This window comes from Colletotrichum gloeosporioides, assembly GCF_011800055.1.
Source record: "Colletotrichum gloeosporioides strain Lc1 chromosome Unknown consensus_115, whole genome shotgun sequence".
In the NCBI taxonomy this organism is placed as follows: domain Eukaryota; kingdom Fungi; phylum Ascomycota; class Sordariomycetes; order Glomerellales; family Glomerellaceae; genus Colletotrichum; species Colletotrichum gloeosporioides.
Window position 1 is genome coordinate 1 of NW_025544760.1, and position 68431 is coordinate 68431.

The window sequence follows — 68431 nt, forward strand, 5'->3', positions numbered from 1 at the left end:
ATTTAAGCTATATAATTAGAAGTAACTTAAATAGAAAATATAAAAACTTAAGAAATTATATAAAACCTAAATAATATTTATCTATTAAGTAGTAAATAGGTATATACTATAACATTAAAAGATTAAATAAATAATATATATAAATATAAAGTAAAATAAGGCTGCTAGCCTTATATTATAAAATTTAACTAGTATTAACTACGAAAGCTAAACTAATCCCCTCACCCTCTACTAATAGCCTTTAGGTTATATAACTATAAGTAGTTCAGACTTAGATATCTCCTTTACCTCTACGCTTCTCTAACTTTAACTATTATAATAAGCTAAGTTAACTATCTTCCTCTAGCTACCTCTATCTCTATTAGTCTCCTCTATTTCTTACGCTATATTTAATTTATACTTATCTTTTATTATCTCCTCTACTATTTAGATATCTACGCTATAAGCTCTACTAAGTATAGAGGCTCTAAAGCCTCTATACTATTACGCTATTTAGATAATATCTTCTGCCCTACTATATAGTTTTAATATAAAGCCCTACTACTATTAGTTATATTCTTAATATTAGATTTACCCTTCCTAACTTACTAACGTTCCCCTTAAGCTACTTTAGCTATCTTAAGGAAGTCTATAAGGTATTTATAAGTATTAGGATTATTATTAATAGCTTTAACTATCTCTATATTAATCTTAAAACTATATAACTCTAGTATATCACGTTTATTAACTATCTTAAGTAAGTACTTCTATATAAATTTAAATAGAGTCTTCTTAGTAGTATAGAGAAGGTTACTATATTTAGAGCTTTTAATTTTATTTACTTTAGTCTTATAGATTAAGTTATCTAAAGTAGCTTTACTTAGTCTATATATAGGTATAATAATCCTATATAGCGTAGTGGTATATACTTAGTAAGCCTATGCGTTACCTAAACGTATAGGCGTCAGTTTAATCCTAATTATAAGAACCCCTTTTCCTCTCTTCTAATTAGTTAAGGACCTGCTGTAAAAAGTAGGTTCCTCCCTTGAGGGACCTATATATAGTAAGGCACTAATAGCCTCTAGCTAATTATTATATAGTATTATATACGCGCGTATTATCTACTTAATTATATATTATATAATATAACTTAAGTTTTCTTCCTATAAAGGGTTTCTCAGTAGCGTATTGCTTAGTATTAAGTATTAGTATAAAGTATTAAAGCCTTAAGCCCTCTAGTATAGAGTGAACAGAGGGGGAAGTACCTTTATACCTTCTAATATAAGTATAATAAGGGGGAAAGATATTATAGTTATTATATATATAGGAGGATATAAGGAATAAGTTTAAAGCTTTATTTAAAGTAGTAGTTAAGTTCTTATATTATAACTATAAGAACCCTTTTAGCTATATAAAGAGTTATACTATTAAGTTTATACCCTTAAGTATAGGTTTAAGCTATTACTAAGCTTTAGCTACTATAAGTACTATTAGTATTCTACGTTATAGATAACGCCTTTATAACGTTATAAATAATATTCTTATAACGTTATAAATAACGCTCTCACTAATATATTTTACTACTCTACTACCTACTTATCTACCCTCTTCTATATAGCTAGAAATAAGTTAAGCTGAGAGTTAATAACTAGTTCTATTAAGATTTATTTATTTACTTTATTAAGATTAGGTATAAGTTAAAGTACTACTATTAAGTTTAAAGTATAGGGAAAAAAAAGTATAGAGTAAACTATAATACCTACTTATATAGGTTAATTAGACTGCTAATATAAAGTAAAATAAGTTACTTAGAGTTTTAATTAATATATTAGTATTAATTACTTAGAAACCTTTTCTACTATTTATAAACTTAAAAGTTATAGATTTATAGTAATATTTATTATAAAAAAAAGTTAAACCTTTTTATAGTATAGTATTACTATAGTATTTATATATACTAATATAAATATAGATATATATATAATATTACTAATAGGTTTTTTATATAATAAAACTATTAATAAGTTAGAATTTAATCCTAATTATAACTATAAGTCTAATAATAATAAATATTACTATAAGCTTATTAAAGCTTTATATAGGTTAAAGTAAAGCTCTAAACTATAGTATAACTACTTAAAAGCTATATTAATAAAATTAGGATTTATTATTTCACCTTATAATAAAGTAGTATTTATACTTAATAAAAATAGCTATAAAGCTATAATATATTACTATATAGATGATATATTACTAGTAGCTAATAATACTACTACTAGTAATTATATATATAATATATTAAGGTAATATATAAAAATATAAATATTAGGGGAGCTTAGTACCTTTTTAGGCTATAAGTTTGAGATAGATAGACCTAATAAGTCTTTCTTTATGTATTAAACTAAATATATATAAAAAATATTAAATAAATATAATAAAATAAATATAAATCTATCTATAACTCCTATAAGAGATAATATAAAACTATATATAAATAAATATTATACTTCTAAAGAAGAAATTCTATAGTTTTAATAGTAAATTAGAGTACTTTTATATCTAGCTTTAAAAACTAGATTTGATATAGCTCTAGCTATTATAATATTATTAAGATATATAATAAACCCTTCTAAAGAGTATTTTATAGCTTTAGATTACCTATAGAGTTATTTAAATAAATATCCTAATAAAGGAATATACTATAACTATAATAATAATAATAAAATTTAGGATTTAATAGGTTATTTAGACTCTAACTAGGCTAGAGACCTAAATAATAGAAAATCTATATTAGTTTATATATTTTACTAGGGTTTATATAATATAATATCTTATAGCATTATAAAATAAAAAACTATAGCTTTATCTACTTATAAAGCTAAATATATAGCTTTAATTGAAGCTATTAAAGAGGCTTTATACCTATATAATAACTATAACTATAATTTAAATAAACTAAGATTTAATCCTATTAAAAAGCCTAAGATTTTTATAGATAACTTAGTAGCTAAAAGGCTAGCTAAAAATCCTAAATTTTATAAGAAATCTAAGTATATTAATATAAAATATTACGTTACTAGAGAATCTTTATTAAATAAAGATTATATATTATTTTATATAGACTCTAAGTCTAATATTGCAGATATATTAATTAAGCTAGTAGGTAAAGTTATATTTAATACTATAATAGATATAATTAATAATAATAATAATAATAATAATAATAATAATAATAATGATAATAATAATAATAACTGTATTAAAGAAATAACTTACTAGTTTTTCTCTTACCTTTTTACNATAATAATAACTATATTAAAGAAATAACTTATTAGTTTTTCTCTTAACTTTTTATTTATAAGGTTCTTTAATAAGAGTTTTTTAATTAGTTATAAATATATTATATATATTATAGAAGTATTTTTCTTATTTTTCTTAAGAGGTTTTTAAGTTTTTTATATTTATAATATTAAGTTTATAGTTATAACACAGCCCCCCTATAAAAAGACTATAGTAAAATTCACCTTATACGTAAGTATAATTCTAGAAATACTATATAAGCATTTTAACCTATACCCTCTACTAGTTAAAGAAAATAGTATAGAAACCCTATATATTCCTACTAATAAATAAACCCTCTAAATATTATAAAGTTAAATATACGCCTTAGCTAAATAGACTAGTAGAATAGTAATAGTACTAGCTATATAGCGTAGGGCTAGTAGTAGTAATACTATATATAGCGGGGCTAATTATATTAGGGCTAAATAGGTTACTAAGGCTCTTATAACCTAGTAATAACTTTACTAAACTTTCTAGTAAGGTGAACGCTACTATAAGAGAGATAACTCTTTAATTAAAGAGGTTATCCTAAGAAGTTCTTATAACTAGAAGTATAAAAACTCTACTACTATAGGTAGAGCTTTATACTCTTCCCTCTTCCTCTTCCTTACTCTATAGCCTATAATAAATCCTTTATAATATCTACACTATATAAAGTATTTAAATTTACTAAATATAAGCTAAATAGTACTTTTATCTCTATAAATAATATATAATATATCTAGAATAACTTTAATTTTAATATACTTAATAAAAAGTTTCTATTTAAAGAATAATCTAAAGAAAACTAAAAGTATATTATCCTAATAGCTTTATTAATAAGCTTCTTAGAAGCCTCTATAAGTAGTGATATTATCTCTCTTATTAAGAAAGCTTTAGATAATATTAATATAGAGTTTAACTATATCTTTAGTTACTTTAATAAATAGGATTTCTTCTCTAAAGTATTTAAGGGTACTAAAGAAGATATAGGTATTAATAAGTACACCTTATACTAATTAATAGAGAGAGTATTACTAATAATAATATAGCTACTACTAAGCTTATTAGCTTAATATACTACTTTACTTATAGATAATATAAAGTATACTAAAAGTATTAGCTAGCCTAATTAAATAAGAAGAGAATAATAGTAATAACTTATTTCTAAAGAGGTTATTATAGTAGATAGTAAAGTAGTAATAAAAATAGTATTAGTAGTATAAATAATATATAAGAGAGAGGATAGGTTAATAGTTTAGTAGTTAGTAATTAAGTAATTAAATAATTATAAACTATATTATTATTAAAGTGAAGTTAAAGATTATGAGGTTATATATATATATAAGTATAGCTATAGTTAGGAGAGGGATATAGTTAGAGACTATAATTATATAACTGAAGGCTGTGTGTATTATTAGGAGGCGTAGAGTTAGGAGGTCTATCACTCTAAGTAGGTAAAAATCACTATAAACAGCTAGAGGCTATACCTATAATATATATATATATTAAATAAGTAAACTATATACTATAAATTAGTTATATATACTTTAAGGGGGGATATTAATATATAATATTCTTTTATAATAATAATAATAATATAAGAATAATAATAAGGCTTAACTTACTTTAATATTCTATATAAAATAAACTAATAAAGTTTATAGTATTAAACCTTATATAAAAATACTCTATTTATTATAACCTATGACTATAATATTAATTATATAATATATATAGTTATATAAGCACCTTATATAATTAGTAGTTNTTAGTAGGTTATATTTTAGATTATCTTTCCCCTCACTTTTCCCTATTAGAGGAGGAAACTTATAAATAATAATAATAAAAGTTATTATAATATATTAATTCCCTTATTATTATTTATATAATTAAATACCTATAAATACTTAGGATTATTACCTTTTATTATAATATAAGCCTATCTATAACCTTATACTATATAGGTATATATATTACGCCTCTAAATATACTTATACCTATGCTAATATTAACTAGTCTAATTATAAAAGAATAAATAAGTTAATAGCTAGTTATATAATTATATTTAAAAGAGTACTAATTACTTAGAAATTAGTATTATAATTATTTATAGTTATATTAATCTATAAAACTAAATAGATAAATTTAATACTTAGAGAGAAGGTTTTACTATATATTATAAATCTCTTCTAAAAAATAAATATTTTAGTTTAATTATTTCTCTAGGTATATATAGATTCTATAAATACCTTTAATAATTATCTATTAGGTAAATAGTCGCTTAAACTACACTATATTAAGATTAAATATCACTAAATTATTAATAATATTAGTAATAGAGATTTTAAGATTAATTATATCTTAACTTATAAGATAGTTACTAATAGCCTTACTAAACTATTAGTAATAGAGAAATATTATAACTTTATTAGAATATTAGGTTTATTTAAACTACTTATAACTAATAATAAGTCTTAATCTAAGGATAATATCTTAAGACTTAATCTTAATTAAGTCTTATATACTTATTTATTTCTTTTATATATAATAACTTTATTCCTTTATATCTTACTAACTAATTAACTTTTATAGTTAAATTTTATATTATTTTAATTACCTTAATTTGCTCTTTTTAATAGTTAAATTACTAACTATAAAAGTCTCTTATATAAGAAGTTATCTAATAATAAAGGTTTAGAAAGTAATTAAAGATTTTAATTTTACTAAGTTATAAGTTTATTACTAAATTAGATATCTTAGTTAATATTTATTTATATTAAAATATAATAATACTAATTACTAAAAGAGATATTAATTTAAACTTAATTTATTTAATTTTAATTAAATTTAAAAGTATAAATTAAAATAAAAAGTAAAAAGAAAACTAAATTTTATAATATTTTCTAATAATTATTTTAATTAATTAAGTTTATAGTAATAAAACTATTTTAAAACTAACTCTTATAAGAATTTATAAACTCTATTTATTTTAAAAATTAAACTTAATTATAAAATATAAAACTTATATTATTTGATTAATATTAAGGAATTAATTAAAGGCCTCTAGCTGTTCATAGTGATTTTTACCTGCTTAGAGCGATAGACCTCCTAACTCTACGCCTCCTGACAATACACACAGCCTTCAATCATATGATTATAGTCTCTAACTACATCCCTCTCCTAACCATAGCCGCACTTTAGTTGAGGAGTCACCTCTCTTATAGTAGCGTTACTAGGCTATAAGAGCCTCAGTAACCTGTTCAGCCCTAATATAATCAGCCCCACTATATATAGCGCTGCTACTACTAGCCCCACGCTATATAGCTAGTGCTATTACTATTCTACTAGTCTATTTAGCTAGGGCGTGTGTTTAACTTTATAATATTTAGAAGGTTTACTTACTAGTAGGAATATATAGGGTTTCTATACTATTTTCTTTAACTAGTAGAGGGTATAAGTTAAAGTACCTATATAGTATTTCTAGAATTATACTTACGTATAGGGTGAATTTTGCTATAGTCTTTTTATAGGGGGGCTGCGTTATAACTACAAACTTAAGGAATTAATTAAACTTAATTACTATAAATTTAACTTAAACCTAAAAATTTAAAATTAAATTATTAGTTCTTTTAATCTAAGTCTATATAATTTAAAAATAGCTAAATTATTAAACTATATAGTTTAAGTTTATATTAAAGTTATTTTAAATTTAATAAGAGTTCTATATTATAATTAAATATATAAAATAAATAAAAAGTTAAATATATTTTAAGAAATAATATAAAATAATAAAAATAATATAATATAATAGGAATAAAAGAGAAAAATAAGAATAATTTATATAGTTAAATAATTAATAGGATTATTCCTTTAAATTAGGAATAGTTTTATAAAAAGTATTAAGAGTATTAATTAAAGGGGGATATAAGATAGTAATTAACTAAGTTTAAGTTTAAGGCCTAAACCCTAGTTTAAATCCTATCTTTATATAAGGGATTAGCTGTACTACTTTATAGCTAGCTACGCCTAGCGCTCGTAGCTAGATTAATCAAGCCACTTCACGCACTTCTTTACCTCACACATCCACAAAAAATCAATATAGATTCAGAAGTCTCAGAGATCCTGAAAAGGGTCGAAAAGGCTCTCAAGGGTCTTATGGACATGCCAGATAAGTCTGGAATTGATCTACAAACCAAAGTCCACGCGTTATCGACGTGGATCACTCACCTGCAGTGAGACAGTGGTCGAAATCCTGCAAAAAGCTGGCACCGAAAGCGAACGCTTGGAGGCCACGACCGAAAAGTCTATGCAAGAGGCGGTCCAGCCGATCGCAAACGACCAGCGCTTTGTCAAGGAGTGGACGGAAGCGATCGACAAGGAGCTGCCCAAGCTCCAGCGCCTTGAGGATCTCTCTACGCAGAAATCCTTGGACACTTTGCATGGTCAGGCGAAGGAGCTGAAGAAAGCCTTGGAAAATGTACACGAGCAGACGAAGGGTCTCTCCACGCAGAAATCCTCGGAAACGTTCCGTGGAAAGGTAAAAGACTCTTTCGCTGGTGTGCAGAAGGAAGTGAGCCAGAGCTTCACCGACACCAAGGATACCCTCGATGCGATCAACGAAAAGCTGGCGACTCCCGCAGACTCTGCCACAATCGGGGCGAGCGAGGACACCCTGAAGACACTCCTGACGGGCATCAGCGACCACGTGAACGGCGAGAAGGATCTCGAAGCCATCGCCAATTGAGGATCTCGCCGGCAAGCTGGACACTGCCAGACGGCTGGACGAGGGGCCAACGGGCTTTAAGAGCGTCTCGGATGCGGTTGCGTCGCTCAAGAAGTCTATCGACGACCTCTCGGGTCTCGCCAAAGGAAGGCACGGTCTCGAAGAGATGTATGTCACAGTTAATCGCCTGGAAGAGGCCGTCAAACTGCGCACGCACAGCGAGGAGACCGTGAGACTTGCGACGAATGCGCAAGCGACGATGGGAGCGCAGGTGGATCAGCTGCGCCTCGCGAATGACAGCCTGAATGGGCAATTGAGGGTGTTCCGCGAGCGCGAGCAGAACCTCGAAGCTCGCGAGCAGGATGTCGACAACCTCACCATTGACGTGGCGACCTTGGAGCAAGAGAAGGCTAGCTTGAAGCGCCAAATCGACCAGCTTTCAAAGAAGAATGAGTCTCACGACGCGGAGCTCAAGGCGAAGGCGGAAACGCAAAGCAAGTTGAACGACCAGCTAAACAAGCTTGTAGACAGTTTTGACACCCTGCGCATTCGGTCAGCCTTGGTCACGGAGTACCGCCAAGCCAGAGACACCGCCAATGCCCCCAACTGGAAACTGACCGCGCCTACTGGGAAGGCGAGGTGAGCAAGGAACGCTCGCTCCGGGACGCCGCACAAACGCGCGCTGCAAAGGCCGAATCCGACAAGCAGAGCGCCGTCGAGGCAGCCGAGAACGAGGTCTCGACATTGCACTCACGCCTCGGCCCGTTGGAACAGTTCAAACAGAAAGCGATCGAGCACGCTGCTGCGGCGGGTGCAGCTGCCCACGAGCGGCGCCAGCGCATCCAGCAACTAGAGCAAGAGGCTAATACTTTGCAGACTAGCAACGACGAGCTCACAAACACTCTCGCCGAGCGACAGGCTTACATTGCCAGGCTGGACGGTACATTAGAGCAGGCAACGACCGAGCGCCTGGCGCTTAACGAGGAGCTATCGAGACTCCAAGGGGTCGAGATCAGTCTAAGAGAGGAGGTTGGCGCTCACGAGGGAACCATCTCAGAGCGCAACGAGCAGGTGAAGGATCTCAAAGCCGACAAGACTAACATGGTCAAGTATGCGACAGAGCCCAAGTCGGACAAGGACACACTGACCCAGTCTAACACCAAGCTCAACACCGACAAGGACAGGCTCGAGGGCGATATCAAGGAGCTCAGGCAGCAGCTAACCGAGTCAGAGAAGTCTGCCACGCAGCTCAAAGCCGACGAGGAAAGGCTCGAGGGCGAGGTTGCGGGGCTCCAAAAGAAAGGTTCCGAAATGCAAACACAAATTGATAACCTGCAGCAGGACACTCAGGAACGCGCCGCCCGCATCTCAACGCTCGAGGCGGCTACGGCCAAGCTCGAGGCAGAGGAGAAGCGAACCGCTCTTTTGAACGAGCTCAACGCGGAACTCAGAGCGGCCAAATCAAAGCTCGAGGGCGAAGCGGAGACGCGGAAGCAGGAGCTGGCCCAGCTCAAGCGGGACAAGTCTGCACTCGAAGGCGACGCGGCGGCTTTCGCGGAGGAAAAGAAGGGCCTGGAGAGGGAGGTCGAGGACCTCACCGCTGACAGGGACGACCTCCAGGATGAGGTGGATGCCATGCAGCTAGACCAGACCCGCGAGTCTGGTCAATCCCCTGAAGAGATATTCAACAAGCTTATCGCAACAGTCGACGGCGTCAAGTCGCAGGTGGATCTCATCGCAAGGGCCCACGCGTCCCAGGGCGACAGCGCCGCTTCCGATCCCCGCAAGAGGCAGCGTGTGAGTTCGGATCCCGAGCAGCTTGCCACGGATTGGACCAAGGTCTCAGCAAGGTCAGCGAGCGCCTCGCCTCCCTCACCATCTTTGACGACGGACGGCACGACAACGCGGACGAGGTCGTGGAATCTCTCGCATTCATTGCCGGAGATGACGAGAAGTGGGCGCGCTTCGCGCAGTTCGTCGAGCTCGCAAAGCACAACGAGGCTTACTGCGTGTACCAGATGATTGACGACAACGACTGCCAGCAGCCAGACCTCTTCGTGAAAGGGGTCCACAAGTGCACTTATCAGTCGGCTCATGGTGGATATTGCTACAGGGCAAAGTGTGTCGTGAGGACCGATGTGAAGGAGTTTATCATTGGGAAGAAGAGGCCAGCGCCGCGTGTATAGGTATCGCACGTAACGCCAACGAGCGTGGTTCATAATCTGTAGATAGGTTCTAAATTGACTCTCTGCAACTACTAAGCCTCTATGTGAATGTCTTATAAGTGACGTTATTTAATTAAGGTGTGCATAGCGTGTAAGTGTAGCCCGCGGTTTGGTGCGCGGGCCTCCTAGACACTCTAACCGCAGCGTGTAAGTGAGCTTTGGTATTAGTATGTCTAGGACCCGTACACACACAAATCGCTACTGTCCGCACCATCGCCGCACAACGCCACTCGGCCTCGTAGACACCATATATCATTCATAAAAAATCAATTTGCTCTACAGTCTCAAGCGTGCAATCCTGGTGTACAATCTCGTCTACTCTTTAATAGCCTGCGACTTCCTGACTGCCCAATTCTTCGCATCCCTAGCGCTCATCACATGGCTTCCAAAGGCACGCGGGTCGATTTCGATGTCGCCCACATCCATGCACTTGACCCTGGCCTTTCTGGCGCCCCCTCCAAGGCGCTCAAACTCGAGGTCCTGCGCGAGGAAGATGGACCCGGACTGGTCCAGTGTGGCCTTGTCCTTGACCAAGCTGTGATATTCGAACGCAGCCTCCTCCGCATACGGGTAGTGTTCTACCTGCTGGCAGCCCTCCTTCGAAAAGGTCGCTGTCCACGGTGCGCCCAGCTGGGACCAGAGAGTCCACTGCTTGCCAACCGACGAGTTGTTGGACTTGGACGCACTCTGCCCGCTTCGAACTTTCGAGCTCGAAGCATTCTTCCCCTGAAGCCACCAGCTTTTGTAGGTTGCCCAGGGGGGCTTGTTCACACGGCGCGCCCAGAGCATGCGGAACAGGACCTGGAGAGTCCATTCATGCCCTTTCGTCTTACACTCGGCCTCGAACGTCTCGCAGTCGTCGATGATGTGGCTGGCGTCGTTGCACCAGGGACAGCCGTCGATGTAGCCCTCGTTGCCCGCCTCGGCGCAGTTCAACAGGACGTGGCCTTCGTGCTCACAGTTGGCGCATGTCTTGTCCTTGTTGTTGCGGCCCAGCTGCGGCTCCTTGAAAGGGTGCAGCGCTCTCACCGACACGTCGAGCTTGGCGGCTACCATCGGCCGCAGTGCGCTTGCGGGCGGGGCCGGTGCCTCCGGCTCCTTGCCGTCCTCTCGCTGGACCTGTGTCCAGGGGGTCGCCGATGCCGAGAGCGGTTTGCTGCGACTGCTGCTGTCAGAGGATTGTGCCGTCGTGTGGGCCAGCGGAGCGTCTTCTTTCGGCTGGGTGGCAGCGGGAGCGTCCTCGACCGGCTCGGAGTCTTGAGTAGAATTCGCATCCCTGGCGGCGGAAGCGTCCCCGGCCGGCTTGGAGTTCTTCACCGGCTGCGCATCCTCAATAGCGTCATCGTCCTCGACCGGATGGACGTCTCGGGGGGGAGCATACGGCGGCTGAAATGCGCCGGGAGCATGTCGACGTCTGGTATTAGACGAAAGCCAATGTTGCTGCCAGGGCATCCAATCCATGTCATACTGATCGTAGGCAGTATACTGAGGATACCGATACTGCTGATGGAGACCCGGGTAGTCGTACATCGACATGAGAGGACCCATGCCATAGCCCTGGTCGTACGGCATGGAATGAGATGGTGACTCTGCGTGAAATGAGTCATCGTCTTGAGGCTCGTGGGCACTCTCGGACGTCTGCAAGCCTGCATTTGAATGGGAAACAGGCACTGTCTGCTCAGAAGGCACTCGGGGCTTGTAACTCTGTCGGGACTGTCTCGCGGTTGAGAGGCCGCAATTTTTCTAGACGCCAAAGTGCCCTCGGTACGTTTATCTTTCCCTACCTAGGTACGTTTTATCTTTCCCTACCTACGCCTGCAGCCTTTGCAGGGTCCCCCGCCCCCCACTAAGGTCGGTACGAAACGCGGACGGGAACCTATCTCTGTTATTCGCCGGTCACTTTCCCGGAAGGCCATTCCGTACGCTGTTTTGACATACCTCGGTGTCTACCTATCATCACAAGCAATTCACGAAGCACAAGGTCATCACAACTCGCGACACAGTACTCTTTCAATTGCCCCATCTCATCTATTGTATAGGTAAACCGGCCGTCGGCCCCGTCCTGCCCCGTTTTAGTCCCTAGCCCCCCAGTACTCGTAGCGCAAAGCATCCCTCTCGATCACTTGCCCCGCATTGTAGCTTTCTCTCCACGGGCTCGTGCGTTGCAAGAAGGAGTCGTTGCTGTAGTTGTAACCGACCCATTGCTTGCGGCCATCCATCTTTGTCGGGCCACAGGCAGTCGAGCAGGATATGGCCCCGAAGACCGCAATTGCCGCAAGTGAGGTCGCGATTTTCACGGTCTCTTTTCTTCCACTCATCTTGGCCCAAAAGCGGATGTGTATCCTTATGGGGCTTCGTCTTTTGTGGGAGTGAGCGAGACGCGTCAGTTCGAGCCTGGGGTCGCCGCGTAGGCGGAACATGTAGAGGATTGTGCCGGTACTGTCCGTGGGGGCGGTGATGCGAAGGGCGACCATGGGGCGGATTGTGCGGGCGGTGATCTTCGTGATGATCCCGGCGGGACGGTGGAGGCTGGTTACGGCCTGGAGCCTCGCTAGACTCTCGCTTCAGACGGATCGATCGGGCTCTGACATTCCGTTGGTCGTCGGTCTCGATGCTGTCCTTAGGCACTTCGAGGCCCAACCTGCAGATTTCTGTCGGGGGTCTCTGGCCGGCGGAATGGCCTTGACTTTGCATGCCGGGCATGTTCACGTCGTCGACGTGTGGGCGCGATGATCCCTGGAGCGGGGGCTGTGGCTTGCATCTGATGCTCGATTCGGGACCGGGAGAGAGCCGTGTCGTAGTCGGAGTCAGACTCGGACTCAGATCGGTACCCAGGATGGTTTCGGTAACCAGACTCTCGTGTGCGCTGCGGCTGGAGCGGGGCCTGGGGTTGCAGAGCCTGGGGCAGGGGTTGGGGCAGGGCCTGGGGTTGGGCCTGGGCTGGATGGGCATGGGCATAGTCATAGTAGTACGGCGGGATGGTGGTGCCTGGGTATGAGGGTGCCTGAAGATTGTAGCCGAGCGGCACGCCCATGGCGGTCGGGTGCCTTGGGCCCTGGGGTTGCGAATAGGGCATGTTCACGTCGTGAACGTCGTATACTGGACCCTGAGGCCGGTAAGTGGGCTGCAGGGGCATACTCATGTTGGGTGGGTAGGTGCATGGGGTCGCCATGTCTCGAAGCGGCAGTGACGGGGGTTGCTCGATCTTGACGGTCTGTTGTCGCGCGGTTTGTTGACTGTCGGCCTCAGTGCTTGCCGTCGGCAAGATGCTGTACATGAAGGTCACAATGTAGCCCTTGGTCTGGTCCAGAACCTTGTCGAGCATTGCGTGAGCCTGCGCCCGCGGGCCGTGGCATGCGCCGACAGTTCTTGTCAAGCTGTCGATTGTGGCGATGCCTTGCCTGGGGTTCAGAATCTGGAACGGGCTGTTGAGGTCGTTACTCAAGTTGATCGTCAAACGACCAAACTCGACGTTCGGTTTAGGCGCCATTGCGTCGCGCGGTGGCTGATGCCCTGCGTTTGGATCGCTGGGTTGGTACATTGTCTGGTAGGTATCATGAAAATTAGCACTTTGGACAATCGTAGCCGAAATCCGGCAAGAAAGGGAAAAAGAAGGGATTTTTTTCAAAAGGGCTATACTGACCATTTTCAAAAGCTGACTTTCCGCTCTCTGGATGATGAATGTACGTTGCAAGAGTTGAGTTGAGTAATGACTTGAGTAAGTTGAATTGAGTTCAAGCCCGGTGGAGCGTGGGACGCGGGTGTGCGACGAACTAATGGTCTGTGCTGTAGGGCTGTCAGATAAGCGAGTGCAGTAGCGTCGATCTTGGCCACGACGCCAGTTTGATGGCGCCGGTACCTGCATTAGGCCCAGGTCAAGTACCTTACCTAAAGAACGTCGCCGCCCCCTACCCTACCTTACCTACCTTACCTTAACTCAATCCTCCAGGAATATTAAGCGATCTCGCTCTCGAAGAGTTCGCTCGTTTGATTTTTTCTTTCTTTTTCACAAGTCTTCGATTATCGAGAGCTTTCTCCTCCTTCCTTCCTCTTCACAACATCATCAACCAAGCCGTAGCCACAACGCAAAAGCTTTCATTGAATGATGTATCATCAACCAGGTTTCCAAAGCCACTCCGCAGGCGCCCCGATGACGAATACGGGTCAGCCAGGACAATTCTTCGTTCCAAACGGGCAGAGCCAGGTAAATCCCACCCGAGTCGTGAGTTGATTGGAGTTTGCTGACCAGATCGCAGCAACAGCCGACGGCTGTGAATGCTGCCGTCCCTATGCCTCATGGTCCTCCTGCGCCATACGGATACGCCGCCCCCCAGACACAGTCCATGTATGGCACTGGTCCCGGACCCTCGCAGCCGACGGCTGCCTACACTACCCACCATGCGCCGCAACATCAGCAGCATCCTGCCCAGGCCCCTTTGCAGACTCTGTATCAACAGCACCCTGCCCCGGCCCCGATACAGGCTCAGTATCAGCAGCCCATTCTGCAGCATCCGGTCCAGGCTCAGCAGCCCGCTGCCCAGGCCCAATGGCAGGCTCAGTATCAACAGCCTCCAGCTCAGGTACATTACCAGCAGCCTCCTACACAGGCTTCATATCAGCAGCCTTGTTTACAGCCTTCATACCAGCAAGTACCTGTCCAGACTCAGTACCAGCAGCCTCCCCTGCAGCCGTCGGTCCAGGCTCAGTACCAGCAGCCTCCCTCTCAGGCTCCATACCAGCAGCCTCCGGCACTGCTGTATCAACAACTTCCTGCACTGCTGTACCAGCAACCTCCTGCGCCGCAATACCAACAGCATCCTGCACAGGCTCCATATCAGCAACTACCTTTCCAGGCTCAGTACCAGCAGGCTCCTCTGCAGGCTCTGGTCCAACCTCCTGCCCAGGCCCCGTTGCAGGCTCCGTACCAACAGCCTCCGTACCAGCAGTCTGTTGCCCAGGCTCAGTACCAACCCCTTCTTTACCAGCCTGGGTATCAAGCAACTCCCATGCAATCAGGGCCCCAAGTTACCCTCGCGCAGACTACGCGTCAGGCCGCTCCATTCCAGTCTGCTCTGTCAGAGCATCAGACTCATCCCACACAGCCTAGGTATCAAGTGATTCCGAATCAAGTGATTCCGATGCAGCCAGGGCCCCAAGTTACCCCCGCGCAGACTACGCGTCAGGCCGCTCTATTCCAGTCTGCTCTGTCAGAGTATCAGACTCATCCCACACAGCCTGGACCTCAAGAAGCTTCCGCCCATCCGGGACCCCAAGGCATTCCAGTGCAGACTGCGCTTCAGCCTGCTCCCATCCAACCTACTCCTGCCCAAGCTCAGCACCGAACCACTCCTGCCCAGCCTAGGTATCAAGCAACCGCCACGAAGGCAGTATCCCAAGGAGTTCCAGCTCAGACTGCGCCTGAAACTGCCTCCCGACCTGCTCCTCGAGAAACTCCCACGCAATCTGCTCCACTTCAGTCCGCCGAGGAATGCCTGACTGATGAAGCGATCGCGGCCATGCACGCAGAGGCACGACCCATCAACGAGGAACGGGAGATTGGTCCATGTGCTGCGTCCAAGAAGCACAGGCAATGCAAGAACAAAGCTTCTGCAAGCCAAAATCGACGGAAGAAGGCTGTCCAGCGTGGCATAGAAGAAGCCTGGGATGGTACTGATAGAGTACGCCGACCAACTCAGACGGAGGCCATGAAGAAGACTAGCTGCGAGAATCTGTCTCTAAAGGTTCCAGTTCGTCATTCTAGTCGCGGAGTCTACGGCGAAGTCAACCGCCACGACAGTTCCCTATGCGGCCCTTGCACTGTTTCCCAACGGTTCAAGGAGGAGCCCTGCGACGAGCACTTTGGCCACGACCAGCGAGTGGGGCTACAATTCCAGGGACTCCCAAGCCCTGTGAGGCAGAGGTTTAGCAGGATGTAGGGATGGTGTGCTCAAGCATTGAATTCAATTTTGATAGAAGTTGAAGAACATGAATGCTCACTTCTTTGGTGACTTTTGGACATTTTGAATCTGCGTATACGTGACGGAAAGGGATCCATCCCAACGGCGGCTTCGCTTCTTCAGTAAGTAAGTTCTAGAAGCTGAAACATGCCCCAAATCAACTCACCAGGTAGTTCTCTGTTTATAATCTGCGTAGAAGTGTATGGATGTTGCATAGAAGATGGGACAATCTTGCAACTAGTTGACAGTCTGCCCGGCCGTTTAGAAGCGCAACACTTGTACCAAATCTTCAAATATGGTGCATCTCCCACGCAAGGCACTACGTTGGGAGATTATGTGAGAAATAGAAGATGGATACGGACAGCTTACGCATCGCTACACATATCCAAAATGTGTAATATCTTGACATGCCTGCCTTGCGACAGCTGTGATGCGACCTTGGCGATGAATCCGACTCGGACTGTGACATGTGTTGGTTGAACGTCGCCCTGCTGCCTTCAAGTGAGCTCCTGTACATTCACATGCAGGACCAAAAAAGTTGTAGACACACGGGACAGTCAATTAATGAGCCTATCTAGGTTCCCCCGCTAAACTAGGCCCCCTGGCGGATCCAACGCCGGGAAGACGGCGTAGATTGGTCTGAGCATCACCACCAGCATATTGCGAGCAGAATAGCTCAGCGCAGCCCTTTATGAGCTCAGTAGACAGCTCAAGTTTTCAACAACCAGGAATCTGGCGCAGTGGGTTAACCCACAGCTCAGTACCAGATGAGACTCATCGCCAAGCGTCAGTAGCGTGCCAGTTCGAATGCAGACTGCAATTCTTTTTGCTTTCTTTTTGCTGCTTTGAAGTGAAAAACACGCGTCATTCCACATAGAGCGTGGGCTTTTATCAACTTCCCTTATTAGAGACCTTTGGAGGCGAGGTCTGCCATCTGGGCTCACTCTTACATCGACTTATCCCACGAATCCACGTCACATGCACACCCTTCATGCTCACCAAACATAAACATCAATTCATCCATCACTGGTATCATTCAGCCCATCATCTCCTCATCCTCATCACCGCCGCCGCCCATCTTCCGGCGCAGTCTCACGGCATCCTCGTCCCGCTTCCTCCGCTCGAGACCCTCCTTGATCCACGCATCGTACTCGGCATCGCCCTTGTCAATCTTTTGCGCGACGACGCCCTTGAGGACCTCGCCCGCGAAGCCCACAAAATTGTGCCGGCGGAGGGCGTTCTCGAACCGCCAGTTGCGGCGCTTCTCGTTCTCGCGCTCGAGCGTCTCGGCGTCGCCAATCTCGCGCGCGGCGATGCGGGGGTCGCGCACCATGGCGAGCACGTTGAAGCGGATCTCGGAGCTGGCGTAGGTGAGCACGCGCTCCTGCAGGATCTGCATGACCTTGGCGGGGAAATTATCGGTGTCGCAGGGACCGTGGGAGATGGGGGCGGGCTGCAGGCCGTCGAGCTCGTACAGCTTGCCGTTGATGGGGGTGTATGCGATGAAGTGGAAGGCGTCCTCGGCCTCGCCCGTCTTTTGCGTCTCGTCGACGAAGGGACTGCTCTTGGCGAAGCTGTTGTGGACGTCGCGGATGAGGTCCGAGTTGCTGAGGGCCTCGCCGCGGAACTCGGGCGGCAGCACCATGGTGAAGTCGCGGAACTCTGTGAGCTTGTCGCCAATCTCGATGTCGGCCGTCTTGTTGAGGACGACGCTCAGCAGGGCTTGCGTGCCGCAGGCGTTCTGGATGGTTTGCTGGGCAAAGAAGATTTGTTCGGCGGCATCGCGGTCGAAGGATTCGGGCGCACGCGCGGGCAGGCCTTCGGACGGGTAGCGGAAGAGGAAGATGATGCCGTAGACGGGCTGGAGAGGGGCCAGCTCGTCGGGTGAGAGCGTCAGGAGCTCCTCAAACTGGACGCCTTTGACGCCGAGGTTCTCGAGGAGGTAGGTGAAGACACCCTGGGCGGTTAGCTGGGTCGTCAAGGAGGACGTCGTTCACATACTGCGTCGGACTCGACTGCAGAAGTTAGCTGGGTTGGGCATCAGGGGCGGTGTCCTTACTCGTGTTCCATCCACTCATCTTGACGGTTGTTGAGGCTTGGGGTGGAGGACGATTGGATTTCCAGGCAAGCACAGTTGACGTAGGAGCTTGGGTGGGTCGCCGTTGCTTCAGCGGGGCGGACCGGGGTCAAAGATCCGCCGAATGCTTATCGCACGGGCTTATCGGCACAAACAGACGTGATGTATCAATCATTTACTATCTACAACTAATGTCCATGATCCGTTGTGCAATTAAAATAACCCTCGACAGATAGATCATTGCACAGAGCGCGGTGTGACGGCGCGCTGTGGGATAGTCACCATTGCGACACCCTCCTTCTGGTCCGACGAATCCAGGCGCGAGCTCGTCCGGAACGAGCTCTCGTGGTCGGGGTCTTGCATGTTGAACGAACGCTTACTGTCGGCGTCTGCATGGCCGAAGCAGCCTTGAGCGCGTACAGCGCGAACGAACCAGGGCTGCTTGCCAGAGCCCTTCCAAGACCAGTACTCCTTCATGTCATATTCACGAGGCTCCAACCTGCCGCCAGAGAGCCAGACAGTCAGAGCGATGAGGCCGTTGAGGACGGTGTACACAAAGACGCCCCTGGTCATGTTAGCAGTGAGCGGCAGATGGTGTGGGAGACTTACGCAATGAGACCGTAGGCCACGCTGTAGGAGAAGGGGATAAAGGTCATAACCACAAACGAGGGAAGCACGTCGCCAATGTAGCGCCAGTTGATCTGTGTGATTTGGCGAATCATCATGCAGCCAACCAAAACAAGCGTGCAGCCGGTTGCCCAAGGAGGAATGGAGGCGAACACGGGGGCAAAAAAGATGGAGATGAGGAAGCAGAGCCCCGTGGTCATGGCCGTCAGACCGGTGCGACCACCCTCGGCGATGCCCGCGCCGCTCTCGATGAAGGCGGTGACGGGCGAGCAGCCGAACAGCGCACCGATGGAGATGCATGCAGCGTCGCAGCAGTAGGCGATGGTGGACCGGGGGAAGTCGCCGTCCTTGGGGTCGACAACGCCGCAGAAGCGAACCATGGAGTAGAGAGTGGCCGTGGCGTCAATGATGTCGACGTACAGAAAGGTGAAGAGAGCCAGGGCGAACTGCGAGCCATTCTTGGCGACGTCCCAGTCGAGAGCATTCAGAGTGTTCCGGATGGGATGGAACGAGACGACGTTCTTGAAAAAGTCGAAGCGAGCGTCGCCCTCCTCGGTGTAGGGGAAGTAGGTGATGGCGGTGTTGCGACTGACGGGTCAGCCAGATTCAAGCACGGAGAGGACAACTTACGGCCACGAGAGGATGGACACCAGGGCGATGCCGATGATGAGGGCGTACTTGACACGGAACGACATGAGGTAGGCTGTGACGACGCCGCCGGCAAAAATGGCAGTCCACATCTATAGTCGTCAGCTAGACCTCGTGCTCCGTGCGGGGCTCCTCACCTTGGGACTTGACATGAGACCTCCCTTGCACATTTGAGACTCAGGGTCAATCATTTCGATAGGGCACCCGGCGATGGCCAGAGGGGTGGCTTTCCAGCCGCCCGTAATGGCACCGATGCCGGTCGAGTACGAAAGGCCAATCTCTGTGAGGAAGAAACCGATACCGACCCCGGTTGCCGTCTTGATCGTTGCGGGGATGAGCTTGACGAGCCATTGACGCATTCCGGTGAGCGCGAGGAAGATGAAGATGAGACCCTCGACAAAGACTGCCGTCAGGGCGACCGAGTACGGGATGTTTCCGGAGCCGTTGGGGCCGACGACTTGGAAGGCGAAGTAGGCGTTGAGGCCCATGCCGGGACTGGAAATGTCAGCCGGTGTTCAGCGTGCATGCGAGGCCACTTACGCCAAGGCCACGGGCAGGTTGGTGAAGAAGCCAAAGATGAAGCTGGCAAGGCCGGCGATGGCGGCAGTCGCAGTGATCAGATCACGCCGAACGTCTGGAAGGTTAGCAGAGTTCGAGGCTCGGACGCAGTCACTCACCCTCCTTGCACGCCTTGTAGGCGTCAATGGTATCGCAGTCAGCCCTGTTTTCCAGGTCGCAGACGCAATTACCACCGGTCTGCGAGAGAATGATGGCCTATCTCGTCAGCAAAAGTCTTGGAGGGCACGAGGCCACACTCACGTTGACTGCAATGATGTATGCCATGGTCGCGAACGTAGTGGCTCCGGCGCGGATTTCCCGTAGGAACGACGAGTCGGGGATCTCCTTAGGCTGCTGGCGGTTAGTACCCGCATCCCCAGCGACGGAAGACACCTACGTGACCGCTCCCTTCCAATCTGAAAATTCGTCCAAAGGTAGAAGACGAAATCGTCTTGTCGAAGCGATCGACAGCCTTCCACATGCCGCGGAACTTGGGATGGCCGCGGCGGACGGGGGATCCAACGGGCGGTTCAGCTTCCAAACGCTCCATGTTGGAGTGTGTAGACATGTTGCTCATGTTGGAAGAAGGAGAGTCGGTGGGCGAGCAGCCAGTCGACTCGGGAAAGGAGAGGAAGAGAAGAGGAGGTGGTGACACAAGACTCTGTACAGAACAAGGTTCTGATGTCTTGAACGTGTGCGAGGTGAAAAGAAAGAGGCCGCGATCGAGGCGAAAAAGAGAGGCAGGCGGCGGGTGTTGAATCTTGGGGGAGCAGCGCTGCACCGTTGAAAAAAAAAAAAAGGAGCGTTGATGAGGCGATCGGGAAAGGGCAACAGTGGCAGGAACAGATATATCCTTGCTTCATCTACGGCGATCCCCTGGCAACTGGGCAAGAGCGCCGGTGAAAGAAGGTGTGTCAGTGTTTCTTTTCCCATGCAGCGCCAATGCCGCGTGGAGGTGGGGACGGGAGAGAAGGTCCAGGCCGCCACACTGGCGGCTACCTCATCCAGCTGTCCACGTTCTGGCAGGTGCTAGCTTATTTGCCCGTAAGCCCGTCATTGACCACCTGAGGTAGGTAAGCCTCCTTTAGCTCGATAAGGGGACGTCTGGAAGCGCGAAGCTGATTGCCGTCAAAGGAAGCAACGGCTTGAATGGGAGACGGGCTCAGCGCCACTGCCCAAACGGGGAGAGGAAGGCACGATGACAACCACCGACCTGGAAACGCCCACTAGAACGGCGCCTGCCCTAATCGGCTGCCATCGCCAACTTCTCCTTGAACTCGCACGCCACTCCTGCCGGATATCGCTCTCGTACGAGAGGTCACGCGTCGGGAGAGCGACAACAGGTCGACTCTGGACGAACTCCATCTGTGCGCAACGCCTCCAAACCTTGCCACAGCCATCGCCTTAAACATGCGCCAGGCCTGATTAGCAGCGACGCTCGGGCTGCTGCCGACGAACGACCCAGCATCCGAACCTGGCCTGACCTCGTTAATACAAACTCTATTCTGGGTGAGTGGTGTTGTCGAGATAACCTCACGTCGACTCACTCGCTGGACAAGCCGAAGCCGTCGCACCCCAAAGTTCCTCCAGCTGACCTCTTCACCTCAATCGGCATCGCGCTGACGTCTACTAAGCAATAGCGGCATCCGCGCAGGCAGGCGAAAGACAGACCATCAATTTCCTGCAGGTTGCCGTGCCGTGTTAGACAGCGCAAGCGAAACATGTCTTGAAGCTCCTTGATAGGACCGCCAAGGCAGGCCAACGGTACTATGCATTTTATGCGGGAAATTTGTCGCCTACCGAGATTGGGCTTGCGACAATTGCCTCCTTTTCTTGCGTCAGACACTCGCAATGTTCCATCTGTTCCCGGCTGACCTTGCCTGTCCTACAGTTGTTCGTCGTCGGCCAGTCTTCTCGCGAACCCTCAAGACATGCACGTCGCACCTTCTCATGCACTGCTACGCATACATAAACCGCTCTTTTCCTCGCTCTCCGGAGCACCATCACGACGCCAAAGTTTAACGGGTCGGGTCCACTCCACGTGGTTATCATCTTTGTAAGCGCCGCCTGCCCGTATTGGAACGTCGGGCAGCACTGCCAATTGAGGCGTCAAACTTGTCGTCGACTGTTGCCATATCGCACCTGCTGCTCCCCAAACCAGAAAAGTGCGAGGTGCGCGGATAAAGGCCAGGAACTGTTGGGCTTTGTTGGAAAAAGAAACGAACATCATGTTTGCTTTCTGCGTTGTCGTCGTCCGCAAACTTGCTCAAACAGGTTAGGTTAGCCGCAAAAGTGCCTGGCCCGGTGAGGGTGCAAGCAGTTGCGGTGCATTGATCACTCGGTGGCTTATCTGGCTTGGCCGAACTACGCATCGCTGAGTTGTGACTGGCGTGCTGGACACCTTCCCAGGACAAGCCCCGCAAGGCCCCTGACACGGGCTGCTCATTAGCGGTGCCAGCTCTCTGGGATATTGAAACCTGACCATTCACGCCTGCTTTGACGGCCCAAGATGGATCCTGACCCCTGGGGCTCAGGGGGATAGCCCTGCCCCGGATTGCCGTTCCCTTGCAGATCCGCCACCCACCTGCTCGACCAGATCCTGGCAGCCGTCATGACCTGCTTCTCACTCCATCTCACTCGACCACTCGCATTCGACGCCGACGCACCTCCTCACCCATCCAGCTAGCCTCGCTGCGCCACCATGCTTGTCACCTTGCTGGTCGAGACTGGAATCCATCCAGCGACCAGCGGATACTAGTCATCGGCATGGGCGACGGCCACCTCCCGCAGAACGGTCAGTCGGGACCGATGAGATGGAACGCATGATTGACAGGTACTGTTGCTGGCCAAAGACTGCGCCTTTCAACAGGTTTGGTGCGACGGTGTCCTGCCAGTCCGACCGCGGGCTTGAATCGACGGGGCACAATGGGATGAGAAGGCAGCTTGCAGCTGTCTGGTGTGGTGCCATGGCAGTTTGCAGAGATCGAGCAAACATTCATCCGTAACTTGATCGCGTAGTAAGATCAGCTCAACTCAGCTCGCGAGCTAGGGTAGGCGTCTCGTCCAACAGCCGAGTCGAATCCAACCAGACGGCTAGCGCTAGCAAGTTAGCAGCTCGTCCACAGCTGGAACGGACTTGTCGATAGTCACCGCCCAGTGGAACGATGCGAGCCATCTCTGCCATGTGGTCGATGACCGATCCCGCGCCGGTGCATTTGCTGAAAGGTTCCGGCACGCCGGTCCCAAGTCCACATGGCACCTTATCAGTGATCCAACCTGCGTGCCATGGCCGGCATGCCAAGGGCATTGTGAATGAATCAGGAGACGAATGCGCAAAGGACTCGGAGGGGCATCAATCAGGACAATCAGCAAGCGAAATAAAAGCCTCGCCAACAACACCATCGCCGACGCTGTCGGCACCAACACTCTGCGCCGGCACCAACTGCTGCCGGCTCCCACACACTGCTGTGCTCGGTGCCACAGCCCTGGGCGCACGATTGTGACGAACTCCGGCTAGGACGTCCTGGCTCGTCGTTGAGGAATAAGCAATGCAAAGCAGACGGATTGAGACAATGGAAAAACACTGAGCGATGAAGGCCCAATGATGGTGTTCCAGATGGACGGGCGTCCAGGGACATGGCCGGCCGAACGCCACAAAATCTCAGATGACTGCATGTTCTATCGGCGAGGGACCAGGAGCCTGCTTCGTGTTAGTCCCCATTCGATATATGGCCAGGCGGTGGGGGAGGGGAGCACAAATTGATGATCGAGCTGGATCTGCACCGGGTCGGCCTGGGACCCGGCCATGACATGACACCGTACATAATGACGGGGTCGCGCACGATCACACACTGTCGCCGGCCCTGGTTTGAGAGACTGCAATTATTTGACCCAATGCCTTTTGTAGGAGCGTCGTCCCCAGCTCCCGACGCCAGTGTCCACTCACCTCTGGCACTCTCTGGCTGGCCCGACGGATGGAGGTAGGCTGCGCGTTGACGACCTGTACACAAGCCAGAGAACACGACGCGCTGCGACGGCACGCACGGAATCGAGTATCGAGTGCAGCTGCCACAGAACGACTGGCGACGGGTAGGAACGACTACCGCATGCCAACTGTCAAACTGCCATCCCCATCAGCCCTTTCGCACTGGTACCTGAATCGGTGCGCGCGCATGTCCCTTTGATACACTAGCGGCGTTTCTCTTCCCGCAGCTCCTGCCTCTTGGGCCTGTCGTTCCTGCCTTCATCTTGAATCCCTCTCTTTTTTCATCAAGCACCTCTCGCAGACGATAACTTCCCTTTTGTTATTTTCTCCAATCCAGCCGACGGTCGTCATCTCGGTTCCTTGCATCGCTCTGTTCTACCTTGGCAGTCCTCCTCGACCATTCGGGCTCCCGGACGTCTCGGCTGTTTTACCTTCCAACCTGCGACTTCCTAACGCCGACTGCAACTGTATCTTAACTTCATCTTCACCACCCAATTCCACGCCCACCATCAGACGAACGACTCCCGGTCCTCCTCGGTGCCAAAACACTATCCACGCCCCGTTTTTCCGAATTTCGGGCATGAGACCACTCACCGGGCGCAACCTGCATCTCCGAGTCTCGAATCGTCCCCTCGCCCGCTTATATCCAGCATTGCTACCGCCGTCACCCTTTCTTTCGTCACTGCCGTCTTCTCGAAATCCCTCCGCCCGCCATGTGGGAGGTTGTCTGGACAGACCCCGACAGGGAGTCTAGGAAGGAGCATCGCGACCGCAAGGCCACCGAGCGAGAGCAAAAGGAAAAGTCCCGCGCAGCTAGAAGCTCCATGTCCACCCGCAGCTCATCGTCCTCCGACAACAAGCCGTTCAGTTTCTTCGGATCCAGGAGTCTTAAGAAGACGTTTACCCCGTCCACTAAATCATCGGCTCTCAAGGCGCCAAGCATCGACAGCACGCGCAGAGGCTCGTTGCTGTCTGCAGTCTCGGAGCCGCCCCCGTCGGAGCTACCCTGCAGCCCCGTCACGACGGTTGCCACGGCGGATCGCACTTATATACCCGACCATTTTATCGAGGACTCGCAGAGCTCTCCGAGCTCCAACAGAGGTACTTGCGTACGCTTCGTCAGCCTTGCCACAGCTCACTGATATCAGGTTTCATAGATTCCGTGTTTTCAAAATGGACAGACAACTCAAAATGGACAGAGACCTCGTTGGCGGTCCCGTGTTCGCCGTGCACTGCATCCGTGGCCGAGTCGTCGGCCGGAAAAGCCTCCCACTACGTGCAGACCCTTGGGCCTACGTCGTTCATCACCAAAAGCACCGAGGTGACCATCCTCCCCCGGACCACCGAGAGCGAGTTGGCCGGCATGGTCTCTCATGTCACGATAACGGCAGAGCCTGTCAAAGAGGAGCCGCCGACGCCGCCGCGGTCTCCAGCCATACAGTAAGAGCCCCGTCCTTTGGGAGAGCCTCGCTAACCAGTCAGACCGCAAACGCCTGCTTTCGTGGACAGCCCCGTCAACCTCTTTCCGGGACAGCCCACGCCGAGGCAATCCCTCCGCCGGGTGCCATCGTGGACTACCTCCTTCAAGCCCAACAACCCAGACGCCTGGAAACCACCCGACGCCTGGGACTGCTCTCCTGCCGAGGTGCGGACGCCGATGATGGACGACGTCATTGAGGAAACGCCAGAGCTCGAAACCGGACTCTCCCTGTCGATGGACCTTAGCGGGATGCAGCGCGAGGTGAGGCGTATGGCCGCCGCCAGCTCCAGCATACGTCTGCTGCGGTTGAAGGAGGTCTGGGGCGACACGAACGACGCCAGTCTCTACAAGGAGCTTGAGATGGAAAAGAAGCGGTGGATGCTTTCGTCCCTGCACAATATGGACAAACCAATGGACACGGACCAGACGCGAAACGCCCCTAACAAGATCACGCCGGCCAAGGCAAGAAAGGTTCTTGCTCTCTATGAGACGCAAGGTGAGTGTCCGTCGCCTCGGGATGAGACACAAGACTAACGCCTCCAGCAACCACTTCGTACCTGGCAGCTGTCCACTTCAACAAGCAGGTCTACCACCTCTCGTCGTCTCCTCTGTCCCACACCCTGTTCCCCAACATCCATCCGGTCCTTGCCCCGGCCATCTCTCCGTCGGCCTTCCCCGTTGCCTCGTCGCTCTTTGGCGCGGTGTACTCTCTCGGCCTCCCGGCGCTGCTCCCCTCGCCCGAGGTGCCCGGCCTCTTGAAGAACGTCCACCGCTGCCTTGCCCAGGGAGGCACGTTCCACCTCACACTCATCGACCCTCTCCCCGTCACAAGCACCCTGGGCCCACGCATGCGCTCCTGGATCGAAGACAACCTCATCTTCAACCTGGAAAAGAACTTTCGCTGCATGAACCCGAGCAAGCTGTTCCCTCTCTGGCTGGCAGACGCTTCCCTCCGTGCTGAAGGCAGTACCATCACCACCGTGAAGTTCTTCGCCATCCCGCCCACCGACAAGCCGGACACAGCGACGACCGACTCTGAGCAGCTCGCGGAGAGAGCCATCAAGCAGGAGCTCCGCAGCCTGGTCGGACGCATGCTCTGGAAAGAGGTGTGGGGACACTTCATCACGGCCGACCGGTGGTGGTGGGAGCACCCCGACATTGCGGAGGAGTGCGACCAGCTCAAGACCTCGTGGGAGTACAGCATCATCGAGGCAGTCAAGGATGCGTGATCGTCTGCAAACAAAAAAACACTTGGAGGAGCAAATGTTTTCTCATTTGGCGTTGGAGGGCCACATTTCTTTCACAATACCCCAGAGGGCCAAGCGCCGCTCGCCTCACCTTGCTCGGGGTCGGCAGATCCGCCGGGACGTGGTGTAGAATCATGTTCGCCGTTGTACTGTACTCGCATTTATCGGGTTTCTTGGGGACTGTGGGCAGAGGTATAGGTTTACGGGACTGAGCTACTTTTCACCTTGGAATCAATCGTTGGACTGGCTATGGCTATGTAAGCGCAGGTTAGAATGGGCTACGATACCGTAATGGTAAATGTCGTGTGGTGCGTGGACATGCAGTTTGAGTTTCTCTCCATCGTGTTCCTGATGAGTCCGGATCGGTCGGTGGTCGAATTGGCACCCTGCTCGCCATGGGATCCCGACTTGGACGATCCCATCGGACCCCACGTCAACGGCAACGTGATCCCTGCCCCCCGCACAATCCACTCGTCCCTTATGATTGTTATCGGTTCGCGGTCTACGGCAAGGCATCGACAAGAATCGGCGGTGCCAGGTGTCATGAATGCAGTGAAGCGGTTGCGTAGGGGAAAGTCGTGCGACGGCAATCCCGGGCGCAGGGTGCCTTGCTGTGCTGTACGCGTGCCTGTCCGTTGGCGCTTTGGCCCTTGCAGACGGGTTGGCAGGCGTTGGCGATGAATTCACAGTTTGGATTCAGCAGTCGCAATACAGTACAATACGATCCTACGCGCTTTGACCTGCGCCACAGCCGGCGTGATGCTCCAGCCACAGCCGCTGCAGACGATGAGAAGTGACTGACTGACCGTCCGAGACACGCGCGTTCCGGCCGGGATGCTGGGCAGTCGCCGCGCCGTAAGGAGGCTGTATTTCGATGCCACCGTGTCATTCGTGCCTGCGGTTGGGGATGGGAAGAACGGCATGAGACGGTGCACAAACCACGGCTGGTGGAGGGTGACCGGTTGCATCCAATGCGACGTCAACAGACGTCTGCCGCAGTTGGAGCCGGTTCGTGTTGGACCTGTCCTGTTGGAGGGCATTTGACAGCTGCTGTGCCGTCGCCGGCCGGGTAATTAAACGAAGGCTGGGATGGTGTGTCGGACGAGTCTGGATGCGGAGCGAGTCAGCGCTGCACAGCAATGATTTTTGGTTTGCGTCTCCAGATTGTAATCTGCCTGCAAACCCCATTTGCAGTTCTCTGTTCTTACGGTCATCGTCTCTAGCCGAATAGCCTTCCGTGAAGTCAATGACGCACACTCGGTCGAGTGAAAAGCAATGGTTGTCGCCTGGTGAAACGGATCGCCAGGAGCAGACAATTTTTCCGTGGACGGTGCTTTGTTCTCGTGTTGGAATAATGCTCGCACTTGTTTTGGCAGAGATCTTCGTCGCGGCATTCCCTGGTTGAGCCCGTCGGCAGGGCTCGAGCAAGAGCACACGCGTAAGGGTCAGGAGCCTGTCAGTCTGCTGCGTGACGGAAAACAGGGACAAAGTCTGCTAGATTTCCGGCCGCCTCAATGAGGTGCACGAACCAAACAACTATTAAAAATATCCCCCGTCTTGACTCGCAGTTCAAGAAGCAGCGGGGCCGGGAAAAGCTTGACGTTGGTTTGCACTCAAGCCAAGACGCTGGGCAAGCAGAGTTGGAAGCTCTTCTCTGGCAAGCTTGGGAGCACCTGTGAGCGACGACCCCGGAAAAGATGCAGCTGGCTTCCAAAGCCCGCTGGGCTGGAGCGTGGAAGGCCTTGCCCTGCAGCGCATCCCTGTCTAGGGCATAGGGGCGTCCCTGCGAGGTGCATCCATGGATATTTCGTCTTGGAACCTCTCAATCTATTGAATCTTTCCCTCGGCTTCAGGACGGCGAAAAAATATCCCCCTGGCAGACGCGGCGCCACAGAAGAACGCTCCCTTGCAGCCGTCGGAGCAGACGGCAAGGGGTTCTCTCCGTCGGCCGCTTCATGCTCGATTAGCTAGAACGTTGCTCACAGACCGTCCATCGCCGATCATGGTACATCTGCAGCGAGCATCGCCCGCGCGCTACTGGGGCAGACGAGACGAACAAATGGGCAGAGTTAGACTTTCGGGAGGAACAAACCGTTGGGATAAGCAGGAACACGGGCTGATCTCGAGACAGCACGTGGGAATGGCGTGTTTGGTCTCGCGCCACTTGGGCTAAATACTTCACGCAGGGCCGATTTTTGCAAAGGACGTAAATGGTAGTAGTATATTCGTGACAAATAACTTGGGACAAAAGAAACTAGTGCCGCCAACTCCAACTAAATCGTGAAATGGTATACGCAAAATCATGTCTGCTGGTGAAATCGGGTATCTTCCACAAACGCTCATCCTTTCAATGGCATATCTCATGACCGCGAGGCCTGGTCGTTGGAGCTGGGTCGGCTGTTCGTGAGCTCCGTGATGCTTTCGCTCTCGTACGTCTTGTTCCTGCGGTTGGGGCTGGGAATCTTGAACTGGTCGCTGTGGCGAAAGCTGCCGACAAGCTCCGTGACATCTGGGCGCCGGGACGCGTACCGAATGTCGGTCCAGAGGGTCTTGCAGGCCTTCCACGACGTCACCACGTAGATCAAGGCGTTCCAGAATCCCTGGAGGGGCAGGACGAAGGCGCTCATGAAGGCGAGCGGCGTCGACGACTCTTTTGCATGGATGACCGAGTACACGCGGTTGGCGCTCGACGGGACCCAGGTGATGAGGATGACTGTGAAGAATAGGATGGAGCACTTGGTGTACGACCAAGCGGCGTTGTTGACCTCGTAGTTGCGTCGCCTGGCCGAGTTCAACGGGCGCTGGGCGGGATTAGCTTCGATGGTGACGCTCTCTGCCGGGAGAACGGCATCACCGTGAGACTCGCGGCGTTCGTGGTGGTTGGCAGAAATGCTGACAGAGTAAGCAGCGTCGGGCATCCGCGGCATTGATCCAGCGTCTGATCCACCACGCCTTGCCATGGACCCCAGCCCGATGGAGCCGCTGGGCTGCTCAATCGTTTCCGACGTGACGTACACCTCGGTGGTTTTCATCGAAGTGAGGGCATCATGAAAGGAGTTGAGATGGTCCGGATCGGAAGAGCTAAAGTTGTGAAGCTGCTTGCGCTTCTGGTAGATTTCGCGGCCCGCTCGGATGTAGATGAAAAAGGTGATTAATATCGCGATCCTGTAAAAGTGAGCGGCAGTCCTGTGCACCAGAGAGAACAAACATACCAAACAGGTCCGTAAAACGTCAGGATGCGCCAGATTTCCCAATCCGGCGTCACCCAGCACCAGAGGGTCGCGTTTCCGTACACCCTCTGTCCCTGCCCATTGGTAACAAAGACGTAGGTCAAAGCCGGGACAAAGGGGATGCCGTAGCATGAGATGAGGTACGGGATCTCCATCTTGCGGAGCCTCTCGGCGTCGAACTTGAAGTAAAAGGTCAGGTAGACGTTGATGGCCATGGTCAGCGTCCAAAATGCATCGGCTGGCATGAACCTGCGGTCGTTAACCAGGTCTCGAAAGGCGGGAGGCGTACGTACATCTGGATCAGAAACGCCTGAAGCTGGCAGCCCGGCGACAACGGCGACTCAATGTATGACCTCGCCATGAGCGTGCCGACGTTGGTCATCATGTTGCCAAACGATGCAAAGAAGACGAGGCGGTTGATTGGCTTGTGGAACGCTCTCGACGAGCAGAACGTGACGATGATGAAGACGCATCCCAGCAACGAAAATACCGAGCACGTACGTTCGATAATGCTGAGGAGGTCGAGGTCGCCTTTGTCCAGGCTGACTTTCTCTTCTGGTTGATCCATCTCGCTGTTCAAAGTGTGTAGATGTGTTCCGAGTATCGTATCAATACCAGTACGGTCGGGCGGAGGTCGTCGTCTGGGGACCGTAAATATCGGAAGGGCCAATCCTCAAGTATCTGTTCTCCTCCGCGTAAAAGGAATGTGTCGAGGCCGACTAGAGTCGACTTCCCGTTTGAGACGTGCAGGCTCCTGACCAGGATGATCTACGGGTGAGCACAAGCGAGTGTAGACCAAACCGTGTCGACTGTCCGAACCAACATGATCTGAAGGAGGAAAAGAGACAGAACAAGACGGGCTGGGCATTGATGAAGAGTCGGCAAAATGTAGGAATAAGGAGCAGAGCCAGTCATCGACTCGCCGGGGCGCCGCAAGCCTGGACTGTCGCATGGCTCGGGCAGGGGTGATGGAGGGCGGGATTGGTTAGGATGGTGTCGAGAGCGCGTTCCATGTCGGAGCAGGGTGTTGGAGGTACCTGGCACCCCGAGACAGGCCTCGTAGAAGCTGGAGATTGGCTTAGTCCCCTCCAGGATGACGGTCATCGCAGCTGGAACAGGCCAAGCGGAGGACTTAGCTTACCACCTGCTAGCCCACACAGCCAGCTTGGCGCGGGGTCGGACGAACCTGGGGACGCCAGGGTGACCCCCGTCAATTCCCACAGCTGGCGCGAGTGAGATGCAAGGCCCCCCCAGGACATGGTCACCGTTGGCTGTCGGTGCCGTCGTCTGCACCGTATTCGGGGGGAGGGCATTACAATCCTCAATCTTACTGCGTGGCTCGCTGTTGCCCCTGAGATGCAAGCCAGATCGGAATATATCGCATTTGCCCTATCAATGGATCGCCCGCGTGTTGTGGTGTTCTTTTTGTCGCAATGATCTGGGCTTTGATCGATCGAGGTCAGGGCGCCCGCCGGGATGGGGGGCGGAGGCATTCGAACTGTATTAAAATTCAGACTTCTTCCTAGCTCGCCGCCACCGACGACTCTGAGGGACCGACGACTTCACCCGTTTAGTGAAACCCTTGTCAAGCCACAAAATGGCAGGGATTGGGCGCAGCAAATTAGATGGCTCATCTTTGGGCACTTGGGATTCTCCAGCAAGACGACTCGTGCTATCCATTCTGCAGTCGCTGGTGGTCTTCGTGGCGGACGACTCCACCGGAGGCATTCACTTGACAGCTGAGCCGCGAGGTGCAGAAGGAGAGGTGGCAACCGTCTTCGGGCTGCGGGTTGGCGGAAGCAAGAAAGGCAACAGCACCACCCTACCCGATGCAGGCAGAGGAGAGCTGCGACCTCTGACACGAAATCAAGACGATCCCGTTTTGAATGTCAACGGTGAATCGATAATTGGCTGGCGCCGGGCTGACGATAACTCAGGACGACGCCCAACCCGAAATAGCATCGCACTCGGCTGATAGATTCAACTGAATGATCGTATCGTAGCCTCCCCTGACCTGGCTGACGGCACGATGCCGGCGCTGACCACGTGGGAACGCCACCATCGCGAGCGCGCTCGAGGGGCCGGCGAACAGATGATGCTTGATGATGCTGAAGATGGAGGCGGTCTGAAGTGTCGTCTCTCGTTTGAAGATGGGACGAGGCAAGGACGTGGCAGCGCAATGACGGTGCCTAAAGTGTTGGGGTACCGTATTCTCGGAGAAGCCACGAGCGACGTGCTGCTGCAGGTTGACGGATAAAACGGCTGGCTGAATCAAGCCTTCGACTTGGGGACATGCATCATGTTGGCGTCAGCTGTGCCGCTGCATGGCCAAAGGTCGGCCTGGGCGAGATGATTCTAGCGAGATTCAGGGTTGGGAAACCTAGAGGGCTGGGCCAAGCTTTGATTAGCCAATAGGCCTTGAACGAGGGGGAACAGGCCAGAAGCATGATAGAGGCAGAGGGCGCAGATTCTGAGATACAGAGCTAAAGACCGTGATGAGCAAAGACAAGGATGAAGCAGCCAAAGAGCTTCGTGGTTGTGGTGATGACAGTGGGAGGGTAGCATCCCAAGTGGGCACGTACCTTTTCCCCAAACCCATTGATCCTTGCGCCAACTCCAGCGGGGGAAAGTGGGGTCATTTCCCGGATGGTGGACATCTTTTTCGGGGAAACACGACCGCAAGCTTCCCAAGCCAAAACACGCCGCTCTTCAGCTATTTCATCCCAACCCTACGGATCCATCTGTAAGGCACAGGAGAGCTCTCGACTGAAATAGCACACCCGTGCGCCATGGTCAACCCCTTCCCTCCGATATTCGATGCCCAGTCCAGAAACAGCTGGCGTGAATCAAACGGTCGACGGAGGAGGGTGCCAAATGGGCATCTGCTCATTTTATCTTCAGTAGACCGGCACCAGAAGGGGACATCACGCCCATCGTAATCAGGAGAGACATTCTCGAACCGCCGCAACTCACGCTAGTCAGCCCTGCGACATATGGAAGGCCGTCGACTTGTGCCATGGTGACGGAGCACCGGTTTCGCAGGCAGCAAGCCACCGAGCCAAGCCCATGGGTGATGATGGCTCACCGTTGGTATGGTTTGGCTTTAAACCGAATCTCGGGTGCGGCCTTGGCTTCTGGTTTAATCACACGCGAATCCAGGCTTTGGAGCGTGTGAATGACATGTTCCCCTCACGCCGTTGCTGAAGACCAGCCAAAATGCGGAGGAGCACATGGCTTAGCGGCTTGGCTTCGTTCAGCCCCAGCAGCAAGGTCCAATGCGAATGTGGCAGCAGGCAGCCAAAGTCCACCAACGCCGTTGTCTTGAATGAACTTTTGTTACAGGGGTCAGCCTCGAGCACCATCCTACCTGTTCAGTCGGAGGCGAGCCGCGGTCTGTCTGTGCGTCTCGTTCAGAGTATTGCGACAAGCACTGCAACGCTGCTCCGAGATGTACATGGTTTCGACTTGCTGAGAACCGCTCACATCCAAAGAGAGTCGAATGTGCCGCACTTGCCACGCTCTCGACCAGGAGCATCGTGTGGGGGTTGTGTTTGGGTCTAGCTCTCGTGAGGCATCACCTCGGTCGGCGACAAGTGTGATGGGAGCCGTGGATAGGACGAAAGCCATTGGTTGTTGCCAGCCTGGGTGGGCTGGCAGAACTGCTAGTGTCTTGATCTACCTCACGGAGCCGTCAATTGACGACGGGTGTATGCCAGCAAGACTGATGGCTTTGATCGACAGACATGGGACGGTCCATTAGGGACGAATCAGTCTTGGACCCACGCGGAATGAGTTTGACAGAAACCAAGATAACCCCTGGAGCAGTACGAGTAGCACTGCTCTTCCTGGACGTGGCCAGGCTGAATGTTCTTCCAATCAGGGCATATGTGTGGTGAGCTGCATCATTGCCGAGGTTGTCGACCGGTTGTGAGCTAACCTTCATCTGTTGCCAAGACGTTGTCCAAGCGACGAGAAAGGACTCGCGGTTCGATGATTGAGTCATCGGGAGAGGAAGATGCTGCTCGTTGTGGTTTGTCTGATGCGTTCAGTCCATCTCCAGTGCCAGATTCAGGGTGATCATGGCTGAGCAGCGTGCTTCTCGACTCCAGGACGGTGCTGATGGCATCCGTCGATGAGAGATTGCGCATCTGAGACTTGAAGCGGCCGCAGCAATAGCATTTGCTGGGGATATGGCGAGCCTTCTCCTTGGATCGCAGAAGGGCCCAGAAATATCCTTTTCGCATTCATGTTTGTCGACCTGGAAAACAGTCCAGAACAGAAGGATCAAGAACCCCTCACAGCCGACAGACAGGAGAGCCAAGGCTGGAGTCTCTGATCCCGGCCATGTGTGATTCAGGCTGCCGAAATCTCGATTGGGATTTAAATTGTGTTGATACCAAGCGGTTATCCAATGCCTTCGAGGGTCGAGCCTGAAGCCTGAGCCTCCAGAGCTCACAATGGCGCTTCAGAAGGAGCTCAAGAACAAAGATGGCCCCGAGTGAACCACATCCTCATATGCCACCTCTTTAAGCCCGCGGAAAGGATTAGCTGGTGATCGAAGGAGGTCTGAAAGAGTTTCAACATGATTCACTCAGGCTCTAACAAGCCCGTATCTTCTGCCCTATTCCGCATTTCCGGCCCTCGCCCAGAAACACGGATGGGGCCATCGAGCCTCTTCCACTTTGATTCGGGGCGAAGGAGGCTGCCGTTCCAATGCGTAGCAGAACGTCCTCTCGATGCAGCCGTACAAAAGGCTCCATCCAGAAGTACCCCGTCGTTGAGCTGCCATCTCCGGCCAGTGAGTCTCTCGAAACCGACTTTGAACAACATTTCGGGCTGGGGCTTCAACGATGGCGCGCAATCGCAAATCAAGCCGCCGCTCGACCAATCGCAGGCCTGAACCGGACTCTGGCAGCGGCTCACGCAACACCAGGGACGACTCCCATCGTCGAGACAGAGCAGACCGCGTCGTCGACAGGAAGAGCCGATCTACCCGTCACTCAAACAGTGAAACCCGCCCGCGCAAGCATCGAAAGCACCGCCGTCACGAAGTTGTGACAGACACTGACGGTGACTACCTGATGGACAAGACGCAGCCCGGCCCCAAATATGATAGGCACCAAGGCCAGCCAGCTACCCGACTGGACACCGCTAGCTCGAGCAGCAAGGAACGCCACCCGGCGGAGCGGCCCCAACGGCTGCCAGACCACAACCGCGAGAAACCACACGAGCGCCGCGAGGCAAAGAAAGACTACCACTTCCGCCGGCAGCTTCTGGCCCTCCTCGAACAGCAACGGCAGGTTGTGGAGGCCTGGGCAGACAGCCTCGGCGCAGGCGGCCCCGCGGAGCCAATGGAGTGGCAGCCGGAACAGGAGCGGGTCGTGTACTTTGCACGAATGCCCGTGGAGGACGACTGCTATGCGGACCGGTGGAGAATCGGCGGAACGAGAGAGGCGTACCCGACGTTGGGGTCGTGGGCCAGTGAACGGTGGCTCGATGGGTCACTGATGGGTGGAGCGCCGGCGGCAGCGGCTGAATCGGGTTTGGCCCAGGAAATCGAGTGACTTGACGTGTAAGACGAGTGGTGGAAACGACAAGCCCTCGAGCATATCAACTTCTAATGAACTGCAATTAACTACCGGGAAGAATGAAGTACAAGACTGATGACATGTCGTTCACAAAGTACTCTTGATACCTATGGGTTAACATGCAAAGTTCTGAACTAGACCGTCCTAAATTTTTCCTAACGCCTGTCCAGATGAAGTCCGACCTGACCAAACCCATTGAAGCAAAAGTCAACCATCGTGGGAATCTCGCAAATGTACAGATTCAACCGCTAACATCCCTCTCCGCGTATCACATACATCTTTATCTATTTCGCGTAGCGGTTGTACTCGGCAGCGACGAGGCAGTGGTCACGCTCAAAGGGTTCTGCGACTGTTAGCTTGCGGACTCTTGGCTGCAACTCGGACGAAACGTACCTAGCGTAAGCTGCTCCTTGGGTGCGATGCGCTCCGCTCTCAGCTTCTCGACCTCCATGGCGAAGACCTTGGCGGCGGGGGCGGTACTGTCGATACAGTTGGCCTTGATGGAGATGAGGATGCCGCCGCCGACCTTCAGGAACTGGTGGGCGTTCATGGCGACGATACGGGCCTGGTCGGGCTGGGCAACGTCGGCAAAGATGGCGTCGACCATGGGCATGAGCATGCGGTACTTGAGGGGTTGGCGAGCGTCCTCAACGATGGGGACGACGTTGGTGCGCTTCGCGGCCATGCCAATGAGGTCACGGCCGGAACGGGGGGAGAACTCGACGGCGTAGACGAAGCCGGTGGGACCGACAATGTCGGCAACGTGGGAGACGGAAGTACCAGAAGCACCACCGAGGTAGAGGACCTTGGAGCCGGGGCCGAAGTACATCTTCTCGAGACCACCGATGACTGCGGCAGCAAGCTTACTGCGGAAGGGGTTCCAGACGCGGTACTCGACCTTGGTGGTTGTGGTGGTGCCATCCTCGTTCTGGGCAACGTCGTCGACGGAGACGCGCTTCTCGCCGTAGACGGACTCGCCGGGGACGATGTTGCGGGTTGCGATGGCGTCCTCCTTGCCGCGGACGACAAAGATACCCTCGTGACGGTGAGGCTCGACGATGACCTTGGCACCTCCCTTCATTCCATTGGCTGTGCGCGCTGTTAGCTCAAAGCTGTTTCTCTCTCAAGGGCACTCGTGGATGAAGCTTACGTCCGCCGCGACCACCAGGCTTGCCAACACCTCCACGACCGCGACCACCAGCGCCGCCACGGGGACCACCACGGCCGCCTGCTATCGCGTCAGCTTCTCGTTCTCGGCATCGCCATCGATATGGTTAATTACCTCCGCGGGCACCGAAGCCGCCTCTGCCACCTCCCCTTCCGCCTCTGTCGCCGAAGCCACCGCGTCCGCCGCGACCACCTCCGCGACCTCCTCTGTCACCGCCGAAACCACCACGGCCACCGCCTCTGCCGCCACGAGCCTGGAAAGGAGCCATTGTCTTTTATCGGATGTTGGGGTATAGGAAAGAAATAAACGTCAGACTACTGCCAGTCCCGCGTTGTGAGAAGTCGAATTGGTCAGAGGTGCAGGTGCAGATGGTGTCCTCTGAGGGCGGGTTGGCGCTGGAGACTACTGGAGATAGAAATTTTCCAACTTTTTTTTTTTTTCAGAGCTACATGGTCCAAACATGCATTGGATGTGGGGTGTCATTCGTGATTGGCCGCCATGGATTTAGGATTCACCGGGCTCCGGACATGAATTTTTCTTTCCGATTAGATAAGGTGGTGTCCACTTTGGGGAAAATCGGCAACTGCCAGAAAGGGTCGCACTGGTGGTGAGAAGGCACTGCACGCGAGACAAGAAATATTTCGCATCATTTTCGACAACCACATATCGGCTGCCATTTCGACGCAGTAACTTCAATCGAGACCTTACAAGTCAGACATCAGGTACGCCCTATTTCTCCCAGGGCTTTCTTCCCAGACTGGCGCTGGAAATGGCCATTTTTACCCCGTAGGGTTGCGGAGCCCTAAGGCAGACCCCTGCCGTTTCCCGATCCGCAAGCGAGCCAACCCGCGCTGAAGGGCTAGGGTCAAGCAAAGTTGTGAATTTCTTCTAACTCACTCAGCCAGCCCAGACGACGACCACCGACGCCGAAACCATCACCACACCCAACGATCAAGATGGTAAGTGCTTGCTGCTTCCCCATCTGCGAGGTCCTCGCGAGGAGACCCGTCGTCGCCCTTGGAAAACCACGCCGCCGCCGTCGCCGAGAACCTGGTTGCAATTTAAAGTGCCGGGAGGGAAAACATGACGAAAATTCGACAGCACCGGGACCGAGGCGGGGGAAGGATCGCAGACCGCAGACGATGTGCACACGAGACTGACACAATGGCCTTCCCATAGGTTCGTTACGCTGCGACCGAGATTGCCCGCGAGAAGTCGGCCCGCGCCCGCGGCTCCTACCTGCGCGTGTCCTTCAAGAACACCCGCGAGACCGCCCAGGCCATCAATGGCTGGAAGCTCCAGCGCGCCGTCAAGTTCCTCGAGAACGTCCAGGAGAAGGCTGAGGCCGTCCCCTTCCGCCGCTACGCCGGCTCCATCGGCCGCACGGCGCAAGGTACGACATGTCCCGAACCAAAGTCGTCGTCAACGACTCGGGGTCGACGATGAACCACGAGAGGAGGACACAAAGTACTGACCCCTAATCCAGGCAAGCAGTTCGGTGTCTCCCGCGCCCGCTGGCCCGTCAAATCCGCCGAGTTCCTCCTCGGCCTCCTGAAGAATGCCGAGTCCAACGCCGACGCCAAGGGTCTCGACACTGGCAACCTGGTTGTCAAGCACATCCAGGTCAACCAGGCCCCCAAGCAACGGAGACGCACATACCGTGCCCACGGTCGCGTACGTACACTCTGCCGCTCGGCCTGCCGTCCGCCACTAACAGCCGCAGATCAACCCCTACATGTCCAACCCCTGCCACATTGAGCTGATCCTCACCGAGGGCGAGGAGGTCGTCCAGAAGTCCGATGCCGTCGTTGGCCGTGAGGAGGTTCGCCTCAACTCCCGCCAGCGCGGTGCCCGCGTCCGCCAGGCCATCACCGCCGCATAAGCGACCTGATTTCGAGTGCGGTATGACTGGTGTAACGTGAACCTGGGAGGTCTTGGGTTGATGGATGCGTGGAAAAAATGCGGCTTTTCATATGCTGGTGTACAGGATGGCTATGGTCTCATGGCATTTAGGGATTGGCATGCGAATTCACGCAAAGGTCTGATGGGCCACCAATAAACAAAACCTGCAAAAGTGATTCCCTAAAGTGGTCCTAGATGAGCATTCATGACTGGCGTCAAACGGAAATGGATATGCATTCAGTTAGTCCTCGCTGTCTCAAAACTCAAAAGTGCCTTTATGACGTCCACCGCGTCTCATTCTTTTCCCGTGGTATCATTGTCCAAACGCCGGTCAGTCCCCAAAGTTGAAATACACAGAATCTACGGCCGTGCCATACTAGTTGGCCGTCTTCGTAATCGTGCCGCTGAAGCGGCCCTTGCCAGGAACCATGACGCCATCCCTCTTGGCTGCTTCGATGACCTCTTCGTCATACCAGGATGCCCAGGTCAGGTCCATCCCGTATGCGGTCGCCAGGTTGAATCGCTCCTGCGGCGGCAGGAAGTTGGTGATCTTGGCCGCCAGCCGGTCGTTGCAGTGCTGCATGAACGGCGCCAGCTCCCTTCGCCGCGTCGTGATCTCTTGCGGCTCCTGCCACGGGGGGCGTAGTGGCAGCGTGTTGGTGTTGTCGATGAAGGGCACATCCAGCGCCACGTACCCACACGACTTGAACGACATGCTCTCGAGACAGAAGTTCTTCTTCTCCTTCCGCAGGAAATTTGCCCTGGGAATGAGTTTGTAGCCCTCGTCCGAGCTTGCAGCATCGTCCAGCCCCTCGTCATCGTCTTGCGTGGCCGTCAATTCTGCAATGCCAGGCACTGGTGCGAGCCGTTCGATAACGCCCGTCCAAGTGAGCAATTCTGGCACCCGCAGCCGCATGCTGTCCCAATCAGGGGTGACAGGGTCTGGTGCCTGTGCCAGCGCCGGTGCCTGGGCATTCTGGGCACCGACGTTGAGCGCTTGAGCTATTTGCGCCGGGCCCTGGGCCAGGATTCCGAGCGGGATATTGATCAGCTGGGCTGGAGCTGCTCCTGGTTGGTTGGGTGCGGGTGGCATCGGTGGCGGCTGGAGAGCCTGTGCGTTGGCCTGGACAGGCTGCAACTGCCAGACCTGTTGCTGCTGGGCCTGGGCCTGCTGCTGGGCGGCAGCAGCGGGAGCAGCCAGGTGCCCGTGGAAAAAGGCTGCATGGCCTTGCCGCCGTACAGGTGGTCCAGCCAGGGAGACGGTCTCCAGCTCCAGCTTCTCCAGAGACTGGAGGGCCATGGACCGGATCACCTGTAAGAATACGTGTGGTGCGCTGTAACAGTTCTTCAAGGAGAGATGCTCAATGTGCGGCAGGGAAAGCAAGAGGTCTGGCGACTTGGCGGCTTCGAGCGCCGGCATGTGCGCGGGCATGCAGAAGGGTGCGGGCAGGACGTAGTGGTTGCGCTGCGTGATGCCCGGGGCGAATTCGCCGCCGCAAATCCATTCAAAGTGGAGAAAAGAGATGTTCTTCTGTTTGCCAACGTAGTCCCGCAGCACGCGGTAGGCTCTGCCGACGGCATCTACAGGCGAGACGAAGGTGTCCTCGACACAGCCGGGTGCGACTTTGGCCACCTGGCGCCAGTCTGCCACGACTGCGAGGGCGACGTTTGTCAGGTTCGGCAAGCTCTGCCAGAAGTCCTGCCGCTGGAACATGAACAGGTGGCTGCTGGGTATCTTGGCGATCGTCAGGGTCGTCAGTGAGCTAAAGTCGTTTGTGCGGGCGTTGTCGCTGAGGGCAATGACGTAGGACTGGATGAGTGCCCGGTGAGCCCACTCGAGCTCTAGAAGCATCTCTTTCTGGGCTCGTGTCAGATTCTTGGGCTGCAGAGGGTGACCGGTGGTCGTGTCAGCCAGCGCCGATGCCACCGCGCGCTGGATCGCAGCATCTTCCGCATCCCCGTCAGCGGGGTTTGCATTGTTGGGATGCTGTTGCTGGGCAAAGACGTTGATGGCCAGATCAGGCACGGAGGCGGTGCGCTCGTCAAAGTCAATGTTCATCAGCGAGACGTTCTCCGTGTTGAGAAGCATGTTGATGGCTTCCTTGACCTGCTCCTGCGAGTAGCCGGCGTCCTTGACCATCGACTCCAGCACTGTGTACTTGAAGTCGCGAGGGCTTTCAAAGGCAAGCTTGCGGGCATTCATATTGGCCGACTCGGCTCGCGCCAAGCGCCGCTGCAGCAGCCTATACCGCAGATTGCGCAGGCCAAAAACTGGATGCGGCAGCGGCGGGCTTTCGAGCTGCTGGTCCGGCCCCAAGAGGTAGCCCAGCCCGGCGTCGCAGCAGAGGCCCAGCTCCTGGACGTGCTTCAGACACTTCAATGCCTCCTTCATTGATGCCGTCTCGTCGGCGGTCTGCTCGAGTCCTTCGAGTTCCGTATACCGATGGTACGATTCGTGGGGCCACCGGTAGATTCCCCAGTAAGAGGTGACGGCCTTTTGCGTGGGCTTGATGGGTGGATATGCCAAACTCTCCTCGTCCAGTTCCAGCGACAAGGCGAACCGCAAGATGTGGTTGCCAAAGGACTGGAAGATGCGCATTCCGCTGGCAAACAGGGTGTCGGTGCATGGCTGGGCCGTTTCCTCATCCTCCTCGCATGCCACCTTCCTCCGGGCCTTATACATCTCTGACCGGAACGGGACGACGACATTGCGAAAGTACTTGGCCGAGACCATGCGATCGAACTCGTGGTTGACCAGTCGCAGGCTTTTGACGTCGGTCCGAGACAGGTAGGTGGTGATCTCGTCAAAGATTTCGACAGGGACTTGGGCAGGCGGCCAGGTGAGCTGCGGCGGGTCTGAAGCCATGGAGTCGAGCCTTCGTCGTTTCCGGGGCATCTCCAGCGCGGCATCCCGTTCACTCATGGCCGTTCGGGTATCCGCTCATGGGTTGGATTGCCTGGTCGAGGCAATTCGGTCGGCAGGTGTCGTGGGTCGCGGGTGCCGGGGGATCGGTCGATGGACTTTGCCGTCGACGGCTGCACGGGTGTGAAAAGCAAGCGTGAGTCTATGTTGGGATCAAACGACTGTGTGCGAATGTTGCTAACCAGATGGTCGGCCAAAGGTTTGTTCGTAGTCGCAACGGAAGCTGTCGGGGTGGATCAGGCGGGAGCGGGTGGCGGCTGATCCGCGGCAAGAGAGTATGTGATTAAAAGGTGCTATTGTAACAGGATAAACAAATCGTGAGGTTTGGTTGGCGAGATTCGCCGAACGCTGGCGACTGAAAGGTTTGCAAGAACGAAAGCTGAAAAAAAAAGTACGTCTGGCCGAGGGATGATCGTCTTTGGGACGAGTGAAAGTGAAGTCACCGAGGGTGGTTTGCGAGCCACTTTTTTCTTTCTGGCGCCCTGAAGGAAGGGCACACGTACTCGCCATTGGCTGTTTGCAGAGACTTTGCACATGTGGCCGGGGCTTGGGCGGGAGTGGCATGGCATGGCAAATGTTTCGCTGCTCCAATCCCCTCATCCTTTGGGCACCCTGAGATACCTGCTGCCCACGGATCTGCCCCGGCTGGCGGGGATTTGCGGCACTGGCCGGGGGCCAGGTGCCGCCGTAGGTAAGCCTGGTAAGGCACTTCAGTGAGGTAGGTTTAGCAGGTGGGTCGGAGGGTTCAGACGCCGAATCCAGGGCATGGAAGCCTCAAAGGCTTCTGGAACTCGCACAGTCGTCACGATGCAGCTCGCTTGCAAACAATGTGACTCGGTCATTTAAAATTATCGCAATGTTATCCACCGGCTCAGTCAATGGCCGACCAGCTCAGCCACGGGATGCCGTGGAAATACATGATGGTATATCGAAAAGAACTTGTACATATTTCATAGAAACCCCCAACGCCTTGGACTAACACTATTTTTTTCTTGTTGCTGTTCCTGCCCTAAGAGGCTGCGGACTTGACGGGCGCTTTGCCTTGATAAAACCAGTACCTGGTAGGCTGTTAGCGATGCTGCGCAGACGGGACATGTTTGGAAAACTCACTCGGCAGCGTATTGAACTTCGAATGCGGCGGGCTGGCCTTGACAAGTAGCGGGAGCGCTGCCGCCAACAGTGGTGATGCGGTAGACCTCTTGAAGGTTTCCGGTGCTTCCCGCCGTCGTGAGAAGCTTCAGCCACGGCACGGCGCCCTCACCCTGCTGGCCCTTGGCCGCCATGGTGGGCGCGGCAATGGAAGAGTTCTTTGCGCACCATGCGTCACCAATCTCGACTCCATCGGTCGCGAGCTGGAAGAACGGGACGCCGGTGGTGGGGAAGATGTGGTGTCCAGAGATGGCAAGGCTGCTGGGGCCGAGTCGTTGTTGCTCGTCACTGTCGGTGAGGTTGAATTGCATCGAGACCGAGGGCAGCTTCTCGAGGAGGTCGGGGTACATGGCAGCCACGCAGCTCGCGTTGAAGAGAGTGGCTTTGGCGCCAGTGGCAACGGGCACAGCTGTTGCGTTGCTGGTGTCGCATGTGTAGTTTTGGGTGCCACGGCCGATGGCGACGTGCTTTAGAGTCAGGCCCGCGGACGGTGGAGGGAGGTCCTCGGCAGCTGGTCAAGTCAGTTTACGATTGGTCGACCCGTGCCAGTAAGGGCCACCCACGAGAAACCATCTTGGCCTTGGTCAGGTCGCAGACCGGTTCGGCTGACAGGTACTTGAGCGCCTGGACCTTGGTGGCGAGCATGTTGAAGTACTCGGAAATATCCTCAATGTTTCCCGGCAGGGCTGAATGGAGGTTGAGAGTGGGGTATGTGGGCGCCGCCAGGGCGAGAGATGCCAGGGTTGGCACCAACAGAGTTGCGGAACGCATGTTGGACGTTTTTGTTGATGGGGGCTGAGTGATGCGGTGTTGGTGTTGTTGGTCGTCGTGTGATTATGCCCGTTACCAACAGTCGAGAAAAACAGCCCAATTCCAAGCAAGGAAACCGAAACCAAGGAAAGTGAAGATAGGAAACAACGAAGAAACGGAAATGGAAAGGAAAGGAAAAAAGACTCGTCTCTGAATATATGAGCTAGACTTTGTGGTGGAAAACAAACGAGTCTCGAGGAGTCAAGCGGGCAGCCGCTTTTAATATACCACAACACCATGAACCATCTCTCTGGCGGCAAACAGAGCGACTGGCCGCTCTCCATTTTGGCAGGGACCGACCTGCCCAGACCGGCATAGTCTTGCGGTTCGGAAAAGATGGCGGGGAGGGGGGCCAGGGTCAGCCGCTGTGCTGTGCAAGGCAACGCGTGGGTATTCGCAGGAGCCAGAGACCAAGACTGGCAGCCGCCCTGCCATGCAACCGTACGACGGCAGAATAGCAAACGAGCCAGGGCGGGAAGTTGAACGAGAGCGAATGGAGTGGAGGGCGGGATGCACGTAATGTCGGAGTGGAGGGTAGCTGGTCAGCGATCTCCGCCGGGGTCTTCCAGATGCAAGCGCCCGGCCCGCCCAAAGGTTTGGTCGAAGTTCTTGAGCAGCGGGGCCACGTCTCCGCGGGCTTGAGAAACCACGATAAACATGCCGCGATCGAAGGAAGAGATTCGACCGGTGATGGCTGCGACGAAGGCACATCCGTCCATCTCGGAGCCCCTCGTCGCCCCAGTCTACAACCCCGTCTTCGTCTGCGACCCGCGATCCCCATCTTCAGCTGCCACAAGACGGCCCGGTAAACGGCTCTCGCGAACAGGGCGGCTACAGACCGAAATAGCACACCGCGTCAAGACTCGACTCCCATAGGCCCGTCGAAATTGCCAGGAACGGTACGACCTTGTACCCGTCTTCTCCCCGGCGACGCGCCCACGATGCAGGTATCCGCTCTTGTACATGCGTTTGCCGCGCCAGACTACGCTGTTGTCGCCGGCTCATTGGCTGCGGGCAGAGACCCCATTTGGGCTGCGGAGACGGGCCAGCGCCAACAGCCTTGGTCGAATGGCGTGCCGCTTTTTAACATCGGGTGGCAGGCCTGGAGAGACAACTCGATAAGAATAGAACTGCTTGGTGGAGAGCCACGAGCGGTCGATGCCCGGTACTTGTCCAAAAGATCTCGCATCTTGGCGGACGGTGCCGTTCCTGGGTATCACGTGATCTGGTATCTGTCTGTATTGATGAGATCTCACTAATGCCACATTCATATCCGTACATAGCCAGACGCCGCCCAATCGTCCAAATGCAATATCAAAACAGTGCGTACAGGCCGGCCGCGTCACGGACCTTGCCGTTACCAGCCTCCTGAGGCTAGTGCCCGTTGAACCCATCTTCGTGCCAGTCGCCGTGACCGTCGCCGGCCCCATGGACGCCGCCGGCGCCCGCTGCGGCGGCTGCTGCTGCCGACTTGCCCAGGTTGCTGGCGTGCTTCTCCACGTCGACCGTGCCGAGCCAGTATAGAGAACAGAAGACAAGGAGGTGCAATGCGACACAGTACGCCGCAAATAGATTTCTGCTCGTCCGCGAGGCCAAGACCATCCGCGTCACCGAGTACACCACGCGCTCCGGGAAGCTCATTCGCTTGTATGCCCTGGCCGACTCGCGCCCTCGGAAGGCGGCAAACGGCGAGATGTTCGATTCGTACGCCTTGCGGTACCTGTCCATCGTGATGCCTGGGTTTCCGGTCCCGCCAATCGATACCGTCGACGGGTTGGGATTTGACGAGTATGCCGCCGAGGACGACGACGCCGACGGGCCGGCGCGGTTGTACGTCGACACGTATCTCGTCTTCTCATACAGATTGAGGTTGTCCTTCTGCAGGGCTGACACCTCCTGTCGCAGTTGCGAGATGGTGCGGTGGCTCTCGGATAGCTCCCCCTCTAGTTGGGCGATCCTCTTCTTGAACCGGTCGCGCTGCGCAGTGATCATCGGCAGGATACCTGAGCCACCGCCCATCGGTTCCTCGCCAACCGTGCGAGGGTTGATGCCGCTGATGATTGACGACGTGGGCGACACCCTTCCTCCGACAGGCCTCCGCCCCGGCGCGACGGACGGTGCGTACCGGTTGAAGGTGCCGGCTACGGATGCGCCTGATGGGAAGGCATTTGAGGACTCCGACTGCAGCGTCGCCAGGTCGTTCTCGAGCCGCTCGTTCAGCTGCTGCGACTTTTCCAGGTCCATGTTGGTCCTGGACATCTCCTCCTGCAGCTCGGACAGCTTTGTCTGGAGGTCCTGGTGGGAGACGCGTAGAATGGTGAGTTCGTCGCCAAGCTTCTTATTACGCGCCAGCAGCAGCTTCTCAAGCGTGTCGCCTTGGCTCTTGGCCTCGGCGGCACTCTCGGTAGCCTCTCGCACATCGTCATCGTCGCCCGTGGAGAACTCGATGCTTTTGAGCACTTCGAGCTCTTGCTTCACGTCGTCGTAGTCGCTCCATTTCTGCACCTTGGCCCTGAGGTTGTCGCGCTCCTCCTTGAGCAAACCAACCTCCCTCTCCAGGCCGCGCAGCCTGCTGTCAAGGTCACGCTTGAGTCCCTCCTTCTCGACCCGGGCCGCGTCGAGCTTTCGGATGAGGGACGAGTTCTCGGACCGCATGCGCATGTATCCTGGGTCGTCCTCCAAAGCCACAGGGGCTTGCGATGGCACGGACGACTTTGCTTGTGCCAGCTCCAGCCGCAGCTGCTCGTTTCGCGCCTCGATCTCTGCCAGGCGCGCGCTCGTCCGGTCCAAGTCAGAGTGCAGCATCTCAATCTCGGCGCTGGTGACGTGGGCCTGTCCCTCTTGGTCGCCGTCGTCCGTCTTGCCCAGTCGCTGGTTGACCTCGTAGCTCGCCTTGATCTCGTTGAGCAGGCGTTCCTGGTTCTCGACCTTCTCCTCCAGCGTCTTCTCCTTGGACGCCCAGTTGTCCTTCTTTTCATCGAGAACAGCAACCCAGGAAGCCTCAACCTCCTTGACCCTGCTCTCCAGACTGCTTTCGAGCTCCTTCTTCGCCGCGGACTCGGTTTGCAGCTTCGACTCCGTCTCCTCCAGCTGTGTCGTCAGCTTTGCAACGGACTTCTGCAGGTGCTGGTTCTCTTCGGTGAGCTTCGGCAGTGTGTCTTCGGAGACGAGCATAGAGTCGACGGAGGCCTCGAGCAGCGGGTAAGGGTCGGGGGCATCGGATAGAGACGTGTAGGCTTGCAGGAAGGCGGAGTTGATCGACTTGGAGTGGTTCGTCAGGAGGTCGATGAAGGTTTGGTAGGCTGCGACAGTCAGCAAACGTCGCTACGCTGGGGCGAAACACGCACCCTTTAAGAGGCCCTTGATCTCGGACAGTTTCGTGGCATCGTCGAGCTTTCTAAAGTCCTTCGTCTTCTGAGCTAGCTCCTTTCGCTGGACGGTCGAATCCCTCTGGTATGCGACAATCTCGGAGGCGGTATTGTCGAGGTTCGAAATGAGGTTTGTGTAGTCAATGGCTGTCTGGGTTAGTCAAACGAATCCCACACGGCGGACAAGCTCCTTCTTACTTCTCCAGGCTGAGATGGCCTGTTGGAACTTGTTTCCCCCGTCCGGGATAGCTGGACCCGGCTTTTCGGCATGCTGGGCGTTGGCGTCGGCGGCCAGGACTGATTCGACGAGGTCTGCCATGTCTGCGTTGGTGTCTGTGGCGGTCGATGGTTCAATTCATCACTTCATCAAGAGAGACGCTGAAGACTGACTCCCGGGTCGGAGTCGTGAGCTGTTGAGCTTGCGTTCGAGTGGTTGTGTTTCGGCTGAGCTCAGAGTTCGAGAACGTGTTCCCTTTCCAGGCAACCAATCAGTGGGATGCAGGCGGTTTCCAGGGGCGCACAGGCAGCCAGTTGATCATCGTGGCTGCGGAGCCACCCCCAGGCGCGCGCCGCACATGCTAGGTTGCGCCGGTAGGCCGGCAACATGGTGCATGAGTCCACTAAGACGCTAGAGAACGGGCTGCCTACGTAGGGCCCTACGTAACAGAGGGGAGCTATGGATTGGAGCACTTGGAAGCCTGAACCTGGTGTCACCCACCCGCCAGCAACCAAGCAGCTTTCCACGCTGGAGCTTGCCAGCCTCAACGCAACGCAACAGCATCCGTACAACATCAATCGCATAACGACCTCGACTCCGCGCAAGGGCAACAGCAGACGATGGCGTAGCATCCCCGATGACTGCACAAGCGACAGACCATGACCTCCGAAGATCCAGACGACCAGCGCTCGTCTGCGTCTGGGAGCTCCGATGCGATGGCCCGCAATGAGGGACCCTTTGTCTTGCGCACGCTGATGGAGGAGGTGCCCCTGTCTGCAGACGGCCCAGGCGAGGGCGTCAAGATCAATTGCGTTGACTACCTAGGTGAGGCTCTTGTGCTGTCTCGGATTGGCCTTCACTGACACTTCTAGATCATAACCTTTACGTCGGCACGAGCGCATCCGAATTGCTTCACTTTGTCCAGATCCCTCCCGACCCCGCCGACCCAGCCGGACGACCTGCCTTTATACTCGCTTCGAGGCTGCGGCCGGCGTTTGCAGAGTCTAGCAATTCTCGCCCAGGTGTGCAGCAGATCCTGCTGCTGCCCAAGGTCGGAAAGGCCTGCATCCTTTGCAACTCGACCGTCACGTTTTACTCGCTCCCCGAGCTGAGCCCGGTATTCGGCACCACCCAGGTCAAGAACTGCAATTGGGTTGGCGGCGTGGACTTGAACCAGCCCCAGGATGACGATGGCGACCCAACCGCGGGCGTGTTTATCCTCCTGTCGTTGAACCGGAGAATTCAAGTCGTTAAAATAGGCGAGGTCGCCAGGGCCGTCAAGGTAATCATGCCCTCCATCTCACGCGACCACGACTGACCGCAGCGTAGAATATCGACGTGCCCGGAACGACGATATCGGTTCGCAGAGATTCTATTGCATGCGTGGCGGACGCCAGGAGTTACTCCCTGCTGGACGTCGACAGACAGCTTCGCATTCCGTTGATGACTATATCGTCCTTGGATGATTCCCAGCCGGCGGGGGAGATTGGCCAAGCCCAGGACATCGCTGGCAGCGCTGACGGAGGCATTCTGAGGAGCGTATCTGCGGCTCAGAACCGACCGCTCCTGTCCGCTGGAGACCCCCATGGACATGCAAGAAGCACGAGCCTGGGTGGCCTCCTCAGCGGACGCCGTGACCAGAGTCCGCAAGGGGCGGTAGATCGCGTGCTCCAGGGATCATCGCCACCGACCCCCTCGACCAGTCCAAGGCCTTCCGACGAGGCCCAGGTGCCCCCGCCGTCGACAGACAAGCCACTGCCTGCTGCGCCAGGGGCCCAAACGTCTCCGACCAAGCCGACGCCGGTGTTCCTCAAGCCACACATCGTCTCGCCAACGGCAGAGGAGTTTCTACTTGTCACCGGCACCGGGCCTCTTGATCCCGGCATCGGCATGTTTGTGAACCTCGACGGCGATCCTACGAGGCCGACCGTCGAATTTGACAGGTATCCGAGGGAGGTCGTAGTAGACGGCGGGTCGTCAGACATGTCGTCGTCCAAAATGGCAATCGCGGACGAGGAAGAAGGCTATGTCATCGCGTCCATGACGAAGGATTTCGATACGGGCCTGCGTCACGGGCTGGAAATCCAGCGGTGGGACTCTGATGGCACAGAGCCGACGGCGTCAAAATGGTGGCTCGAGATAGACTCGCCAGACACGGACGCCACGACGCCCCTGGGCATCAGATCCCTCATGGGCGTGGAGGAAACGCACTTTGAGGAGATTGTCGACCGGCTGTGCCAGAGAAAGTTCTCGCCCTTTTCCGGGGGCGGGCTAGAAAACCCGATATTCTCCCCGCGGAGTGCAGATGCACGCACTGCTTCGTCCTTGGAGCGGATGACCAAGGAGCGGGAGCTGTTCGACTCTGCATCGCAGGACGAAGACGCCCTGCCGGAAGGGTGGGAGGAAAGCAGGAACGCAGAAGAACGAGAATTCGCAAGACGCCTGGCCGACGCCAACTCGAAAATCGCAGTCTGGTCGGGCAACCACATCTGGTGGGCCGTTCGTAACCCCTTGCTGCTGCGGCTCGAAGCCAGGCTCGAAGCTGCTTGCGCACAGGACGGCGCTTTCAACCCCGCCAAGCTCGACCGACATGCAGTGTTCACGGTCCTCAACTCCTTCCGGGGCCAGGACGCCAAGTCAGAGTTGGAATTCGTGACGTTCAGCTACCTGCGACAGCGCGCCGGCGTTCTGCTCTTGACGAGCCTCCTTCACGCGGCGGAGGCTCCGTTCTCGGACGGCGAGCTGAAGGCGCTGGAGGAGGTCCTTGTGGACAGCAGCCTCGACCCGCGCGTGGTCCTCTCCCTGGTCCCCGGCCTGCGTAACGAGATCGTCGAGAGCCGGAGGGGCATTTGGATCTTTGGCGGGGTGAAGAAGACGACAGAAAACTACCTGGAGAGCGAGCACTTCCAGAAGGCGAGCCATTCGGTCAGTGACCTCGACACCAAGGTCATGCAGTTTCTGCGGCGCTTTTTGGCGGCATGGAGAAAGAAGAAGGGCTTCGGCAGCGTCGCCGACGAGAGCGAAGTCTTCCGGACAGTCGACGCCGCTCTTTTGCTGGTGCTTCTCGAGCTGGACCAAAAGTCTCCCAAGGGGCTGGCGAAGAAGAGTTCCTCCGTGAGGTCGGAGCTGTACGACGTCGTCGACAAGGGCGTAGACTGCTTCGATCGGGCGGCCGGGCTCCTAGAGACTTACCACCGCCTTTTCGTGCTCAGCCGACTGTACCAGAGCCGGAAGATGGCGGGCGACGTGCTCGCGACGTGGCGCCGCATCGTCGAGGGCGAGCGGGACGACGGCGGGGAGCTGAGCGACGGCGAGCAGCGCGTCCGCGAGTACCTCACGAAGATCAGCAGCCAGGCCCTCGTCCGCGAGTATGGCGTGTGGCTTGCCAGCCGCAATCCCAAGCTGGGCGTGCAGGTATTCGCCGAGGACAAGGGCAAGGCAGCCAAGTTTGAGCCAGCGCATGTCGTGGAGATCCTGCGCGAAGAGGCACCCGACGCGGTCAAGTACTACCTCGAGCATCTCGTCTTCGGCAAGGGGCATACAGAATACGTGAACGATCTCATAGCATACTACCTGGACATTGTCATAAGCGATCTCGAGTCGTTCCCGGAAAGCCGAGAGGCCTTTGCCGGCACATACACAGCGTACAGAGCGCTGCAGGCGCCCAAGCCGACCTATCGGCAGTTTCTCACGGATAACGCGCCGGAGGACAACGAGGTCTGGCACAGCCGCCTGCGGCTGCTGCACCTGCTCGGAGAGGCCCACCAGTACGACGCCGCAGCCATCAGGGAGCGCATCGCAGCCCTTCCAGACGAGCTCCTCGTCCCCGAGACCATCATACTGGACGGGCGTGAGCAGCGGCACGAAGACGCCATCCGGCTGCTGGTGCACAAGCTCGGGGACTACGACACGGCCGTCTCGTACTGTCTGCGCGGCGGCTCCAACATTTACAGGCGTCCCGACGGCAGGCGGGAGAGCACGCCGACCCACGACATGCAGGCGCGGCTCTTCCGCGCGGTGCTGGGCGAGTTCCTCGCGATTGAAGACGTCAGCGACCAGATCGAGCAGACGGGCGCGCTGCTCGAGCGCTTCGGCGGCTGGTTCGACGTGGAAGACGTGCTGGCCCTCATCCCGGACGAGTGGTCCGTCGACGTCGTCGCCGGCTTCCTCGTCACGGCGCTGCGCCGCATCACGCAGGAACGGCACGAGACGACCGTGACCAAGGCGCTCAGCTCCGCGGAGAACCTCCGCGTGAACCACGATCTAATCGTCAGGGTGGACGAGAAGGGACCATCGATAGAGGCGCCGAATTAGCGTGCCGTGTACATAGTTTGGCATTTAGACACAATTGTAGCAAGCGACACAATGCTATTGAGAACAGGGCTCGGTCCCGTATGGTATACACGAAAGCGCGCCATGGCGTGCCTGGTTGACGACAGCCGTCGGGCCCGTCCGCTCCGGCCACGGATGCGGCGGGTGGCCTGACTGTTCGTCGTGAGACACATGCCGGCATGGTAAAAATGCTCATCATCCGGACAGGCAGTTGTCCAGCCGTTTCTGTCAGTACGTTCAACCAAGGCCCGCGACGCACCGCCTCCGCCCATTCTCAGGCCACCAGCGGTTGGCATGACATGCCATATCGAGACGAGCAAGACATATTTATACGTAGTTTGCGTAGCTCGCCTATTACAGCTCCTAGTATTTGGTCTTGCAGACCGGCTTAGTGATCTGATGACGCACGTGTCTCGCAACTCTCACCTCCAGAATGTCAATCGTGTAAGTGGGCGCGGCTGAGTTGCGGACATGACGGAGCCGCAAAGGAAGAATGCGTTGAGCTTGGCCTAGACGGCAGTTCGGAACGACGGCAGATACCGGCACGGATGGATGCACACACATATGCACAGAAAAGAATCACCACGTCGACAGCGAAAAGGGGATGCGAGCGCACTTGAGAACCGAATCGAGGTTTAAAGATTCCATGTCAGATGGGTAGTGGCGCTTTGTCTGTTGGCGACCGACCGCGAGCCCGATTCGGCCGTAGCCCACCACGATACTCAAATACTCAAAATACTCAAATACCTTGGCCTTGTTGGTATCTGTCCCCAAACTGCTTACTTACACGGCAGAGCACACACAGCAGCAGAGGTGAGCCATGTTTCGACCAAAAGGGCCCAGTACATCGTTGGGTCAAGCCACCTGGAAACGAGGGGGCCAATCGGGAGCGGCACGCGCGCCCATTGCAGCTGAAAGGGGCGGGTTCCAGCTCAGCCGCACCGGGGCCAGCTCGGGCACGATACGGGCTCTGCGAGGAAGCTAGCCGTCATGGTGCGGGCGCTTGACCTTGCGAGAGCAAAAGTTCCCCCGAGAAATCGTGCTCAGCTGAGGTGAGAGGTGTGCGCGCGTGCCTTGGCCTTGGGTGATTCTTGAGGGCAGAGAGAATATAAGCGAAGGGGTCATGCACTTGACGCACCGCAGTCTGATTTTCTAGACCTTTCGCCTCAAGATACCGCACACCAGCCAGCGCTTCCGGATGGTCACGTCTTCGATACCGCGATCCCACACCCACTCCCGCTCCACGCCGTCGCAGTCTCGCTCCCAGATGCGCTCGATCTCCAGCCCGGCCTCGGTCAGCGCCGCCTCGTCGAAGAAGCCGCGCATCTTGGGCCGGCCCGTGTGAAAGCCGGCAACGACCCAGCAGCGGGCGTCGGGCCCGTCCCGGAGGAACCAGGCGACGGACTTGTGCAGGTTTGCGTGCTGCCACGGCATCCACAGGCAGTCGGCAACAAAGACCCGGTCGAAGGCGTGCTTGTTGGCGACGGAGAAGGGGTCGTCCAGCTCACCCCAGGAATGGCCCTCGACCACGACTTCTTCCGCCGTGAGGGCGCCGGTGGGGGAGACGGAGGCGTCAATGTTCCGGGCGGCGTTGGCACGGAGCGTCTTGAGCACGGCGGGGGCGGGGTAGTCGGTCACGGCGGTACGGACGGCGCCCAGCAACGCGGACATGATGCTCGGCAGGGCGGTGCCGGCTCCGAACTCGACGGTGGTCAAGCCGCGGACATTGAAATGCGACACGGGCGGGCCGAGATCGATCTTGACGGTGTCCAAACCGAGGGTGCCAGCCTCGACAAACTCGCCCAGCTGGAGGCTCGCGTTCCACAGGTAGTGGCTGAACAGCTTCCGGTCGTCGTCGGCGCTGGGCTCGGCGAGGTCGAAACGCAGCGGCTTGCGCAGGTGCGGGGAGGCGTACTCGATGCCGTGGTCGGCGTCTCCGTGCTGGTTGGTGACGTCGTCGGGGAAGATGACGCCCAGGGAGCTGATGAGAAAGTCCTCGGGGGACTCGGCGGGCGGGCCGACGAGGGAGATGCGGGACGTGAGCGCCATGGCTGATGGGGGACGTAAGAGCGCCGGGGTTGCAGGGAAGAGAGGACTCGAGGCGGCGGCCGCGAGGCAGGGCTTGGCTACCGACGCACCGAGCGGGATGCTGCGAGCCCAGACGGGACGAGGGCGGGAGGACGCGGGGGAGGCGGAGCGGCGGGTGAGGACCGAGGCCAGGAGAGTGGGCCGGGCAGTTGCGATTGCGATGACGAGAACGAGCACCGGCAGTCTTCGTGCAGCGCGGGCGATTCAGGGAACTCGGGTTGCGCAAGCGAAAGAAACTTGGAGGCAAGGTAGGCAAAAGTTACGCAACGTGGGCGGACGCCTGGATGGGAAAATTTGTCGCTTGCGTTAATGGAGGGGGAGGGGCAGTGGCAGCGAACGACCACGACGAAATGTCACTGTGCCCCGCCGGCGGCAAGCATGCCCTGCGTTGCGTGCAAAGTGAGTTATTTTGGAAGACACATGGAAGGCACATGGAAGACAGGCAGGCAGGCAGTTGCTGGAGAGCGTTTCCACAGGCGGCGGCTGTCAGCGCAGTGGCAGCGGAAACACTGCCACAGCTCAGGGCGGGTAGGCAAGAACCCGGGGTGCGATTGAGCCGCAAGACGGCATAAATACAGGGGGCTTAGGCCTGTCATCCTCGCAAATACAGCGCATGATATGGCCAGGCAGTGGAAGAGCCTCAACTCCCGACTCGGACCCGAAAGCGTCGGGTCGAGGTGCCTGTTTCGGTGGGTCGCCAGGCGGATGCTGCCGCTCCACAGCCACAGAGCCATGCCGCTGTTTCTTTCGCACCTGCAGGGCATCTGCAGAGGACTGCGGTGCACCGCCCCGGGACCTGGGACCCCGCTGACGACTTTGGGTGAGGTGGTCTCCGGTGCATCGGCGGTGTATATCCCTGGAGGAAGAATTACCTTAGATAAGCTCCTGGGCCTCCACTTCTCTTCACAGCGCGATCCGACTGGGCACAATTCGGTCAGACCGGATGGCTGTGCTGTGCCTCGCACCCGCTCCCGCCAATTCGCACCCGGAAAACTGCATTATTGCCTCCCTGCACACACCAACAACGTGCTGTGCCTGCTGTCACCCACCACACAAAAAAAACATTGGATACCTCACTGCGCATGCATGGTGGGCTATTTTCGATCTTGGACCCGACGGGTCATCTCCACAGGCCTCCCTCCCGGTCCAGCCCAGATCCCGACCACAATTCGGCTTGATGAAGTCATTCCCATCTCCCCTGCCCCGGTCTCACGTTTCCTCTCCGACGCCAGGGCCAGGCCTGCCCCAATCACGAATACATCCCCGTGACCTGGCTGCCGACCAGGGCAGCGTGCGGGTCGAATGTTTCAGGTATCATGGCTGCCTGGCACTGGCTTATTGCACTGAGGATACGGCCGTCGTCTACATGCCTAAATGGGGTCATAGTTCGTCGCCAGGGTCCACGGCATCGTGTTCATCACCATGTCCACCCCAAGTGGCGGCAGTAGACACATTTCACTCCAATGGCGACGAGAACGCGTAGTGATGATGAAAAGATTGTCTTGATCGTGACAAGAATTCTTAAGAGTTAGGGTATCAACCAAAGCACCTTTTGCGGTGTAAACCAAGCCATCCAATCATGAGTCCTCGTACCAGATTTCCTCTTCGTAATCCAGTCGTAAATCCATACAAGCGTGCGCCAGCCATGCTTCTAACAGATTCCTCCGCCGCCCTCCCGCTCCGTGATATAGTACCGCATGCTGAACAGATATTGATGACTTCAATGCCTCCGCCGCCTTCCATTACTGTTCAAAGCTCTCAAGAACAGCCTGCATCTCCCTGAGCTGCTCCTCGGTGGGGTCGTCAGAGATCCACGGGCCCTTCTCGTCGTCAGTGGCCCCGAGGAAGCCCTCGGCGCGCTTGAGGGTTTGCACGTCCAGGTCCGTCACGTAGTTGTTGCCGTCCGCCAGCTTAATGCGTACCTCGTGGTCCGTGGAGAGCATCATGTCGTCCTTGGCCAGGCGGCGGGGGCCGTCAAAGACGGCCATGACACGCTTCTTCATCGTCATCTGGCCCTTGTCGAAGCCCCATGACGAGGGGTAGTCGCGGCGGTTCTTGCGACCCTTGGCCTTGACGGGCATGGGGCCGCCGCCGCGGGAGTGGGTGAGGCCGCGCGACTTTTGGACGCCGTTGACGGGGTTGCCCTTTCGCTTCGTTGGCGAGTTGAAGCGGTGCTTGCTGTCCTCGTCGTCCTCGTCGTCCATGTCTTCGTCTTCGTCCTCCTCGGTGGACGGCATCTGCGTCTGCGTGGGGAGGTGGTTCTTCTCCAGGGTCTGGTGCACGTCCTTGTCGTTCTCGACCTCGGCGAGGCGCTTGGCGTTGATGGCCTCGGCGGGGTCCTCCTGCTGCACGATGCGCAGCACGCAGTCGTCCAAGTGCTCGTAAAAGTCTTGGGCGTTGGAGAAGGTCTGCGAGCACGTCGAGCACTTGCCGGTGGCGTCGGGAGGGTAGCCGGCGAGCTTCTTGCCGCTGCTGGCGGCCGTGCTCTTCTTGCGGCTGTTGGGCGGCGTCTGCTCGACGCCGTGGACGGCCGTCAGGTGTCGCTTGAAGACGTCGGCGCGGTTGAACGACTTCTCGGCCGCGGACCCCGACCCGGGGCAGAAGCCGCACACCATGGTGCCCTTGTAGTGCGTGAGGGTGTGGCGGTTCTTGTCGTACTTGCGGGCGAAGCCCTTGACGTGATAGTCGCACGTCACGATCGGGCACTTCTCTGGGCGCTCATTCTGGTGGGTGAGCATGTGCGCCTTCAGGTCCTTGAAGGTTTTGCCGCATTCGGGGTGCGGGCATCGCTGCTTCTCCTTGGACTCGTCGCCGCTGTAGCCGTTGCCATCGGAATAGTTGGAGGGGAACGAGTGGAGGCTGGGGCGGCGGGCGTCGGCCGGTGTGGCGTAGGGGCTGAACTGCTGCTGGAAGCCGCTGTGCATGAAAGGCGATTGGCTGCCGTTGCGGACCATGGATTGGGATGAAGCGGACAGGGCGGGCGAGGCGGGATACTGAGGGTGGTGGAAGTTGGGATCGAAACCCGGCATCGGCATTGGGCGGCTGATGTCGGGGTGGATGAGGGAAGGGTCTGAAGGGAATGGCTGGTTAGCACTGAGTCGTCGGCAGGGATGGCGCGTTTTGACAGAGGAAAACCAACAAGAAGAACCAAGAGGGGCGACGAAGTGGCCACTGCTCTGAGAGAAAAAAGTAGAAACCCGCGGCGTCTTTGGCGAATTGCTCCAAGCCGGCGCTGGAGGAGAAGAGAAAGAAGTAGAGGGAGACGCAAAGGCCGCGGTCGCGCTGGACTTGCGCGACGCGGGAGACTCGGGCGACGAAGACAGCCGGGTATCCGCGGCGGCGGTCTCGCGAGCAGAAGCAGCAGAAGGAGAAGAAGAAGGAGAAAAGGAAACCCGGTGAGGGGCTGCGAAATGAGAGGTTCTAGAGACGTTCTGCAACTCACCCACGAAACCCGGGGGCTTTGTGTTGACAAAGTCGAAAGCTGCAAAGTCTTCCATACCTGAGCCGGCGTAGGTAGAGTACTCAGTACCCGTGGTGTTGTAGTAGTCGTGGGGCACAATGCCCGGGGTGACAGCGATGCCGGGGTGCGCCCATTCAGGCACCGGCGCCGGCTGGTCGTGATGTGACTGCGGCGAGCCCACGTTGGATGAGGCCGCCGAGGGCGCCGATGTGGTGGAGAGGTTGGAGGAGGGCAATTGGAAGTCGCCGTCCTCGTAGAGGCTCGGTGAGGTGCGTCCCTGGTAGATGAAGTTGTTTTCGTAGACGGGAGAAGCCTCCATGGGCATGGAGGTAGGGAACATGTAAGAGGCGTTGGCAGGGATGGTCATCTCCATGGGGGCGGTGGTGAAGACTGCTTGGGGCGGCTCGGGGTAGAGGATGTAGTCGTCGTGCTCGGAGCTCAGGTGCTTGGGGAGCATGTTATATGACTGATCTATCGAGACCATTGTTGCGGGTGATGTCGTTCTTGTTGTTGGAGTTGTGAGTGGCCGGTCAAGTCCGCAGACTGACTGCTGGTGTTGTTTATAGAGTTGTTGGTCGTTGGTTGGGTTCAAGGTGCTGTCGCGTTGGCCGAAGCAAAGCCACACAGTGAGTTATGCCGTCACGTCACTCTGCTGCTCGCCCTCTTGTTAGTTGACACTGAACGAACACTGAGTTGAGGGTGCTGCGCGCTGCGCTGTGCTGTGCTGCTGCGCCTGCTTTCAAGTGGGGCCGAGGAAGCGCACCTGCAGCGATGTTCATGCCCGCGGCGTTTCCGCGTGTGAGGTACCGATGCCGCGAGCGAAAGAGTCGTGTAAGTGGCAGGAGAACCCGATGATGTTTGTTGGTTCCAAGGTGCAGAGAAGAAGTGTTGTAGACGGCACAGTGAGGCAGCCGGTTGGTCTAATAACGCTCTTGGTCGAGTTGGCTCCCGTGTGATGGACGATGCTGTGTGCCCGGCCTCTCCTTGGTGATGCTGCTGTTGCTGTCTTGGAGCGAGAGTGGACTGTGATATATGTCTTGTCACGCTGTGAGAGACAGGACTGTCGTTGGCTTTGAGGATTTTTTGAGCCGAAGATCTGGGACTTGTAGAGATGAAGACCGATGGGGGCGGGAAACGATCTTGGAGAGGCCTTGGGGGCCCACGACTGATATAGACCGGCCACGAAGCCACGCCTGGTATATACCGACAGAGGGCACAGAGAGAGACATACGCACAACTTACAGACCGGGGGGCACATGGGTCGACGACAGCCACGGCTTGCTTGTTGATGGCCCTTGGGGAGACTTGGGGACTTGACTTGGGACCCGGTGGACGCGGATCGTCCTCCCCTCCACGCAGTGCCTCTACCCGGCGTCCAGGGGGCGGAGGGAGGAGGGCCTGCACTAGGAACTCGTAGGGCAGAGCAACAAGCAAGCAAGCAGCGGCACCAGCAAGAGAGGCGGTACAAGCAGCAGGGGTCAGGGGTGGGGTGCGAGTGTGTGTGGATGGGCAAGGGGGGTGCGAGAGAGGCACAGAGACCGAGGTGGGTGTGCGCGTGTGTGTGTTGTCGACATGGGTGTGCACTGGACGTGCGGGTGTGGGTGAGGATAGTGGTGGCTTTTTCGTAGTTCGTTCTTGTTGTTCCTGCCCGTCCGTCCTCCTCATACCCTGTCTTCGTCTACTTTGATATCTTGTGCGCTCTGCTTCATGAATACCTCATTTAGCACCCAGATACGCACGAAAATGGGCCTAGCCCGGCTCGACTTGGTCGGGTACTGGCATCGACGCCGGGTACCAGAGCCACGAAACAGGTCCCATTCCAGACTCGGTCTTCGATTATGTACTGTCTGTCTTCCAGGGAAGGGCGTGCGGGTTGCCTGCAACATGCACTCCTGCTGCTCGTTGTCTCTGCCAGCGATGCGGGATACCAAGATCTGTCTCTGAACCGGTCTCTCATTTCTATCCGTCGTGCCTCTGACCCGTCTGCCGCGGTGGTGTGCGACAGAGACAGACAGCAAGTAGTCCAGAGAAAAGGAACCCTTCAAGTGCCAACTGGGCCCGGAAAGCGAGTCATCCAGTTTCCTGGTTCCGCACGGCGGTCAGCGGTACTCGATACCTCGCATGGCTGGCTGGTGGCCTCCCACTAAAAGGCCACACGCCCACTACCACGCAGCACAACAGGCACCAAGCGCCCCTTGGATGACAGCCAGCAATGCCCGCCAGACCCCAGCAGCTTGGGCCTTTGGACGCCCCTGGCACAAAGAAACCTGGTACAGGATACTTTGGCTGGTGGGTGCAGGTGGGTGGCTCCAAGGTAGGCAAGTTGTGTCCAGACCCTTGTCTCGCTCTCTTTCTCTCTTTTGGCGTGAGCCCCCTGGCGGGACAGGCCCTTCACTAAACGTGAGGACAGGACCTCCAGCAGGGAGGGGAGGAGGGCCAAATGAGCGGGGGGGGGGGGGGGGGGAGTACTGTACAAACCTTGCCCAAATGGCGACCTGACTTGACCTGCACACGGCCTTGCTGGACCAGTGTCTTCTTCATCTGCGGTTACGTACCTCAGGAGGGATCCCTGCCAGTCAGATGGAGGCCCGGCACGTCGCTCTCCGCCGCGGGATGCCGAGCCTGCTCTGAGGTTTGTGAGGGATGGGATTGGATTGAATGCAGTGGTGGTGATGAAGCCTATCAGGCCCGTAATCCGTGACAATGTCGCCGGAACCAGTCGATGTCCTTTGCACGGCACAGCACCGGCAGACCAGAGACTTGCCGTTTGCGCCTACTCCTGGACGTTTCTTGGCTTCCTGCTCATCAGCAACGTGCTATATTGGATCTTCACTTGCCAACGTGTAGGTAGCATTGTGGACGGGTCTGCCCCAGGGCCAAAAGTCTGCCGCCTGGAGTCCTGCCTAATCGAAACTTTCTTTTTCCTGTCCTCTTTTTCGACTCCTCGCATCGACGACCTCGTAAAACCCAGTCATAAATTTCCAGGACCGATGCGGGACATGCGATGTCCTGCATATGCTGTTATGATGGCGGTAAAGCAACGTGAGCGCCCAAAAAAGAAAACCCAGAATATTGGGCATGAGGCAGGCACATCGGTCGTCCGTCTTCTGCATGATGCGATGGGATGATGATGCTCTCCAGAAAGCTTGCGCTCAACAACCACAGCCCCCCTTTCGATAAAGATGACCATATTCTTGCTAGCGCCAGTGGACAGTCGCGCGGCTGGTGTGAGTGTGTATTCGTAGAGGTCCTATTCTGAACTGGTTGCTGCGTGCGTCGTCCTCAAAAAGGCATAAACCTTTCCGAAAGTGGTTCGTCATGTGAAATAGGAAAAACCAAGCATTCGGCTTTGTGGAGGCTCTGGCGGCACGGCGGTAAAGGTTGCGTTGCTTACTGCTGCAGTCCCAAGGGGATATTTTTATTCACACACACACACACACACACACACTGCACATTGACTGCGCTTGTGCTGTGCTGCGCTCCCATCGCGATTTAGCAACTCGGGGCGGCCAATCACCGGAACCCCTTCTCTCCCCACGCTGGCAGAATATGGCAGCACCCAGGTGCAAGAGCCACGGCCGCCGCCGAGTTGTTGGTGTGCACAGCCCGGCCTTATCCGTCCCCCCTAGCTTCCCACTTACCAGTCTTCACAGTCGTCGCAGAGAGCACAATTCTGGCTGTGCTTCCTCGCGAGGGCATTGGGTCGCTGTACGGACGGAGAGATTCTGCGCAGCTGTCAGTCTCGCCAGCCAATAAACGTCACTGGCCCTGCATTCCGGGTTGGATGACGCTGCGTGTCAGCATCTTGTTCGCATCGCAGCGTCCCGAGACGGCAGCAACAAGCCAACTCAGATTCTATCGAACCCTAAACGCCTGGGTGAGCGAGGAAGCTTGCATCGCACATGTCCGACTGGCAGAGACAGCGAGCGGCCGGCCCAAGGTCTGCATCGAGCATCTCAGTCCGTAGACACAGACAGTGGTTCTAGACAGAACGTCGTGGCCGAGAGCCCATGGCCACGGTTCCCGAACAGAGTTTCACCAGTCAACAGCAACTGAGTCTCTTGTCTGTGATGCCATGCCAATCCGGCTCGCTGGGTTGGTTGGCTTGGTCAGAGTTCAGACGTTGGGAAGGTCCCAGAGTCAATCGGTGATAGCACCAATGCGCTAGGCCTGCGCAACACGGCACCGCTCTCTGGAGGCGTATTTCGTCCAGTCGATGGCCACAATGGCTCGTGGCCCCGTCCGAGACTTGATCTTGGTGCAACCGGCCCCTTGGGAAACGTATGTGCGGCCGACAGGTCCCGGGTTGTGCTGGTGGTGGATATTGGATTCTTCTCAGTCTTCACTCTCTGCTGCCACCAAGCGTCGTGAGACACCGAGCTAGTCGCAAGCTCGAGGCTTCGCCATACTTTTCATTTGTGCCTCCTTCCATTGTGGCTCAAAGTCTGGCTTCTAGATGGCCGCATGTTGCTGTTGTTCCAGCCATTTGGGGCGGTCCCTCGTGACCACCTGCTCGTCCGCTCGTCTCAGGCGCGAGGCAGACCAGGGCAGCAGCAAAGACTCGTTGAAAGACTACTGCTGTTGGGTGGCATCGTGCCTTCCGACAAGATTGCGCCTGGAGAGCAATATTGCCTATCGTCGTACTAGGCACCATGCTGAACTCTGGGGTGATTGAATATTGTAGTATTCCACTAGCTTGCTTGACATTACGGCCGTTGCCGCATGGGCCAGACAGATGGCAGCGGGTGTGTCTCTCAGCGGCGGCCAAGACTTCGCGATAATGGTTCTCGCGTGGTCCCTGGTTCCCGGGGAGTGACACTGTGGAAAGCAGAGTCCTTTTGGCTCGCAATCTCATTCGAATCCAGACGTAACCGCGTCGAGAGGCCGTTTCGTTTGACGAGAACCCGCACGCTACTTTACTGCCCCAAGCATCTCGCGTCATGGGCTAGTGGCCGGGGCCGTCACACGCTCCAACAGCGTCCGTCGAGACATGAAGCCCAAAGGGGACCAGTGGTGGCTCTCCCTTCCAAGACCCCCGGCGCAGCACATGATTGGCTCCTTTACGGCGTGCACCATCCTTGTCGTTGAGATAGTCAAAATCTTTAAAAAGAAATTTGGGAGGCGGTGCAACCCCGGCTTGCGTTCACCAGCCCCGATGAACCCAAAACTTTTTGCCAAGGGCTGCCATCCAGAGAAGGGCATGGGTGACGGTGGTATCCAGTGACTTTGTCGTCCACCAATGTTTCATGCCCGTGGCAGGTAGCGGTACCCTGGCTGCGCGACTCCATCCCGCTTTCCTGGGAAACATGGATGCGCCTTACCGACAAGAGTTCTTGTCTCCAGGAACCCTGCGGTCATCAAACATAGCATCATGTCGATAATTGTCATGTACTATAGATGTCTCCATCTGGTGAAAGGCCCCGTCCTAGGTTCTCTCCGAGACGGCATCGTCCATCATGCGCGGAGTGGTTGCGGCCATGCCACGAACGCTGGCAGCCTCCCAACATGTCTGCGTCAAAGGCGTGCAGGTTCGCTCCGGCCAGTGCCAGCGTGTCCTCGTTGAAGAGGTCGACCGACCCGGTGCTCGCCGGGATCCAAGACTGCCATCCGATATGGCGTCCCGGGCTGGCGCCTCTGAGCCGTCCGAGACTATCGCTCGCAGCGCTCCAGGAACATGCCGACCGGGCCTCATGGTTTCTGTATTGGCACGCTTACGGGTTGTTCTAGGGCGTTTGCAGGCGTCATCGAATCTTTGCACTCGCGTGCCGGTGCCTCAGACAAAGCGGCTTGCGAAATAAGACTTGAGCCACAGTCGACAAGAGTGGGCGGATCAAAGCAAAGTCGCCGGAGCCTCAGGCCCGTTGAATGCATTCGTTCTACGGTTCATCGTGTGGCTTGCTGAACTCGCAGTCAGGGTCCTCGTATGTCTCGTGCGGAGGTGGCCAGAACACACAGGAGCGATGCCGCCGCCGTCGTTGCAGTGTAACCAGCCGGCCGGCGTTGATGAAGAGACATGCAGCAGCACACATGCCGCTCCTGTGCCGCCCAGCTACCCGTCGAGTACCGCGTGCTGGGAACTTGCTCCGGCGCCGCCGTGCATCTCGAAAATTTGCTGCGAGCGTGTATGTACATGGTCATGTCCAGGGCGGCCCAGCCCTACAGAGTAAAGCGCCTTGCGGAGGACGACTGAACCGGGCTATTGGAGATGATGCCTTGCTGTTGTCCTACGTGGTCGCTTCCGCTTCCTTTTCGTGCTGCTTGGATTCAGGGGCCGAATATGCGTGTCAGAGCGCGGTGAACATTCTGACGCAAGTGAGGACCAGGTGAAATTTGCATCGAATGCAGGGAGAATAACATGTCGGAGGCAGAAGCGGGCGGGAATGGTTCTGGCTCTCTGACTGGGCGACCCAGCACCAGGTATCTGGCGGCCATTTTAGCGTCCGTTACACTGGCTCAGTGTTGGCTGATTGCGGCCTGCCATGCCGACGCCTCGCCAGAATGCTATTGGCTACCATGATAGTGCAAATCTGTAGAGAATAGGGGCATTGGTCCTCGGACTGTCTCTTCACTCTGGCCAGGAGGGGACGACGGCCGTGTCCGGAGAGATGGAAATCACGACTGCCGACCGACGGGACCGTATGTTGGTCGATGCTAGCTGGGCCAGCAAGGACTCAGGGGGTAATGACGGCGAATGAGGACGAATGAGAGGCGCAGTTGTGCCTCGCAGACTCGCAGAGGGATCTATCGAGACAGGGGTCGGGGGGGTTTGGCAAAGAAAGCCGGTAAGCAATGATATCAAAACTGCGCAGGTAGGCGCGAAGCAGGCAAGTAGAGCGTAGACGTACGATGTGACCCTGCAGGTATCTGAGCCGTCATGTGGGAGATGGGACGAGGAGATGCGATGCGATGGGACGATCTTGAGGGGATGAGATGCAATGCGTGTGGGCAATCTGTAGGCAATTACCTCGAGCAAACCGTCCGGGGAGGCTCGTTGCGACGGGGTGCATGATTGACGAGAGAAGGCTAGACCGGTCTCTGTGTGAATGCCGATCACGGTCTCATCGTGATGCTTGCTTGGGATGCTTCGTTTTTCTGGACCATGGTTGCGATGCGCAAAGCAATACTCGGGCGGAGCAGCAGTCGCATCGCGGCCAGCGGGTGCGGCACTAGTAGGTTGTCTCGCGGACGATTGCCAATCCGGCAGCAGGTAAGACGGGAGGGAAGCCAGGCCCCCCCCCCAGAAAAAAAAGGAAGAAAAAAAAAAGGGAAAAAAAGAAAACAGCCACCCGACCAAGGGATTGTGCTCCAATGATTCTATGCAGTAGGGCAGGTGGGCAGGTGTGGCTAACAGAGGGCAGCAAGGCTCGCTGGGGATAGCAGTCGGGCTAGCCTGGCAGCCGGGACGGGCTTGGAAGCATAGGGCTGAGCCTGCCATCGCAGTGCGGCTTGCAGGTTGCAGAGCAGACATGTGCAGGGAAGACAGCCAGGGGAACGAACCTACCTAGGTAGGTATTTGGTATGCATCAGCGAGAAGTCTTACCATAAGGTACTTAGGTAGTATGTTCGTACTTACCGTCCAATGGTAGCTGCCTGCCTGCTTACTTGCTTGGGTAAGGCACGTATCAACTGAGTAGGCTGCCTCATTGGCCTACCGACCGCACCTCCCCTGCGATGAGAGAGTCGTGAAAGGGATGGATGCAACCTCGCCAGAAGGTGCAGTCCTTTTGGCCCTTGCCTCTCACGCCTCATTCTCCTCCTGCCCGCCGGGGTAAGGAAGGTACCTAGGCATGCGCATGCTTGCTGGGAGAGACTGCAGCGGCGCGAGGTTCCGCTGCGGAAATGGCAGATCCTCCATCATCCCTCCGGCCCTGCCCTGTTCTGTTCTGTCGTTTAGCACAGGGTTGACCACCCAAGCAAGATCGGAGGGGAGAGCAGGAACGGGAACAGACGGCCACATGATGCAGATGCAGGAGACATGGGCGCTGCACACACATACTATGCAGTAAGTACACACACACACACACCCACAACCCATCATCCGAATGCTTGGGACGGACAGGACGGGCGGGACGACAGGCAGGGACGGCTGCGCGGTGTGTGATGCGGTGCGGTCACTGGTCACGGCCTGCCAATGGCAGCCCACCTTGCCGGGTATTCAGCACGGACCATGTAACTTCCTAATTCGGCAAGCTGTGCGATAGCCTCACTCGAGTCTTTCCTCTGTTGTCGATTTCTTCTTCAGTCTCGACTTGACCGGTGTGGTCGTGTCTCGTCATGTCCCATCACCAGTAGGTGCAATCTGGGTTCACGGCCAAGGCGCAAGGTTTGGCAGCACGTCGGGCACCCAGAAATTGAGCAGGGACCAGTATGGGGGGGGCTCCCATTTTCTCTCCCAACTGTCTCGGATCACACAGAGCCCTCTGCTCTGCTTCTGCCGTGGCGCTTGGCTTGCACTTGGTATGGCGTCTTGTCTTGGTAGTCGGGCTTTGTGCGAGGTAGCAAGCAACGCCCTCCGCATACCTACCAGACGGCTTCCAACCCGATGCCATACTGCCCGGGCCCGATCCTTTCTCAACTCGCCATGCTGTTGCGAGGACCCTTAATGTCTATCCAAAACGGCCTCTCGCAAACCCACTCGCTTGCCCGACATTGACATCGTCATTGTCACTCTTGCCGCACTTTCCTAGCCTACTCTCCCCCTTCCATTGGCATCTCCGCCAGGGGTTGTGCAACAGAAAAGCGCGGCAACGGGCCGGCTTTGGCACCAAGAGGCGTATCAAGGCCAAGCGGTGGGTCCTGCTCGTCGATTGGCCGTGAAACGGAAGTCTCCTATTGGCCGGTAGGCGACCGTCCATACCTACGTACTGCGTAGACCGTAGTCGTGGATTGTCAAGGGTGCCAAGATCGGGCTCGCCGAACGGAATAGCTGCAGGTGGAGACTCATCGTGGATAGCGTACCTTACCTAACGGATACAATCTTCAGTTTACATAGTAGGCCTCTGAGAAGTGCGCCGAGGCGAGGAAAACGTCTTGTGGAGATGCTGGCCGCCGCCGCTCGACTGCCGCCATACTTTGTGCGGAACAGCGTAGGCGTGAGAGGAGGGGCTAGAGGAGAGTAGCGCCAGCCTATGCTCGCCGACGTCCAGCACCGGTTTCCTCATATGCCGCGGAATGAAGACGCGCATGGGTCAAGACACCATCATTCCCCTCACTCCGTCCAACAGAACGGACTGACCAAAAGTGGAACTCCGCGAAACAGCCGGAGATCACCATGCTAACTTCTCGAATGTCAAAAACGCTGCTGGAACGCACGTTTAAGGTGAGACCTGGGCCTATGCTATGACTATGGTTGGAGGCGGGGGCAACAATCTCACACAATCACAATAATCGCCGTTGGTTTAGGAGTGTATCACCTAGGTACGCAGTCAGCACAGAAATGACTTGCCCACGGGGTGTACTGCGCAAAAGAGGACGGGATGCCTCACCAACATAACAATTGATGGACTGACCGCATGCCGCTTCGTTCTCCAGGCATATCGTGAAGCGCCATCCCTGCGAGTTGCCTCCGCCTGACGATTCTGCAAACCCAGGGCAGTTAGACGGGCTGCTATTGCTTTTCTGTATCGAATAAACAAGATCCAACTTTGGCTTGCAGGGCTCAACACACTGGCCCTGGTGCTGGTGCCGGTGGTGTTTTCCCGCCTCTGACTGAGCCGGGGTGACGCTTGATGGACGGCAGGGTTTGGGGAAGCGAATCGAGCGGTGGCGGACCCGTTTCTCTGGATTCCGCAGATCTCACATGGCAGGACCCTGCCTCGCGGATTGAGCAAAGGCGCTTGTTCCAAAGAAGAAGTGGTAAACGAGAATTCCCAGGAGCCAGCCCGAAAGGGGCCTAGGTCGGGCTGTCTTGGTGGACGGGGAAGTTGGGAAAGGGAGCGGGCAAGGCGGGGCGGAAGGAGCACTCGTGATTGGTGGCCGCGACAGAGGCATGCCGCACCGCCCAGGGGAAGGGGAAGGAACCACCTCACACAACCACGCATGCTGCACATGACTTGTCTGCTCATGGATGCTGTTGATGCTCTGTGCTCGCTTGCACCTCGTCAGTCACGACTCCCAGCAGTCAAGAGGCCACTCCAGTCTCCATGGCTCGTTGCGACGTCGGCCAAGTCTAGGCCAGCCTACCTGGCCATGGTAGCCCGCATCCAGTGTCTGTTCACGTCTGATGGCCAGCAGCCAGCATCACGGCCCAGGCGTATCACTACTTTCTGTCTGCAATTGCGGGCATGGGCTACCAGGGTGGTCAACGGTTTTGCCCATGCCGCAATGGCTTGTGACGGACCGGCGGCATCTACGCAAGCTGCCAGCCAAAGCAAGCGGGACATGGCGCGCAGCAACCAGACTCCTGGGACGACGGTTTGGCTGTGCTGTGTGTGGCGCCCCTTTGAGCGATGCGGCGGGCTCGCGCCAGTCAAGGGCCGTCTCTCGCATCGCGGTGCTAGAGGAGAGACGGGCTGGTTCTGCACGCACTTGGGGGCCAATGCCGGGACGCAGGACGAACACAGACGAAGGCGTCCGCCCCAAAGCTTCGCCGATGGCGCCCCGGGGTTCGGGCTGTCTGCGTTTGGGCAAGCCAGGAGACCCTGAGATTTCTACGCAGCAAGTCTGACTTGGGCGCTGGATCGTTTGGACGCCAAGCACGTCGTCCGTCGACTAGCTCCAGACCCGAAGGTTTCTCGTGGCTTGAGGTCGAGATACGTATCTGCCGTAGGTAAGGAAGCGTGTCCCATCCAGTCTCCACTGAGAGCACCGAGATGAAAGACCAGGGGGTGGACGCCGCAACAGGTAGAAGTGGGGGGAAAAGATGGGCGCGCCAGGCGATATTGAGAACAGATAGTTACTATTAAATTGACCGTGTCGTTTTGTTATTTTACCCGCGCTAGCTATATATAGTAGTAAAATAGGTTAATATAGCTACTCTATATAATTCCTACTAAACTATAATATACCTCGATTTAAGAGTATAATTAGCTTTTAATTAAAGGTTTAAGACCTTAGGACCTATTTAGTTAAATCCTTACCCTCTAATTAGCTTAAATTAACTAGAGTTTTATTAAATATTTAAGTAGTTTAAAAACTTTTTAGATTTAAGTAATTTAAGGCTTAATAATTAGTTTTTTTTTTTAATTTTAATTAAAAACTTATTATATAATATAACTTCTAGTAGGTATAAAAAAGTATATTAATAACTATTTATAGTTATTTCTAAGTTTAAGGTCTTAATAGTAGTAGTTATACTTACTTTAATAACTAAGTTAATAATAGTAATTATAATAATAGTAATATTAAAAAATAAACTATTATAATAG

General features: G+C 54.1%; 13 protein-coding genes and 2 pseudogenes across 15 annotated transcripts; 6 read left to right on the forward strand and 9 right to left on the reverse strand.

The window, feature by feature from the left end:
- Positions 1-7464: 7464 nt before the first annotated feature.
- GCG54_00013080 lies at positions 7465-10212 on the forward strand (annotated as a pseudogene). Its single transcript is given in 3 exon segments — positions 7465-7517; positions 7537-8008; positions 8034-10212. Coding segments are annotated over 3 exon segments (2704 nt in total).
- A 4189-nt stretch (positions 10213-14401) lies between these two features.
- GCG54_00013081 (uncharacterized protein) lies at positions 14402-16187 on the forward strand (the record flags this gene model as incomplete). Its single annotated transcript, XM_045412942.1, has 5 exons — positions 14402-14455; positions 14508-15109; positions 15486-15533; positions 15614-15638; positions 15729-16187. The coding sequence occupies 5 exons, from the start codon at positions 14402-14404 to the stop codon at positions 16185-16187; spliced, it is 1188 nt and encodes a 395-aa protein (XP_045256638.1).
- A 1057-nt stretch (positions 16188-17244) lies between these two features.
- On the reverse strand, positions 17245-20695 carry GCG54_00013082 (putative xanthine/uracil permease; the record flags this gene model as incomplete). The annotated part of the gene is made up of 9 exons (XM_045412943.1): positions 17245-18177; positions 18568-18850; positions 18895-19500; positions 19543-19652; positions 19698-20055; positions 20101-20194; positions 20238-20334; positions 20380-20469; positions 20516-20695. 9 exons carry the CDS (start codon positions 20693-20695, stop codon positions 17245-17247), a joined length of 2751 nt encoding a protein of 916 aa, XP_045256639.1.
- A 4121-nt stretch (positions 20696-24816) lies between these two features.
- GCG54_00013083 (uncharacterized protein) lies at positions 24817-26812 on the forward strand (the record flags this gene model as incomplete). The annotated part of the gene is made up of 4 exons (XM_045412944.1): positions 24817-25204; positions 25261-25543; positions 25586-26079; positions 26127-26812. The coding sequence occupies 4 exons, from the start codon at positions 24817-24819 to the stop codon at positions 26810-26812; spliced, it is 1851 nt and encodes a 616-aa protein (XP_045256640.1).
- Positions 26813-29190: 2378 nt separating this feature from the next.
- Positions 29191-30628, reverse strand: GCG54_00013084 (uncharacterized protein; the record flags this gene model as incomplete). The annotated part of the gene is made up of 3 exons (XM_045412945.1): positions 29191-30016; positions 30043-30309; positions 30354-30628. 3 exons carry the CDS (start codon positions 30626-30628, stop codon positions 29191-29193), a joined length of 1368 nt encoding a protein of 455 aa, XP_045256641.1.
- A 4282-nt stretch (positions 30629-34910) lies between these two features.
- On the forward strand, positions 34911-35624 carry GCG54_00013085 (uncharacterized protein; the record flags this gene model as incomplete). Its single annotated transcript, XM_045412946.1, has 1 exon — positions 34911-35624. The coding sequence occupies one exon, from the start codon at positions 34911-34913 to the stop codon at positions 35622-35624; it is 714 nt and encodes a 237-aa protein (XP_045256642.1).
- Positions 35625-35932: 308 nt separating this feature from the next.
- GCG54_00013086 (rRNA 2'-O-methyltransferase fibrillarin) lies at positions 35933-37084 on the reverse strand (the record flags this gene model as incomplete). The annotated part of the gene is made up of 4 exons (XM_045412947.1): positions 35933-35991; positions 36042-36746; positions 36799-36876; positions 36931-37084. The coding sequence occupies 4 exons, from the start codon at positions 37082-37084 to the stop codon at positions 35933-35935; spliced, it is 996 nt and encodes a 331-aa protein (XP_045256643.1).
- Positions 37085-37772: 688 nt separating this feature from the next.
- GCG54_00013087 (60S ribosomal protein L17) lies at positions 37773-38698 on the forward strand (the record flags this gene model as incomplete). The annotated part of the gene is made up of 4 exons (XM_045412948.1): positions 37773-37775; positions 37996-38209; positions 38303-38490; positions 38540-38698. The coding sequence occupies 4 exons, from the start codon at positions 37773-37775 to the stop codon at positions 38696-38698; spliced, it is 564 nt and encodes a 187-aa protein (XP_045256644.1).
- A 396-nt stretch (positions 38699-39094) lies between these two features.
- On the reverse strand, positions 39095-41641 carry GCG54_00013088 (uncharacterized protein; the record flags this gene model as incomplete). Its single annotated transcript, XM_045412949.1, has 1 exon — positions 39095-41641. One exon carries the CDS (start codon positions 41639-41641, stop codon positions 39095-39097), a length of 2547 nt encoding a protein of 848 aa, XP_045256645.1.
- A 1009-nt stretch (positions 41642-42650) lies between these two features.
- On the reverse strand, positions 42651-47287 carry GCG54_00013089 (Protein CASP; the record flags this gene model as incomplete). The annotated part of the gene is made up of 6 exons (XM_045412950.1): positions 42651-42699; positions 42752-43301; positions 43354-43585; positions 45035-46902; positions 46948-47115; positions 47167-47287. 6 exons carry the CDS (start codon positions 47285-47287, stop codon positions 42651-42653), a joined length of 2988 nt encoding a protein of 995 aa, XP_045256646.1.
- A 557-nt stretch (positions 47288-47844) lies between these two features.
- On the forward strand, positions 47845-51499 carry GCG54_00013090 (Transforming growth factor-beta receptor-associated protein 1; the record flags this gene model as incomplete). Its single annotated transcript, XM_045412951.1, has 3 exons — positions 47845-48010; positions 48058-48467; positions 48515-51499. 3 exons carry the CDS (start codon positions 47845-47847, stop codon positions 51497-51499), a joined length of 3561 nt encoding a protein of 1186 aa, XP_045256647.1.
- Positions 51500-52669: 1170 nt separating this feature from the next.
- GCG54_00013091 (Protein N-terminal and lysine N-methyltransferase efm7) lies at positions 52670-53566 on the reverse strand (the record flags this gene model as incomplete). The annotated part of the gene is made up of 1 exon (XM_045412952.1): positions 52670-53566. One exon carries the CDS (start codon positions 53564-53566, stop codon positions 52670-52672), a length of 897 nt encoding a protein of 298 aa, XP_045256648.1.
- A 1781-nt stretch (positions 53567-55347) lies between these two features.
- Positions 55348-57549, reverse strand: GCG54_00013092 (uncharacterized protein; the record flags this gene model as incomplete). The annotated part of the gene is made up of 3 exons (XM_045412953.1): positions 55348-56675; positions 56803-56949; positions 57048-57549. The coding sequence occupies 3 exons, from the start codon at positions 57547-57549 to the stop codon at positions 55348-55350; spliced, it is 1977 nt and encodes a 658-aa protein (XP_045256649.1).
- A 3275-nt stretch (positions 57550-60824) lies between these two features.
- Positions 60825-61013, reverse strand: GCG54_00013093 (annotated as a pseudogene). The gene has a single exon. A coding segment is annotated over exon 1 (189 nt).
- Positions 61014-61021: 8 nt separating this feature from the next.
- GCG54_00013094 (uncharacterized protein) lies at positions 61022-61497 on the reverse strand (the record flags this gene model as incomplete). The annotated part of the gene is given in 3 exon segments (XM_045412954.1): positions 61022-61169; positions 61188-61463; positions 61475-61497. 3 exon segments carry the CDS (start codon positions 61495-61497, stop codon positions 61022-61024), a joined length of 447 nt encoding a protein of 148 aa, XP_045256650.1.
- Positions 61498-68431: the final 6934 nt, after the last annotated feature.